General features: G+C 47.0%; 4 protein-coding genes across 4 annotated transcripts; all 4 read right to left on the reverse strand.

Moving 5' to 3' along the window:
* Nucleotides 1–25,756: 25,756 nt before the first annotated feature.
* LOC139832912 (uncharacterized) lies at nucleotides 25,757–26,946 on the reverse strand. Its single transcript, XM_071822905.1, has one exon. The coding sequence runs from the start codon at nucleotides 26,910–26,912 to the stop codon at nucleotides 25,965–25,967; it is 948 nt and encodes a 315-aa protein (XP_071679006.1). The 5' UTR covers nucleotides 26,913–26,946; the 3' UTR covers nucleotides 25,757–25,964.
* Nucleotides 26,947–28,426: 1,480 nt separating this feature from the next.
* Nucleotides 28,427–30,376, reverse strand: LOC127309982 (scarecrow-like protein 9). Its single transcript, XM_051340688.1, has one exon. It carries the CDS (start codon nucleotides 30,374–30,376, stop codon nucleotides 28,427–28,429), a length of 1,950 nt encoding a protein of 649 aa, XP_051196648.1.
* Nucleotides 30,377–31,771: 1,395 nt separating this feature from the next.
* LOC127305929 (scarecrow-like protein 33) lies at nucleotides 31,772–33,758 on the reverse strand. The gene has a single exon (XM_051336525.1). It carries the CDS (start codon nucleotides 33,662–33,664, stop codon nucleotides 31,934–31,936), a length of 1,731 nt encoding a protein of 576 aa, XP_051192485.1. The 5' UTR covers nucleotides 33,665–33,758; the 3' UTR covers nucleotides 31,772–31,933.
* Nucleotides 33,759–36,207: 2,449 nt separating this feature from the next.
* Nucleotides 36,208–37,283, reverse strand: LOC127305930 (sterol carrier protein 2). Its single transcript, XM_051336526.2, has 4 exons — nucleotides 37,061–37,283; nucleotides 36,899–36,959; nucleotides 36,704–36,803; nucleotides 36,208–36,606 (listed from the first exon to the last, which is right to left on the reverse strand). The coding sequence occupies exons 1-4, from the start codon at nucleotides 37,184–37,186 to the stop codon at nucleotides 36,525–36,527; spliced, it is 369 nt and encodes a 122-aa protein (XP_051192486.1). The 5' UTR covers nucleotides 37,187–37,283; the 3' UTR covers nucleotides 36,208–36,524.
* Between the last annotated feature and the right edge of the window lie 26,836 nt (nucleotides 37,284–64,119).

Below are 64,119 nucleotides of genomic sequence, written 5' to 3' on the forward strand. Positions count from 1 at the left end.
CGGAGTGATGAGTGAGTAGTTCACCCCTGGACTATGGGTCCATAGCAGTAGCTAGATGGTCGTCTTCTCCTAATTGTGCTATCATTGTTGGATCTTGTGAGCTGCCTAACATGATCAAGATCATCTATCTGTAATGCTACATGTTGTGTTTGTTGGGATCTGATGAATAAGTGAATGCTATGTTATGTTGATTATCAATATCATCTATGTGTTGTTTATGATCTTGCATGCTCTCCATTGCTAGTAGAGGCTCTGGCCAAGTTTTTGCTTGTAACTCCAAGAGGGAGTATTTATGCTCGATAGTGGGTTCATGTCTCCATTAAATCTTGGGGAGTGACAGAAACCTCTAAGGTTGTGGATGTGCTGTTGCCACTAGGGATAAAACATCAATGCTATGTCTAAGGATATATTCGTTGATTACATTACGCACCATACTTAATGCAATTGTCTGTTGTTTGCAACTTAATACTGGAGGGGGTTCGGATGATAACCTGAAGGTGGACTTTTTAGGCATAGATGCATGCTGGATAGCGGTCTATGTACTTTGTCGTAATGCCCAATTAAATCTCACAATACTCATCATAACATGTATGTGCATGGTCATGCCCTCTTTATTTGTCAGTTGCCCAACTGTAATTTGTTCACCCAACATGCTTATTCTTATCGGAGAGACACCACTAGTGAACTGTGGACCCCGGTCCATTCTTTTACATAGAATACAATCTACTGCAATACTCGTTCTACTGTTTTCTGCAAACATCATCATCCACACTATACATCTAATCCTTTGTTACAGCAAGCCGGTGAGATTGACAACCTCACTGTTACGTTGGGACAAAGTACTTTGGTTGTGTTGTGCAGGTTCCACGTTGGCGCTGGAATCCCTGGTGTTGCGCCGCACTACACTCCGCCGCCATCAACCTTCAACGTGCTTCTTGGCTCCTACTGGTTCGATAAACCTTGGTTTCTTACTGAGGGAAAATTTGCCGCTGTACGCATCACACCTTCCTCTTGGGGTTCCCAACGGACGCGTGCTGTACGCGTATCACCCCTCCAACCCGAAGAAAATAGTACAAACGTCGGCTGATCTTACCATCACATCGGAAGGCGCGTTCATCGAGTTTCTCCGTGAGCACTAGGAAATATTTGCATGTGAACCATCCGACATGCCAGATATTCCCGTGGAACTCGGTGAGCACGTCCTCAATGTTGACCCCAAGCCAAGCATATACAGCAGGTGCTGCGTCGCTTTTTGCAGCCGAAGCGAAAGGCCATCGGCGAAGAAGTCGATTGGCTCCAAAAGGCCGGCTTCATCCAAGAACTCAAGGAAGCTAAGTGGGTAGCCAACCCAGTTATGGTGCCGAAGAAATACACGACCGTCCTCCACATGTGCATCGAATTCACCAGCCTCAACAAGCACTGCCCAAAGGACCACTTCCCGCTGCCACGTATCGACCAGATCGTCGACTCCACAACGGGCTGCGAGCGGCTCTCCTTCCTCGACACTTACTCCTGCTATAACCAAATCAAGCTAAAATAGGAGGACCAGGATCTGACCGCGTTTATCACACCGCATTGTGTCTTCTACTACAATGCATGACCTTCGCGTTGAAGAATGCAAGGGCAACCTACCAGCGGTGCATGCAAGCCTGCCCCGGAGAGCAGATCGGTGATATGTCTCCAACGTATCTATAATTTCTGATGTTCCATGCTAGTTTTATGACAATACCTACATGTTTTGCTCACACTTTATAATGATTTTATGCATTTTCCGGAACTAACCTATTAACAAGATGCCACAGTGCCAGTTCCTTTTTTCTGTTGTTTTTGGTTCCAGAAAAGCTGTTCGGGCAATATTCTCGGAATTCGACGAAACAAAAGCCAAACATCTTATTTCACCGAGACGGACCAGAACATCGAAGGGGAGCCGGAGAGGAGGCCCAGGGCCCCCACACCACACTGGGGCGCGGCCTAGGAGGGGGCGCGCCGCCCTATGGGGTGGGCCCCCCAGGCACCCCCTCGTGCCGCCTCTTCGCCTATATAATCACTCGCGACGTAAAAACCCTACACCAATTGACGAAACTCCAGAAAGACTCCTGGGGCGCCGCCGCCATCGCGAAACTCCAATTCGGGGGGACATAATCTCTGTTCCGGCACGCCGCCGGGACGGGGAAGTGCCCCCGGAAGCCATCTCCATCGACGCCACCGCCTCCATCATGCTCCGTGAGTAGTTCCCCCATGGACTACGGGTTCTAGCAGTAGCTAGTTAGTACTCTCTATCCCATGTACTTCAATACAATGATCTCATGAGCTGCCTTACACGATTGAGATCCATCTGATGTAATCGGTGTTGTGTTTGTTGGGATTCGATGAATTGTTACATTATGATTAGTCTATTGATGTCTACGGGAGCTTCTATTCTTGTAGACAGTGTTGGGCCTCCAAGAGCAGAGGTTTGTAGAACAGCAGCAAGTTTCCCTTAAGTGGATCACCCAAGGTTTATCGATCTCAGGGAGGAAGAGGTCAAAGATATCCCTCTCATGCAACCCTGCAACCACAAAGCAAGAAGTCTCTTGTGTCCCCAACACACCTAATAGGTGCACTAGTTCGGCGAAGAGATAGTGAAATACAGGTGGTATGAATAAGTATGAGCAGTAGCAACAGCGCCAGAAAAGTGCTTTGCTGCCCAGATCGGCGTGTGGTTGATGGTGGTAATATTGCGGGCAAAGATGCAAGAGAACAAGAAACAAGCAGCGATAGCAGTTTTTAGGAACAAGGCCTAGGGATCATACTTTCACTAGTGGACACTCTCAACATTGATCACATAACAGAATAAATAGATAGATGCTAGACTCTACACCCTCTTGTTGGATGATGAACACCACTAACTGTGTAGGATTACACGAACCCTCAATGCCGGAGTTAACAAGCTCCACAATATTCGATGTTCATATTTAAATAACCTTAGAGTGCATGACAGATCAACACAACCAAACCAAGTACTAACATAGCATGCACACTGTCACCTTCACGCTACGAAAGGAGGCATAGATCACATCAATACCATCATAGCAATAGTTAACTTCATAATCTACAAGAGATCACAATCATAGCCTACGCCAAGTACTACACGATGCACACACTGTCACCATTACACCGTGCAGGAGGAATAAACTACTTTAATAACATCACTAGAGTAGCACACAGATAAATTGTGATACAAAACACATTGTAATCATAAAGAGATATAAATAAGCACTTCACTATGCCATTCATAACAGTGAATAAGTATTCTGTGAAATATAGCCTAAGAGACCCACACGGTGCACACACTGTCACCTTTACACACGTGGGACAAGGAGTCTCCGGAGATCACATAAGTAAAATCCACTTGACTAGCATAATGACATCTAGATTACAAGCATCATCATATGAATCTCAATCATGTAAGGCAGCTCATGAGATTATTGTATTGAAGTACATAGGAGAGAGATTAACCACATAGCTACCAGTACAGCCCTTAGCCTCGATGGAGAACTACTCCCTCCTCATGGGAAACAGCAGCGGTGATGAAGATGGCGGTGGAGATGGCAGCGGTGTCGATGGAGAAGCCTTCCGGGGGCACTTCCCCGTCCCGGCGGCGTGCCGGAACAGAGACTCCTGTCCCCCAGATCTTGGCTTCGCGATGGCGGCGGCTCTGGATGGTTTCTCGTACCGTGGCTTTTCCGTATCGAGGTTTTAGGTCGAGGGGGCTTAAATAGGCGAAGAGGCGGCGTCGGAGGGTCAACGAGGCGGTGTCACCACAGGGGGGCGCGGGCCACCCCTGGGCCGCGCCGTCCTATCACCCGGGGGGTCTGTGTCCCCTCTCTGGCGGCTCTCGGGTGTTCTGGATGCTTCCGGGGATTCTAAGATGCTGGGCGTTGATTTCGTCCGATTCCGAGAAAATTTCCTTACTAGGATTTCTGAAACCAAAAACAGCAGAAAATAGCAAGTGGCCCTTCGGCATCTCGTCAATAGGTTAGTTCCGGAAAACGCATAAATATGACATAAAATATGCATAAAATATTCTAATATCATCAATAATGTGGCATGGAACATAAGAAATTATCGATACGTCGGAGACGTATCAGCATCCCCAAGCTTAGTTTCTGCTCGTCCCGAGCAGGTAAACGATAACAAAGATAATTTCTGGAGTGACATGCCATCATAAACTTGATCATACTATTGTAAGCATATGTAATGAATGCAGCGATCAAAGCAATGGTAAATGACATGAGTAAACAAATGAATCATAAAGCAAAGACTTTTCATGAATAATACTTTCAAGACAAGCATCAATAAGTCTTGCATAAGAGTTAACTCATAAAGCAATAAATTCATAGTAAAGACATTGAAGCAACACAATGGAAGATTAAGTTTCAGCGGTTGCTTTCAACTTGTAACATGTATATCTCATGGATAGCTGTCAATGCATAGTAATATAACAAGTGATATGCAAGTATGTAGGAATCAATGCACAGTTCACACAAGTGTTTGCTTCTTGAGATGGAGAGAAATAGGTGAACTGACTCAACATAAAAGTAAAAGAATGGCCCTTCGCAGAGGGAAGCATTGATTGCTATATTTGTGCTAGAGATTTGATTTTGAAAACAAGAAACAATTTTGTCAACGGTAGTAATAAAGCATATGTGTGATGTAAATTATATCTTACAAGTTGCAAGCCTCATGCATAGTATACTAATAGTGCCCGCACCTTGTCCTAATTAGCTCGGATTACCTGGATTATCATCGCAATGCACATGTTTTAACCAAGTGTCACAAAGGGGTACCTCTATGCCGCCTGTACAAAGGTCTAAGGAGAAAGCTCGCATCGGATTTCTCGCTATTGATTATTCTCAACTTAGACATCCATACCGGGACAACATAGACAACAGATAATGGACTCCTCTTATATGCATAAGCATGTAGCAACAATTAATTTTCTCATATGAGATTGAGGATATTTGTCCAAAACTGAAACTTCCACCATGGATCATGGCTTTAGTTAGCGGCCCAATATTCTTCTCTAACATTATGCAATGCGCTAACCATTTTAGTGGTAAATCTCCCTTACTTCAGACAAGATGGACATGCATAGCAACTCACATGATATTCAACAAAGAGTTGTTGATGGCGTCCCCAGGAACATGGTTATCGCACAACAAGCAACTTAATAAGAGATAAAGTGCATAAGTACATATTCAATACCACAATAGTTTTTAGGCTATTTGTCCCATGAGCTATATATTGCAAAGATGAAGAATAGAAATTTAAAGGTAGCACTCAAGCAATTTACTTTGGAATGGCGGAGAAATACCATGTAGTAGGTAGGTATGGTGGACACAAGTGGCATAGTGTTTGGCTCAAGTATTTTGGATGCATGAGAAGTATTCCTTCTCGATACAAGGTTTTAGGCTAGCAAGGCTTATTTGAAACAAACACAAGGATGAAGCGGTGCAGCAAAACTCACATAAAAGACATATTGTAAACATTATAAGACTCTACACCGTCTTCCTTGTTGTTCAAACTCTTTACTAGAAATTATCTAGACCTTAGAGAGACCAATTATGCAAACCAAATTTTAGCAAGCTCTTTGTATTTCTTCATTAATGGGTGCAAAGTATATGATGCAAGAGCTTAAACATGAGCACAAAAATTGCCAAGTATCACATTATCCAAGACATTTTACCAATTACTACATGTAGCATTTTCCGTTTCCAACCATACAACAATTAACGAAGCAGTTTCAACCTTCGCCATGAACATTAGAAGCTAAGAACACATGTGTTCATATGAACCAGCGGAGCGTGTCTCTCTCCCACACAAAGAACGCTAGGATCCATTTTATTCAAACAAAACAAAAACAAAACCAAACCGACGCTCCAAGCAAAGCACATAAGATGTGATGGAATAAAAATATAGTTTCAGGGGAGGAACCTGATAATGTTGTCGATGAAGAAGGGGATGCCTTGGGCATCCCCAAGCTTAGATGCTTGAGTCTTCTTGATATATGCAGGGGTGAACCATCGGGGCATCCCCAAGCTTAGAGCTTTCACTCTCCTTGATCGTAGTATATCATCCTCCTCTCTTGACCCTTGAAAACTTCATCCACACCAAACTCGAAACAAACTCATTAGAGGGTTAGTGCATAATCAAAAACTCACATGTTCAGAGGTGACACAATCATTCTTAACACTTCTGGACATTTCTCAAAGCTACTGGAAGTCAATGGAACAAAGAAATCCATCCCACATAGCAAAAGAAGCAATGCGAAATAAAAGGCAGAATCTGTCAAAACAGAACAGTCCGTAAAGACGAATTTTATTGAGGCACCAGACTTGCTCAAATGAAAATGCTCAAATTTAATGAAAGTTTCGTACATATCTGAGGATCACTCACGTAAATTGGCATAATTTTCTGAGTTACCTACAGAGAATTTGGCCCAGATTCGTGACAGCAAGAAATCTGTTTCTGCGCAGTAATCCAAATCTAGTATGAACCTTACTATCAAAGACTTTACTTGGCACAACAATGCAATAAAAATAAGATAGGGAGAGGTTGCTACAGTAGTAACAACTTCCAAGACTCAAATATAAAACAAAATTACTGTAGCAAAATAAACACATGGGTTATCTCCCAAGAAGTGCTTTCTTTATAGCCATTATGATGGGCTCAGCAATTTTAATGATGCACTCGCAAGAAATAGTATTTGAAGCAAAAGAGAGCATCAAGAAGCAAGTATGAAACAAATTTAAGCCTAACATGCTTCCTATGGAAAGGAATCTTGTAAATAAACAAGTTCATGAAGAGCAAAGTAACAAGCATAGGAAAACTAGACAAGCTCAACTTCAAGATTTTAAGCATATAGAGAGGTATTTCAGTAACATGAAAATTTCTACAACCATATTTTCCTCTCTCATAATAACTTTCAGTAGCAACATGAGCAAACTCAACAATATAACTATCACATAAAGCATTCTTATCATGAGTCTCATGCATAAAATCATTACTCTCCACATAAGCATACTCAATTTTATTAGTAATAGCGGGAGCAAATTCAACAAAGTAGCTATCATTATTATTCTCATCATCAAATATAGGAGGCATATTGTAATCATAATCAAATTTATCCTCCATAACAGGTGGAACCAAAAGACTATTATCATTATAATCATCATAAATAGGAGGCATATCATAATCAACATAAACTTTCTCCTCAATACCCGGAGGGCTAAAGAGATCATTTTCATCAAAACCGACCTCCCCAAGCTTAGAATTTTCCATAGCATTAGCAACAATAGTGTTCAAAGCATTCATATTAATAACATTCCCATTAGCATGCATATAAAGTTCCATGGGTTTTTTAATTCTCTCTTCAAACACATCATGTCCTAATTCAAGATAAAGTTCATAAAGATCTCTCATATTTCTGTTGTTTTCCATTATGCCTAACTAGTGTAAACAAGAAACAAAAAGATGCAATTGCAGGATCTAAAGGAAATAGCTTCGAGCACACACAACGGCGCCAGAAAAGTACTGTTACCTGGAACCGGAGTATGAGTGCCTTTTACCTTTCCTCCCCGGCAACGGCGCCAGAAAAGTGCTTCATGTCTATGGGAGCTTCTATTCTTGTAGACAGTGTTGGGCCTCCAAGAGCAGAGGTTTGTAGAACAGCAGCAAGTTTCCCTTAAGTGGATCACCCAAGGTTTATCGATCTCAGGGAGGAAGAGGTCAAAGATATCCCTCTCATGCAACCCTGCAACCACAAAGCAAGAAGTCTCTTGTGTCCCCAACACACCTAATAGGTGCACTAGTTCGGCGAAGAGATAGTGAAATACAGGTGGTATGAATAAGTATGAGCAGTAGCAACAGCGCCAGAAAAGTGCTTTGCTGCCCAGGACTGGCGTGTGGTTGATGGTGGTAATATTGCGGGCAGTACAGATGCAGTAGAACAGTAAACAAGCAGCGATAGCAGTATTTAGGAACAAGGCCTAGGGATCATACTTTCACTAGTGGACACTCTCAACAATGATCACATAACAGAATAAATAGATAGATGCTAGACTCTACACCCTCTTGTTGGATGATGAACACCACTAACTGTGTAGGATTACACGAACCCTCAATGCCGGAGTTAACAAGCTCCACAATATTCGATGTTCATATTTAAATAACCTTAGAGTGCATGACAGATCAACACAACCAAACCAAGTACTAACATAGCATGCACACTGTCACCTTCACGCTACGAAAGGAGGCATAGATCACATCAATACCATCATAGCAATAGTTAACTTCATAATCTACAAGAGATCACAATCATAGCCTACGCCAAGTACTACACGATGCACACACTGTCACCATTACACCGTGCAGGAGGAATAAACTACTTTAATAACATCACTAGAGTAGCACACAGATAAATTGTGATACAAACCACATTGCAATCATAAAGAGATATAAATAAGCACTTCACTATGCCATTCATAACAGTGAATAAGTATTCTGTGAAATATATCCTAAGAGACCCACACGGTGCACACACTGTCACCTTTACACACGTGGGACAAGGAGTCTCCGGAGATCACATAAGTAAAATCCACTTGACTAGCATAATGACATCTAGATTACAAGCATCATCATATGAATCTCAATCATGTAAGGCAGCTCATGAGATTATTGTATTGAAGTACATAGGAGAGAGATTAACCACATAGCTACCGGTACAGCCCTTAGCCTCGATGGAGAACTACTCCCTCCTCATGGGAGACAGCAGCGGTGATGAAGATGGCGGTGGAGATGGCAGCGGTGTCGATGGAGAAGCCTTCCGGGGGCACTTCCCCGTCCCGGCGGCGTGCCGGAACAGAGACTCCTGTCCCCCAGATCTTGGCTTCGCGATGGCGGCGGCTCTGGATGGTTTCTCGTACCGTGGCTTTTCCGTATCGAGGTTTTAGGTCGAGGGGGCTTAAATAGGCGAAGAGGCGGCGTCGGAGGGTCAACGAGGCGGTGTCACCACAGGGGGGCACGGGCCACCCCTGGGCCGCGCCGGCCTATCACCTGGGGGGCATGTGTCCCCTCTCTGCCGGCTCTCGGGTGTTCTGGATGCTTCCGGGGATTCTAAGATGCTGGGCGTTGATTTCGTCCGATTCCGAGAATATTTCCTTACTAGGATTTCTGAAACCAAAAACAGCAGAAATAAAGAATCGGCCCTTCGGCATCTCGTCAATAGGTTAGTTCCGGAAAACGCATAAATATGACATAAAGTATGCATAAAACATGTAGATATCATCAATAATGTGGCATGGAACATAAGAAATTATCGATACGTCGGAGACGTATCATCTATCTATAAGTCTGTGAAGTTATTGTTGCTGCAATCTTGTTGTGTTTAATGCTTGTCACTAGTGCACGAGTGGCGTGATCTTAGATTTAAGCTCTATAATTATTGCTTAGATTGTATCTACAAGTTGTTTGCACATGTCTATGTCCGGAACCCGAGGCCCCAGAGTGACAACAACTGGGATAACTGGAGGGGATGGCTTAGATATGAGATCACATGATTTCACCAAGTGTTAATGCTTTGCTCCGGTGCTCTATTAAAAGGAGTACCTTAATTACCAGTAGATTCCCTTGAGGCCCGGCTGCCACCGGCTGGTAGGACAAAAGATGTTATGCAAGTTTCTCATTGTGAGCACGTATGACTATATATGGAAAACATGCCTACATGATTAATAATCTTGATGTTCTGTCTTAATGCTATTTCAATCCTATCAATTGCCCGACTGTAATTTGTTCACCCAACACTTGTCACTTGTTATTGGAGAGTTACCACTAGTGTAGATAGCTGGGAACCCCGGTCCATCTCTCATCATCATATACTCGTTCCTATATGACATTGGGAGTAGTATCAACTATTTTCTGGTGCCATTGCCTCTGTGTTACTGCCATTGCTGCTGTGTTACTGTTACCATTGCTCTCATATTACTGCTGCTTTCACATCACCCCTATTACTAGTGCTTTTCCAGGTGCAGCTGAATTGACAACTCAGTTGTTAAGGCTTATAAGTATTCTTTACCTCCCCTTGTGTCGAAACAATAAATTTGGGTTTTACTTCCCTCGAAGACTGTTGCGATCCCCTATACTTGTGGGTTATCAATCGGCAAGAACATCGAGGTTTAATTACATCGATGACATCATTGTCAAGACTAGGGACGTCGCCATGCTCATCGACAAACTTCAGGAAACGTTCGACAACCTCGACCTCTACAAGATCAAGTTGAACCCATAGAAGTGCTTCTTCGGGGTCCCTGGAGGCCAAGTACTCGGGTACTACATATCCGCCTGAGGAATCGAAGCCAACCCCCTCAAGATCAAGGCCGTCCTTAACATGGAGCCACCAAGAAACCTACAGCAGATGCAACAATTGGCGGGTCGGGTGGCAGCTCTCAACAGATTCATCCCCAAGCTAGCAGAAATGGTGCTGTCCTTCTACCACCTGATGAAGAAATCGGAAAATTCGAGCGGCGCTGCTCAGGAAGCTTTCGACAATCTCAAGAAACTTCTATCGACTTCCCCAGTCCTCGTCACCGCTCACAATAGGGAGTCGATGCTACTCTACATCGCTGCAACAAGTCAGGTGGTCAGTACTGTGCTCGTTGTTGAACACGAAGAAGCAGGGAAGATTCATGGTGCCCAGCTTCATGTCTACTACATCAACGAAGTGCTAACTCTAGCCAAGCAGATGTACCCGCATCATCAGAAGCTGGCATACGTCGTATGAATGACAACACGTAAGTTGTGGCACTACTTCGCGGAGCACCCGATCATCATCGTCACCGAAGCACCGCTGAAGAACATACTCACCAACCCAGATGCTACGGGTCGAGTATCCCAGTGGGCCATCGAGTTGGCTCCACACGACATCTCATACGTCAATCGAACCGCCATCAAGTTGGAGGTGCTTCCTGATTTCTTTGTCGACTGAATTCAATCGCAAACGTCGGCCGCTCCTAATACATCGGGCTCCTGGACCATGTACTTTGACGGCTGGAAGCGCAACATGGGCGCCTACGTTGGTGTCGTCCTCATATAACCTCAATGCAAAAAGATGAAATACATGTTGCGGATGAACTTCCCGCTGCAGACAAATAATGAAGCCAAATATGAAGCCCTATTGCATGGCATGTGCATGGCAAAAGCTTGCGGTGCTACACGCCTGGAGATCTACGGGGACTTGAGCCTCGTCGTGCAGCAGTCAATGAATCCGTGCGATGCGGTCAGCGACAACATGGTTGCCTACCGAGAGATGTATCACCTGATGGAAGGTAAATTTGAAGGTTGCGAGCTGAAGCACATCGGCAGGGCTAGCAACGAGGAAGCCGATACTTTGGCAAACATCGGCTCCATGTATTCTTAAATTCTGGATGAAGTAATCAATCAGCGGTCCATCAATGTGAAAACTCTCGCACCCCCCCCCCCCCCCCCACAGTTGACTACCGACTCGGGGGGCTGCGCCCAAAGCAGCCGGCGAAAACATCATGATCGGCCCAAGCTAGCAGGTTCTGCTCCTCGAGCCGGTTTGGAATCATCCTTTCCTAGCATATTTGTTGCGGCAGGAACTACACGAAGACCCAGCAGAGGCACGACGCATCGTCCGCCAATCCAAAGCATATATGGTGGTAGCAGGCGAGCTCTACAAACGAATTATATAAGACATATTCTAGCGGTGGCACTCGAAGATGGAGAAGCTCTGCTGTGGGAGATACATCATACATGAAATGAAAGTACTTGTGGCCACCACGTGAGCAGCTGAGCACTTGTCGCCAAAGCCTTCAGAGCAGGATTCTACTGGCCAACAGCAGCTCAGGACGCCAGGGATCTGGTCCGGAAGTGCGATCCTTGTTAGCGCTTCGCGCCGAAACCTCACGCTCCAGCCACGGACCTGATGACAATACCTTTGGCGTGGCCTTTCGCATAGTGGGGACTTGATCTCAAGTTGGGCCGCTGCCAAAATCTTGGCCAGGAGTTCATACTTATATGTTGGTCGCAGTCGACAAGCTCACCAAGTGGATAGAAGCTATACCAGTCACCAATCAAACGGCTTCCACATCCATCAAGTTCTTCAACGGCATCACTTGCCGCTTCAGTGTACCGCACAACATCATCACTGACAACGGAAGCAACTTCGCTTCCGACGAGTTCCATAAATTCTGCGAAGGACTCGGCATCAAGCTCAGCTTCCCCTCGGTCTCACACCCTCAAACCAACGGTCAGGTGGAGAAGATAAACGGTCTAATTTGCGATGGGATAGAGAAGCGCCTCACAAAGGCAGCTGGTGGCGAGGGATCACCTCGCCAATACCTACGTGTTGTAGACTTGGGTTTCGGAAGAGAGCGACGATGGAGATTCCGGGAGCGAGATTAGGCACACGACGTACCCAGCTTCAGGTCCCCTCGGTGGAGGATCCCTACATGCTACAAGAAATCTAGTATATGATCACAAGTATGTTTATAGGGTGCCGCCATAGGCGGAGCTATGTTGTCCATCTGTCCACCTATCGGGTGCCCTGGATGGCTTTATATATGCAACCAGCCTAGGGTTTTACATGAGTCCTAGTAGAATACTTCTTCGGGTTGCCTTGTTGGGCCTTCTCCATATTGGGCCGAGCCAGGTATACTAATAATGGGTAACCGAAGGGTATGCCCATGACAGTAGCCCCGAGTGTCTACGGAAGTCAAAGACTTGCGTAGAGACTCCAATCGTAATCATCTCCGAAGTCGAAGAAATACAAGGCGAGGCCATTGATCCGGAAATACATCAGGTCAATGTCGTAGATGATGTCGATGATTCTAGAAATTATTTTTCTATCGGGTGCGCGACCAGCGCTCCCGATGGGAGTTGCCCCCAAGTCTATGGGCAAGTGCTTGCACTTGGGCATAAACTAAAGTTGTACTGCTCAATGAAGAACTTGACTATATTTCTGGGCGCAACCCCTCTTTTTATCGACTCCTGTTGGAGGACTTAATGAAATCCAGCGCTCTCGATGGGAGTAGGCTCTACTCGAGTCGCAGAGTCGAGTTGAGTCCACAAAACTTTATATATTTATAGAATCGAATGAAATTTCCGTGCTTTTCCTCTTTTCAAATTCTTCGAGACCAAAGAGACACTATATTTTCTTCGTCAAATATATTGCACAAGGATATTGGTAAATGCGGCTAGTTCATCTGACGGATCAGGTACCAGTTAATTACTCTAGTGGAAAATCTAGATAAACCTACTTCAAACTCGCGTCCCCGGACATGAATTCGGGATACTGGCGTAATTCAGAACGTGCCGCTTTAGGACTTACCGAAACTGAATTCCAGCAAATCTATCGGGTCCACAGCGTGTCCGTCGGGATTTTTCTTCACATCTGTTGATGTGGATAAAGTGGCAAAGCGCATTCGGGTGCGATGTCACGCTACACAGGACGGATCCTGGGGTCTTACCTTCGTGACCTTTTTATGAGTCACAGCATTCGGGGTTTCTACCGCGGCGGACGCGCTCCGAGAATATGTTGTCTAGCACCTTGTTTGGCTGATGTAATGACACATTTTTTGGGCTCTTTTATATTTTTCGCGGCATACATCGTCGATATATTGGGTTCTTCTATATTGTCATCAGGTACATCGTCGATGCTCTTGATCGGAATAAATGACGAGTCAATGAACCCGAAGATTTTTCCACCCCCTTTTTTTTGGGTTCCTTCTTGATGAAAATTTTGTCGAGTTCCTCCTTGAGGAAAATTTCTTCGGGTTCTCCTTGAGGATAATTTCTTCGGGTCCTCCTTGAGGATAATTCTTCGGGTTCCTCCTTGAGGATAATTTCTTCGGGTCCTTCCTTGAAAATTTTTTGTCGGGTTCTCTCTTGAAGACAATTTCGTCGGGTTCCTCCTTGAAGAGAATTTTGCCGGGTTCCTCCTTGAAGAAGATTTCGTCGGGTTTCTCCCTGAAGAAGATTTCGTTGGGTTCATCCCTAAAGAATATGGGTTCATCCTTGAAGACAATTTCATCGTTTGGTGTAGATTTTCTTAGGCGTAGTTCTTCTTTTGTCGACCTGAGATGTAAAGTAAATTTGTATAGCGCAGCCCCGAAGTGTTGGGTGCGACGAAAGTAAATAATAATCAATTGTGTGTAATTTAAAAAGAACACTTAGCTTATTGGGTACGACGGAGTCTATGAAATCTTCAAGTGCAGACAAAAAATTGAGCTGAAGTAGAAACCACAAACTAACGAAAGTGGATTCCGCCCAATCGTTGATGGAGAAATAGCCAAGCCCCCGAGCGCTGCTGGGGTGATGTCATAATTGTTGCTTAGACGTCGTGTCGTAGTTGTGACTTGGGGCGAAGTCGTTGTCGAGCCCCCTAGTATTTAGCCATGATGTCGGAAGAAGTTTACGGAGTCGCGACGTCATATAAGGTGAAGCCATTGACAATAATATAATATGAATCAACTAAAAAATTACGCCATTAGAGATGAAGTCGTTTGAAGATTAAACCATTGAATATTATGTCATTAAATATGAAGCACTGGAGATGAATCCAAGATGAAGATTACGCCATTAACCATGAAGCATATTTTGAAGATGAATCCGCTGATATCATAGAGGATGAATCCATTGACCCGAAGAAAGTAAATCCAGTAATAATCATAGATGATAAATTGACTGACCCAGAAATGCGTCGGGTAGTATTATATAAGAGTAAACCAATAATATCCATATAGATGAATCACAATAAAATAAATTTGATGGAAGTGCACCGGTCGAAGAAGACAAATCCAGTAAACCGAAGAAGATAAATCCACTGAGCCGAAGAAAATTAATCCACTGGACCGGGGAAAATATATCCAGAGCCAAAGAAAATAAATTCACAGACGATGAGGCCGATGGAGTTGCGACGGTAAAGTCAGGTGGTGCATAGCCGAAAGTAGTCGACGCAGTAGTTAGACGTTGAGGTCAATTCCCGCCGGCTGAGTTAGCCGATAGAAGATGTCGACGAAAAAGCCTTAGTGGTGAATGACGATGCTGGTTCCCTCGGATTCAATGACGGCGTAGAGTTCAACGGCGCCTTGTCGGATGCATACAAATACTATTATCTCGTGCCAGGAGGCAGCGAACTGACCACTACCGGTCGGCCATAGATTCAACATCTACCATAGTAACATGAGTAGCACCAGTGAACGAATCGAAGACAATTCCTCGTATCTCAACTGTTCAAAGATATTCCATCTACTATGATTTTTGCTTTGTTCCTCACGTAATCGTTCAATCGTTGTACAGTAGTGAACCGCCTGGTCTGTATTGGATGGTTGATGAAGACTGCACGCGTTTGAACCCGACGAACTAGCCAGATGTGATCTGACGGTCAACATAGATCGGATGAAAAGTTGATTGCCATGATGATGCTGAACACGTCCGCGCGGGTGAGGAAGCTGATGGTTCTTGTATGGAACGAAGTAGAGGTAGCGATACTTCTTAAGTTGGTGTAATCATGCGCGAGCTGGGCAAAGTTTGCTTGATTATAGTTGCGCTGCTCTCTATACTGTGTCAGCCACGGCTGTTTTTGTCGGATCCTTAGTCATATCATGTCCTCTTCTGCGATTGTTGGGGGGAAGACCCCGGGTAGGGCAATGGACGCGGAGCAGCTGGCTGGCCACTGGCCGGCTCACGGCAAAGGCCGGCTGAGGAGCAGCCGGCTGGCGCCGTGGCCGACTGGTCCGGAAGCCGGCTGGCTCTAGGTCCTAGTCGGCTTAGCTACGGCCGCCAATGCTGTAGCTGGGCCGGCTTCTACAAGCCATATCCGACTGGGGGTTTGTACCTCAGACCGACTCGAGGCTGGCTAGTCTTGCACTAGAAGGAACCGGGTTGGTGGTCCGGGTTCCCAAAGTCCACGCTGACTTCATCCTCCGTAAAGCGCGGAGCACTGTGGAACAATAGTGCCACGCGCCGGACAGGCCATCATGGTCTACGTCGATCCGTACTGGCTACAGTGGCTGATGGCGACAGGGACACCTCCTCTCCATACCGCTGACCTTGGCAGCCGGATGGGACAGGCCATGAGGCCTCAACGGCTCCTAACGTCATTACCTCGGGAAGGAGCGGAAGACGGAGCCGGCCAAGCCGGCCAGTAGACTATAGGGTCTTATATGTAAAGTGCCGGTGCCTATATAAGCCGCACTACCCCCTCTCGTGCAGGGGATCGATCATTCTCACTTCATTTCCACCCTTAGCGCTGCCCTGAGAGAGAGACTCTTGTCTTCCTTAGCCTCCCAGGAGCAGCCGGACACAGCTCAAGGAGCAACCTTGTATTGTGTGATCATCATATACACTCTAGCAGGAGTAGAGGTGTTACCTCCATTGGAGGGCCTCGAACCTGGGTACGTCGCCGTGTCGCTCGTCCCCATACCCGCATCCGGATACCGCCTTGAGATCTCTTAGGAACCACCTTCGTTAGCCACCCTATGGCATATGCCGTGACGATACCACGACAGCGATGCTTGCTGCTGCATTGATTAACGATCGATTACAGCAGGTCGCCGCTCTCAGACCTTTTTCGAAACACACCCGATCTCCGGAAAGATTTATGCCGAAGTTTAAAGGGTCTCGCATAGATTGACAGACGAATATGCAGTGGCGACTTCGCGCAGCCAAGCGTCTAGCCACGCCATTGATCCTATTATTTCTTATTGTCTTCAATTTCATTGAGAATGCTGACGATGAACTCGACGGATCCCGCCCGGATAACGAAATCCAGTCGTCGCGATTTCCCACAGACGATGCCAATTGACGAGAGATCACCTCACCAATGCCTACGTATTGTAGACTTGTGTTTCGGAAGAGAGCGACGATGGAGATTCCGGGAGCGAGATTAGGCACACGACGTACCCAGCTTCAGGTCCCCTCGGTGGAGGATCCCTACGTGCTGCTAGCAATCTAGTATATGATCACAAGTATGTTTACAGGGTGCCGCCGTAGGCGGAGCTATGATGTCTATCTGTCCCCCTATCGGGTACCCTGGCTGGCTTCATATATGCAACCAGCCTAGGGTTTTACAGAAGTCCTAGTAGAATACTTCTTCGGGTTGGCGTTGCTGGGCCTTCTCCATATTGAGCAGCCGAGCCAGATATACTAATAATGGGTGCCCGAAGGGTATGCCCATGACAGCTGGTGCGTGGGTAGAGGAGTTACCATTGGTACTATTGAGCCTGCGCACCACCCCAAATAGATCAACACGATACACCCCTTGTTTTCCAGGTGCAGGGAGCCGAAACTGTTCTGCCTGCCGATGTTCGATTCGAAGGACCTCGAGTCGCATATAACAAGGGAACATCTATACAAGCACTCCAATACATTGTAGATCTAGCCGATGACGCTTGCAACATCGCTCTTGCCAGAACAACCGTGTACCAACAAGCGATACACAACTATCACAGCTGAAGGGCACGCACCCGAAGCTTCAACACAGGTGATCTAGTTATGCGGCTAAATGAAAAAGGCCACCTGAAGCTAGAGTCTCCATGGGAAGGACCTTACATCGTCACTGAAGTCATCACACGGGGCGCATACCGCATCAGGAACACTACAACATGATTGGAGGAGAGCAACACATGGAATGTTCAGCTGCGATGATTCTATGTTTTTTAGGATTTTTATTTTACTTTGTTAAAATAAGGCTTCTTAGCCATAGCAAGACAATATGTACATCAATTTTAGTTTATCAATAAAGTCCAAGTTCGTCCATACAAGTATTGCTCTACTCAGCAGGACACAACCAAAGTTACTCGGGGGCTCCTGGAAATTCTTCGGTAAGAAAATGGAAAACACATCGTATACAACGAAGCCGTCTAAACAATCAATCAAATAAGCACACCCGAATACTCGGGGGCTCCAACCGTTAAGTTTTTATACAAAACATAAAGCTCCGTGCGAGACATCATACTCACGATAAAAGCATCACGAGTCCGTCGAGCCAGCAGTGCACCCGATCACTCGGGGGGTGCCGCCGATGCAACCAAAAAAACGGCTCTACACGATACATCGCTTTCACGATAAAGCTGCAAACGAGTCCGTCGTAGCACACCCGAATACTCGGGGCTGCCACCAACGAAAATTAAACAAATCAATGGCTCGCGCTAAAAACATCGTTTTCACGATACTTGAGTTACGAGTCCATCGAGCACGTGGCTAACCCTAAAACTCGGGGGCTGGCGCCGACGAGTCCGTCGAGCTTGCAACACGCCTGATCAATCACAAGTTGGTGCCAACGCTATATAAACAAAATAAGCGGCTCTGCACCAAAACGTAGTCTTCACGATACTTGGGCCACGAGTTTGTCGAGCCTGTGGCTCACCCGATTACTCGGGGGCTACCGTAAACATTGAACACTTATACAAAAAATGGATCTGTATAACACATCGTTCACACGATAAGTTTTACCGTGGTTCAATCGACAATGCGGCTCGCTCATTTTCACGGGCATCGCCATCGATAAATCTCAAATACAAAGAGTTAGCTCAGCAATATTATATCATGCACACGATAAAAGTTGCTTTGAGATCTTCATAATATACAGGGCACCCGAACACTCGGGGTCCGTGGCAGACGAGATATTCTATCAATTACATACAAATATCACATCATTTGTACAATCAGTCGATGCTTTTCACATCTTACACTAATTGGACCTTCCTGCTCTTCGATTGGCTCGATCCTAAAGGTCTTCCCTCAGTGCCTACCTCCAACCTGTCGATTACAATCGAAGCACGGCGTCTGACAACAGGGTATAATACGGGCGCAAGTCAGCATCTGCCTTGGCAATCAGCTCCAAATCAAGCAATGGATAGCGGGCTTGTACAAAGGCAAACGCGACTTCGGCTCCGGCTAGCAGCTGATTCTGCACTAGAGTCCGAACATTGACAGCATTCCTGAATTTCACCATCATAGGAAGCAGCGTTGGAGGAGCTGGGTCAAGCGGAAACATGGTTCCCCACACCATGGCCAAGGATGCACGACACTTATCGAAGAATCCATGCACCTGCTCCACCCGATCTTGAAACTTTGCGACAACAACAACTTTTGATCTATTGGTCGAGAACACGCTGGGCGGCTGCGATAGGTCTGCCAAAGCATTGACCTTGTCGTGCACGTGTTTGTTCTTTTCCAATATTCAGAGCAATGACTGTCTAAAAAACAAAGATTAAGTCACAAGGAACAAGCACTTGAAGATTCAAACACATCAAACGTCGGCTACTTACAGTTCAAGCTTTCGGTGGCCTTCTGCAGCTCGTTCTACGCAGATTGTTCGGCTTCAATGGCTAGTTCTCCCTTTTTCTTCACCACCGCCACCAGGTCCTTCTCCATCCGAGATATTCTTCTTCGCAACAGCTGCACAAGCCCGGATTCATTGCCAGCTGAGGGACCCGAAGAACTTTCTGCATATGGAGTAACTGGCGTCACCTGCAATAAGGCATCGAGTGCGCGTATTCAGAAAATAAAAAAACAAACTCATGGATTTAAACCTCCCATCGGGAGCGCCAACGAAGTGGTATTTCATTCACAAAAGTAAGTGTTGGCAACATTGCCAACATGGTTCATTACAAAATAAGCTAATAAAGCTACTTAAAGGTATCGGTTACAGACAAAGACAACAAAATTAAGGCGCTTGGATTTGTGTGGAGGCACTTGGGGCAGTCCCGGCAGCTCCTTGCCTCTTGTTTGTTACCACCAATTCAAGCAGTTGGCGCGAGCACTTGCGAACCGATTTGCTGAAGACGCTTAGGTCGACAGCAGTCCGTCTTTACTTTTCGGCAGCGCCTTCATCAGCATCTCAATATTGGCTTCGAAGACATACCCCATCTAAAGTTGGAACGCAAGGAGCGTTGATACGTCTCAAACGTATCTATAATTTCTTATGTTCCATGCTAGTTTTATGACAATACCTACATGTTTTATTCATACTTTATATCATTTTTATGCATTTTCCGGAACTAACCTATTAACAAGATGCCGAAGCGCCAGTTCCTGTTTTCCGCTATTTTTGGTTTCAGAAATCCTACACAGGAAATATTCTCGGAATTGGACGAAACAAAATCCCATGGTCTTATTTTCCACGGAGCCTTCCTGAACACCGAAGAGGAGACGAAGAGGGGCGACGAGGCGGCCACACCATAGGGGGGTGCGACCCCACCCCTGGCCGCGCCGCCTTATGGGGTGGGCCCCTCGAGCGTCCCCCGACTCTGCCCCTTCGCCTATATAATCCTTCCGTCGCGAAAACCCTAGTACCGAGAGCCAAAATACCAGAAGAGTTCCGCAGCGCCGCCGCCATCGACGACAAGTTTCGGGGGACAGAATCTCTGTTCCGGCACGCCGCCGGGACGGGGAAGTGCCCCCGGAATCCATCTCCATCGACTCCATCGCCATCTTCATCGCCGTTGCTGTCTCCCATGATAAGGAGGGAGTAGTTCTCCCCCGAGGCTGAGGGCTCTACCGGTAGCTATGTGGTTCATCTCTCTCTCCCATGGTGTGATCTTTATGTGATCATGAGCTTTGTATCACTATTAATCTATGTGCTACTCTAGTGATGTTATTAAAGTAGTCTATTCCTCCTCCATGATGTAAAGAGGACAGTGTGTGCATCATGTAGTACTTCGCGTAGGCTATGATTGTAATCTCTTGTGGATTATGAAGTTAACTATTACTATGATAGTATTGATGTAATCTATTCCCCCTTTCATAGCTATTGTTGACAGTGTGTATGCTATGTTAGTACTCGGTCTAAATTGCAACGGTATTATCTTGGATTATGATTTGATGAGGATATCCCTATGAGTGGTGTTTGTCAAGTACTTGATGAACTTTGAGTTGAGCTTTCGTAGCCACTACGTGATGATTAGTGATTCCAATAGGAGAGTAATTCAGAGTAGCACAAATGAAGTTTTCTAGTTGAATATGTAGATGTTGCTCTTGTCTATTATGCACTCTAGAGGTTATTTTAATATGAACTCCGGAGTCACTCTCCACGGTGTGATGGTGACAGTGTGCGCATCGTGTGTGATTCCTTTATGAAGTTGTGGAGCTTGTTTACTCCGGCTTGAGGTGTGTTTTTGCAGCCCTACACAATGAATGGTGTTTGTTATCCAACAAGAGAGTGTTTGAGAGTAGTATTTATTTATTCAATTATGTGATCATTGTTGAGAGTGTCCACTAGTGAAAGTATGATCCCTATGCCTTGTTTCTAAGCATTGAAACACCGTTTCCAACAAGTTCTGCTACATGTTCGCTTGCTGCCATTTTTATTTCAGATTGCAATTACTACTTATAATCATCCATATTACTTGTATTTCACTATCTCTTCGCCGAACTAGTGCACCTATACATCTGACAAGTGTATTAGGTGTGTTGGGGACACAAGAGGCTTCTTGTATCTTAATTGCAGGGTTTCTTGGGAGGGATATCTTTGACCTCTACCTCCCCGAGTTCGATAAACCTTGGGTGATTCACTTAAGGGAAACTTGCTGCTGTTCTACAAACCTCTGCTCTTGGAGGCCCAACACTGTCTACAGGAATAGAAGCGTGCGTAGACATCAAGCGCTCCATAGAGACGCAAAGTGCGCTTCAATACCTCGATTGTGCCATCGGTGTCGACGAAGAACGCGTCCACCAGCTCCCCCAAGCTCTTCTCTTGATCCAGCTCTGGGAACACCAGGGCGAACAACCTCGACAAAGCTGCATTGGACTTCTGCAACAACGCATAAATCTATTCGCTGGAGTCCACGGCGAAGGAGATGGTGTCAAACATGGAGTCCACCCGATGTTTGCTTGTGCAGTCGATGGGAGTATCGGCAGCACCTAACAAGATGAAGACACACGCAATAAGTTAAAGCAACACAAAAGAGGAAGGAGGGATTAAGGTGTCAAATTGCCTTACCCAGCAGAGTCTCGATGGATTTGCGGAGTTTATCCTCCCTCTTCTCTGCTTTGGACCGAGCCTCCGCCTTCTGCTTCTCCTCCTCCTCCAGCTTCGCCTTCACCTGGCCCAGCTCCTTCAGGTTTTCGGCTTATTGCTAGCATCGGTTGCCAGCTTTTTTGTCGTTTCGAGCTGCTCGGTTGAAGACTTTACGGCTTCTCGGAGCTGGAAATTCTTGGCTTCTAGGTTGATGAACTGGGCGGCGAAGTCCATCACCATGGCCACCATGGCTTGGATAAGCTATGACAAAGAAACGAAACAACAATCAAACACTCGAACGTCCTTCAAGCCAACACTCGGCTGCAAGCAGCCAAGTGTAGGCTCGGGGGCTACTCTGGTAAGGACCGTCATAAAGTGAAACAAAAATGCAACGGCACTTACGTGTCCCTCGGGAGTCAAAGTCGCGGGAGCAGCTGGCGAGGCAGCCTCCTTCCTCCTCCTTAGTGTTTTCTTTGGTGGTGGAGGAGCAACGGGCACTTCTTCGGGAAGAACTGGCTCTTCGACTTCCGTCATCACCGTCTTCTCGGAGCTGACCTTCGCCTTCTTCGGGGCTGGAGGATGAACTGCCCCTTCATCATTGGTCAAACAAGTTCGGCAACATCAACAACGTAGATAAAATTACTAAGTGACTCAACGGCGCACAAGAGAAGAAAGGTGCTTACGATTCGAACAGCAGATCGTGCTCGTCGGCGAACACACCCGATGGCCTCTTGGGTGGTGGAGCAGTCGATGTCTCAGGAGCTGCATCAGCAAATGGAACACGATCAACATCATCGTCGTGTTGTCCGCTAGGACTCAACTCCGCTGTATCGGTCAGTTCATCGATAGCTGCCCTCCGGCGCTTGACATTGAAGGCTCCGACATATTCGGTTTGTTCTTCTTCTTCTTTTTCTACTTCTTTTTCTTCTTCATCTTCGGTGGCGTCGCTATCATCAGCCACCTTGACGTTTCCTGCGGATTCATCATCTTCGGGTTCTTCCCCAGTATCGGGTGCAGGAGGATAGCACCTTGCGACAATGGAGGCCTGGCAATACAAAGGAAGTTCAAAACAAAACATCGAGTACAAACATTGAATCGAGTATGGAATGCCAAGACAATAAGTTTACCTCGTCTGGAAGATGACGAAACTCGTATGGCTCTTGAAGGGCTTCCAAGGAAATGGTGTCCTCCTGACTAAAATGCGTCAGACGCCTGACTTCATCCAGAAGCTCCTTCCCCGAGAGATCCGCGGCATTGATTCGGGCCACGTTCTTGGTGCCGGTATACAACCACATCTGATGGGCTCTGGACATCATCGCCTGGATGCAGCGGATTAACCCTAGCCCCCTTTTATAATGTGAATTTACTCTGGATTTAGTTCGTCAGATCCACATCGCTAAAAATGGATGGAGATTCATCTCTACACGTACGTGTCGCAAGGGGAGAGAAACCGGTGGCCCACTACCTCCACTATGCACGAGAATCGAGGAAATTTCTCGGTCAACGCGCAAGGTCTGGTCATTTCCTAACTGACCGCACAGACGTGGGGCAGGCCCACTAGGTCACATCCCGTCAGTTGCACCGCAGCGGTTGCCACGGCGTTGATGACATCACCAAAACCATCGGCTTCTCCATAACGGAGCACCCAAATATTCTCGAAACTCAAAGAAATCTACGATATTCGACTCAGCTACTTATAGCCTATACATGACTACTTCACAATCATCCACATGCTCGGGGGCTACTCCCATCGGGAGCGCTGGCCGTGCACCTGATGCAAGCCTCGTCGATAAAAAGTATCCAAGGAAAAACGGATCCGAAGGTTCAGACAATCCAGATTTGAGCCCGGGGACTAGAATCTGAGTAGGGTAACATTGTTTTGCTCCGGCAGTTAAATAGTCTCGATTTATCGAGTAAAACTAGTCTCGTTACTCCGACAGTTAAATAGTCTCGATTTACCGAGTAAAACTAGACTTATTACTCCATCCCTTATGTACGTTCAGCTCTTTGGCTTCTTTCGAGCCTATACTCTTTGAAGACCCGATGGATTAAAAAAGCATCGGATGATGGAAAGGATTCTAAAGCATCGACATCAACATCAGGTTCCTTGAGTAGTACAAGTTGAGTCTACGCACTCTCTCAAGCACCCGCCCATAGACTCGGGGGCTACTCCCATCGGGATCTCTGGTTGCACACTCGATAAAAAATGACTTCAACGCTTCATCAAGCACAATGTTCAACATTCTTCGGCTGATCAAGACATTCGGATGATAGCAACTTTAGTCCCTGCCCAAAGCCCTGCTTCGGCCAGTCACTCGGGGGCTACTGATGTGGGCATTACCCTTCGGGTACCCGGCCTACCTCGTCTGGCCCAACAAGGGGCCCATGAGAATCAACGCGGTCCATGATGCACCAATACGTCGGTTGATACGATGGAAAGATAGAACGAGACGGATTCTTGATGGACAAGGCAAGGAGACGCCGAATAAGGAAAGGATAGATTAGATCTTTTTTGTAACATAGTCGAATCCGTGCAGGACTCTCGGGACCTGGCCTTCTATATAAAGGCCAGGAGAGGGCCTGCCGGATCCTACCCTCACAATCGCATACAACCACGCATACCCCAAACCCTAGAAACCTTGCCTCCCGGCGAGATCACCATGCCCCATTGTAATCAATTTCACCCATAATAAGAACATACAAGCAGGAGTAAGGGTTTTACCTCATCGAGGGCCTCGAACCTGGGTAAATCTCGCTTTTCGCTTGCTTGGTATCCGATGTCTCATGCTAACCTGCAAGATTCCATCAACACTAAGCAACTCATGGTGTGCATTGCCAAGGAGCCCCCTTGTCACCGCCACCGGCGTCTCCACCAACCCGAGGGCAACCCGAGGGACAGCTTCCCATTCTTCCTCATCCTGTTCGTCGTCTTTGGGGCCGACGCACTCCATTTCGTCGATCACCCACGCCTACCCCTACCCCATGATGATGATCAAGCGGGAAGTGAAGGAGGAGCTTGTGAAGCGAACGGCGAGGCGCAACCCCTCGTGTGGCGTCATGATTCACGAAGCGCATCAATCAGCATCACTTCGCAGCTAGAAGCCGGAGCCGAAGGCGGTGGAGGAGGAAGACGACGACGGTGTGGTCGCGTACCTCCGCAAGCAAAGGCTCGTCTCTAACAGCGACAACCCCGAAGGATGCCGGCCTATGACGCGGTGTGGATGGAGTCACTTAATGACCCCCCCACACCCTGTCTGGAAGGGGAACGTCGAGGATGTTATCACGACGTTGATCGGCGAAACTAGCTCGCAGCTGGTCGACCTCATGTGTGACGCCGACGGTGCTAGACCTAGCGGCGCCGTGAAGGATGATCCCAACGACAAGTCCTACGACCGGTGCGGAAAGAACAAACTGACAGACATTGCCTGCCGCTACTTGGACCTCTACTACCACGGCTGCCACCACTAGATTATTTTTTTGTTTCGGTTAGTTTCAAGAAAAACAATGACATGAATCTTCAGATAAAACAATTCAAATTCAATGAAGGACCCCCAAATTATTTATTTGATCACAAAGCCATTTTGAAAACTTTCATGTCATTACATGATTTCTGACATAATTCAGGAACATAATTTAATTAATTTAGAACATTTTACATGAAATAGAAAAATACCCCCTCCGTTTCATGAAGGTTGTGTGTGATTTATCAAAATTTGGATGTATCTAGACACTAAATTTGTTTGACAAATCTCAGGCAATAGAGTGAGTACTATAGATAGAGAAAGAGCACTCATAAATCAGAAAGGCCGAAGAAAACATGTTGTGTCAAAAGCGCCCATGACAGCCTCTCAGAATTTCTACTCATCATGAAAAATAGCAAAAGCGCCCATGATTCAGCAGTCACCGTACCACTTACTGCCTTGATATATATATTCCCATTCTTCTACACAGCAGAGAAGTATGACATTCTGGTGCTATCATGCCCTCCACCAAAGAGGTGCCCTTCGGGATGCTTAATAAGGTCACTGCAAGCATGGCAACGCTCATAATCCATCTCACGCCTCATCTTGTGATCAATCTTTCTGAATATCTTCTTGCACCCACCATAGCAGTACTTATCATCAATGACATACACATGCACCACACGCATCGGCTCAGCGTTCGGATCCGCCAGAAGCTGCGGAACGAGCATAAGCTCAGCGAAGAACAGCCTCTTGGTCTTGGTCTCTGATGTGGGTTGCGCGGCGGCATTCTCCTCAAGAACAGCAGTGAAATTTACATGCCCATATGTCGTCCCAGACGACTCGGAGAAGCAGTTGGACAGAAGAGTCGTGGCCAGCTTGAACTTGCGCGACTTCTTGCTGTTGTTGTAGTGGGCTAGAGCGAGTTTCGCGAAGTGCTCTGCTTGCCGGCAGCGGTCGGGAAACTGCGGTAGTATGTGCGCCTCCATGGCCTCGGCGGTGAGGTGCTCGGGCTTGGTGTCGCTGAACCGCTTGTAGGAGAGGAAGATGGTCTCGGGGGTGGCGTTGACGATCAGGGTGAGGGAGCGGACCATCTTCTCCTTGAAGGCGTGGAAGTCGCGGACGTCCTCGGGAGTCTCCAGGTGGCAGTCCTCCTCGCGCATGTTCCTGATGAACTCGATGTTCTCAAGCGTCGCCAGGTTACCCTTGTCGATCATCGCTTTCGTCTCCGGCAAGTGGGGCGGTGGATGGTACCACAGGCGTGGGATCCTCCTCCACCTCCCGGGAGTCCTCTTTCTCACCGTCGTCGTCGTCGTGGGTGTGGTGGACGGCGGCTTGATGGCCGGCGGCTCTCCGCCAACTGTGAGATTCATGGAGGCCAGGCGCAGAGTCGACTCCTCGAGCGCCGTGGGTGTTGCTCTGGTGTCCATCTCGGCGACTCGACCTCGACGTCGTCCAATTGAACAGAAGAATTGGGGATTTATTTAGGTCTAGCGACACGACGAGGGCCGCTTTTCTAGAAGAAGAGAAGCATTGCGCCGACCTAATATGGGCCGTAGCTGACAGAGCCCATTAACAACCCGTAGGCCCGACTCCCTCTCCGCGCTGCCCTAGCCGTTCGATGGAACTCAGCCGTCCCCCCTTGCGATTTCTCCCCTCCGAGAGCGAGAGAGCGCCGGCGGTCGGCGGCGGCCTGGTTAGTTCGGCGGCTTCGCTCGCCGGAGCAGCGTGCAACGGGGAATCCCAGCGCGCTGCCTCGTTGAGCGTGGCCACTGTACTGAGCACATGGCGGCGCTGCGGTGGACGGAGAGCGCGGGTGCCACGGCGACCGACGTGTCGGCGTCTTGTGGTTCTGACGGCGGCGCGCGGGGCTTGCAAGTGGAGGCCCTCGCGTGTCGTATTCCTTAAGGAACGTCCTTATGGGCGGCCACCAGACTCGGGGAGGTAAGTCCTGATCCCAAAACTTAGGGTTTCAATTTTATTCTGCAGGGAGTAGGATTCGGGCAAAAGGGGGGCTCTGGGGATTTTCGGTTCGTCGAAAAACATTTGATATATTCCCCTCCTTTGCTCTATCTTAGCCGTAAGGAAATGCCAATATTACCAACTTAAAACTGGAGACAGTGATTTTTTTTGAATTAAAAGGGATTTTCTCCCCCGAATTCCATTAATAGAAACCAAGAGCTACAATTTGTTCAGCCAAAACACAGCAACCACCAGGGAATAGGAGACACTGAATTAATTAGAACATTAACATGCCATAATATTAATCACGGATATTAGCACCAGACCAGCCTAAACGCAGAAGATAGATGTAGACGAGGAGGATGTGGCCGGACAGGCAGCATATAGATGTAGATGAGGAGTATGTGTCCGGCACTGCTCTTCCCCGGCATTTGTAGTTCAATCTTCCGATGTGGCGCTGTAGGACCAGCTACCGAAACCAACCGTTGGTTTTGGGTGCCCCTGATCAAGGTTCAAGGCACAAGCGTGGGAAATTGCTCCCACTTATCTCTCGGTCCATTGCGACCTGACCTCAAAATTCCAACACTCATTACGCTCCTACAGTCCTACTAGTACTATATGTTTAGTCCCTGGAAATGCATAAATGACATTCTTTTTTATAAACATAAATTCTACTATCAATTGTAGGTGTAGAAAATGGTTGCATTTCAGTGTCCAGCGGTGCGGCAACCTAGTACTCCTGTTTCCAGTCGCTTGAGGTTGCTCGAGTTGTCCGTTATACCATAGATTTTCCGTATCATAGCAGTGTGAATAGCTGAAAGGCTTTGAACCATGCTGCTGGGCCAGTCGCCTGATACTCAAAACAAATATAAATAGCAACCGTAACTCGGAAGGTGGGAAAATGATATTTATATCCGAATGTACTTGCCAGAAATGGGTTCGTTCATGAAAAGCCGGTAAACTATTTCATATCTGAATGTACTTAAGATTCTATTGAGTGAGAGCTGCTAACATCATTAGCTGCCCATATCGAAAGGGCAGTGAGCACACGGCCTTTCCATCCCTGCAGAAGCCAGTGGTGATCCTCGTTGATCATGAAATTCTTCTGGCGGCGCTTCTTCACTTGTGCTTTTAGAACACGAACTATTTCAGGATCCAGTGGAAGCTGCCTCAGCCCTGCTCGCTGATTCCGTACATGCCATTCCTTGTAGTGTTGAGTACGCTCCACCCGATCTGCACCCTCGCAGGCGATGATGTTCATGGCGGACCGTGCGAAGATGTCACGCTCCACCACCAACCTCAAGTCATTGTCCCGTGGGACAGTGGTCTCCATCAAATCAAACGCTGCCGTAAAGTTATATAGTGCATGGCGGAAACGTGTTACAAAGGAGGCAGCACAGTATGATGCATTGACTACGCCATGGATGAAGACGGCTGGCTTCATCTTCCTGATAGTGTTGAGGACCTGATCTTTTGGGTTTATCCTATCAGCAGTGAGGGTCTCGTCCATTAGGTTCCTAAATTGAAATATGCTGTTCACGATGAGTACCTCGTCAGGATTTATGTCGAGGTCCTCAGTACAGACAGTCTCAAATTTTGCGGTGATGGCACGGAACTTGAATGGCACACCAAGCTTGCTTGCACAAAGGATTAGCCTGCGACCTGCCTCCTCAGTCCGCTTGGCAGGATGGAATGCTGCAGGTTGTGACCAGCTGTTAATGCCAGTAATCCTCACCTCCGGAGGCCCTTCCTCCCTTTCTGCGAACCACTGGAGTAACTCCGTCCATTGCAGACCATCCCCGATGCCGTAGTGTACAATGTGCAGCTTGTTCTTTCCTGCAGCAACGTTATAAATGGTCTTGTTGCAGAAGAGGAACGCCACCTTGGTGGAGCAGCTGACATCCACATAAAGCTTATAGGCCTTGACAAGTTCCAAGATGGTGGAGTGCTTCATCATGAGTAAGCTGTGGTAGAGCTGGCTCCCTTTGCCAGCCAGACGGGCCTCAAGCCCCTCGGCAAAGTAATGAGCCAAGCGCTCTGTGGTGGCCCCCATCGGTGACGAGTGCCTTTTGATTTTCTCTAAAAACTTGCCTGCGTTGTGGCGATCGTTGGTGGCCACCGCCTCTGCGCAATGGAGCAACAGTGTTTCTAGGTCAACCACAAACATCTGTTTCATGCCACTCTTCATGCGTGGCACCTGCACGCATATGTTCTGTTGCTTTATAACCTCACCGGTCATGACACGGAGCTTCTGCATTGCACTGGAGCACAAGCCGTGGTCCTCAAGCATGAGCTGGTCCAACAAGTTGCGGGCGGTGGCTTCTTCATCTGATTCATCCTGTACTGGAATCATGATTTGCTTCCTTATCCTTCCCACGCTATCCCTTGCATCACCATCTTCTTCATGAAACCTCTTCTTACAAGCCAACATCTCACTATCTGCACCAGACAATAAGAATCTGGCTTCTTCCATGCGTTTCAAGAATGCCATGGCTGATAGCATCTGCATGCCGGTGTGGCCTTCAACGGGGGACGAGATGCTGTCCATGCCATTCAAAGAGGAGGTGTCTAAATCCCTGTCCTGGAGGTTCATGGTGCTGGGTTGGCTGGGCAGCAATGCAGAAGAAAGCATGATGGGTGCCAAGGACTCCTGGCCATTTGGTGATGTTATGTCAGGCGCACCTGAGAGGATTTGAGCGAACGGCTGCTGGGCTTGCAGGAGAATCGGGTTCTCGGGGTACTGATACATGATTTTCTCAACAATGTCTTCCTCCATGAGCATGCGGGAGATGCTGTCTAAGGCCATATGTAAATTCTGTGCAGGCTGCTGATGGGGTGTCGGGGGGAGGTCGAGGAAGATGGAGGGGGGCGGTGATGTTGGCCTGACAAAGCCCAAGACTTCCTCCGGTGTGGCTGCCATGAATGGGTGCATGGTGCTTGACAATGGTACGGTGTATGTTAATAACTACGACTTGGAGTTGGTTATATCTATCGAAGTTTCTCAATCAGCTTTGCTGGCTGTTGGAACTACCGATGCTGCCATTTCAGCAAGTTGGATTAGTCGTCCAGCACCAGCAGTGCCTGCACAAATGTACAAAAGAATCACCTTGGTTTTGGAGCCATTTTCCTAACCGTTAATCCCTGTCCGGTCAAATTTGGTACAACTTCTGCAGAATATAGATGCATCGACAGGTTGTGCTATATACTGTAAGATCCAAGGATTCTGTTCCATTAATGCTGGATGTAATCATAGTCCTGGGGAGAGAGTTTTAATATACTCCCTCCATTCCTAATTATAAGACGTTTTGGCAGTTCAATTTATTAAGGAACTATGGTGGTAGTTTGTCCTCTCGGTGATTTGGTGGCCGAGAAATGGAACCTTCGATAAGAATCACCATTGAATAGAACGACTGTCAGTTATTCTGAACTTGTGAACTCTGATGCAGAACATTTGAGCATTTTTTTAGCCTGAACAGCAGGAGCTCTGCTTTGCTTTGATAGTAGGGCAAAAAAACTGTACAAGCCAAAAACTACTTGGCAGAGGAAACTAGAGAAGGAAAAAATGATAACAGGATACTAGCCTTGGCTAAGAAACAGATAAATCTAGGTCAAAACCACCAAGCAACTCAGCAAGACACACATTTGAGCATTTTGTATGCTTTCTCAGAACTCAGAAACGATTTCTCCAGATATTCTTTATATGAATTTTTTCAAATATGAAGGCGTTGTTTCCAGCACTGCAGTATTTGTGGTTACAATTCATCATTTACGGAAATAGTAGAAATCGAGCCAAGAAAACTGGCGAGAAAATGCAAACTGTAGCTGTTGTAGTTTATCAACCTAAAAGGTTTCAGCTTTCGTGCAGTAAACTGAGCATCAGTTCAGACTTGCTGTAACAGTTCCTCGCGCAACTGGTTTGATGGCTCTGCAGTTACTTGTTCATTTTCTGGTTAACAAATGGAAATCCTGGTCAGCATATTTTCGGTCAAAATTTTCCTGATCGGATGTGGTGTGTCTCTCGAGGAAAATATATTGGATATATCAGTCAGTTTCAAGTTCAGTAACTTTCTAGTGAGTACTCTGTTCAAACTTTTTCAGTCCGAAGATAAGCATATACATATTCATTCATTCGATGAGCATTCAATTCATTAGGATAGGAGGAGTAGATGGTTAGTACTCTTGTTTCCAGTCCCTCGATATTTCTCAAGTTGCCTGTTATACCACATGTATTTTGTACCATATCACCGGGAATAGCTTGGAAGGCTTTGAACTATGCTGCTTGGCCACTTGCCTGATACTCAAAACGAATACAAGGGACCACCATAACTTGAAGGTGCAAAAGAGACATTTCATTCAATAATCATACCCAAGTGTATTTGGCAGAAATGGTTTCTTTCATGAAAACCCAATGGACTATATGGGAAAAACATGGTTGAAATGTTGCTAGGGTGCATTAAACTACGGTTCTTGAAACTATGTTGAGTGACAGTTAGCTAGTAACATTATTAGCTGCCCATATCGAAATGGCAGAGAGCACACGACCTTTCCATCCCTGCAGAAGCCACTGGTGATCCTCGTTGATCATAAAATTCTTCTGGTTGCGCTTCTTCACTTGAGCTTTCAGCACACTAATAATGTCAGGATCCAATGGAAGCTGCTTTAGGCCCGCTCGCTGATTACGTACTTGCCAATCCTTGTAGTGTTGAGTACGCTCCACCCTATCTGCACCCTCGCAGGCGATAATGTTCATGGCGGACCGTGCGAAGATGTCACGCTCGACTACAACCCTCAAGTTATTGTCTCGTGGGACAGTGGCCTCCATCAAGTCAAACCCCGCCAAGAAGTTATAGAGTGCCTCGCGGAAACGTGTTACAAAGGAGGCCGCACAGTATGATGCATTGACTACACCATGTATGAAGACAGCTGGCTTCATCTTCCTGATAGTGTTTAGGACCTGGTCTCTTGGGTTTATCCTATCAACAATTATGGTCTCATCCATTAGGGTCCTAAACTGAAATATGGTGTTCACGACGATGAGTACCTCGTCAGGATTGATGTCGAGATCCTCAACACGGACGGTCTCAAATTTTGCGGTGATGGCGCGGAACTTGAATGACACACCAAGCTTGCGTGCACTAAGGATTAGCCTGTGACCTGCCTCCTCAGTCCGCTTGGCAGAATGAAATACAGTTTGTGGTCTGTTAATGCCAGTAATCCTTACCTCCGGAGGCCCTCCCTCCCTTTCTGCGAACCAGCGGAGTAAGTCTGTCCACTGGAGACCATCCCCGATGCCGTAGTGTACAATGTGCAGCTTGCTCTTTCCCGCGGCGATGTTATAAATGGTCTTGTTGGAGAAGAGGAACGCCACCTTGGTGGAGCAGGTGGCATCCATGTAAAGCTGATAGGCCTTGATAAATTCCACGACGGAGGAGTGTTTCACCGTCATGAGTAAGAGGTAGAGCTCGCTCCCTGCACCAGCCAGACGTGCCTCTAGCCCCTCAGCAAAGTAATGAGCCAGGCGCTCTGTGGTGTCCCCCGTTGGTGATGAGTGTCCTTTGATTATCTCTAACAACCTGCCTGCGTTGTGTCGGTCGTTGGTGGCCACCGCCTCTGCGCATCGGAGCAATTGTGTTTCTAGGTCGACCACAATCATCTGCGCCATGCCACGCCTGATGCGCGGCACCTGCATGCATATGTTCTGTTGCTTTACCTCACTTGTGGGCTTCTGGGTTGCACCGGAGCCCAAGCCATGGTCCTTGAGCACGAGCTGGTCCAACAAGTTGCGTGCGGTGACTTGTTCCTCTGATTCAGAAATCATGATTTGCTTCCTTCTCCTGCCCACGTTATTATCCCTCACATCTCCATCCTCATGAAACCTTTTCTTACAGGCGAACCTCTCATTATCTCCACCGGGCAAGAACAGTCTGGCCTCTTCCATGCCTTTCAAGAATGCCATTGTTGACATCATCTGCATGCTGGTGCTTCCTTCAATGCTATTGGGTTCCACAGTGTCCTGGCTGGGCAGCAATGCAGAAGAAGGCATGATGGGTGCCGAGAACTCCTGGCCATTAGACGATGTTACTATGTCGGAGGCACCATAGAGGATTTCTGCGAAGGGCTGCTGGGCTTGTAGGAGAATCGGGTTATCAGGGTACTGGCACATGATTTTTTCAACAATATCTTCCTCCATGAGCATGTGGGAGATGCTGTCTAGAGCCATATGAACATGTTGTGGCTGCTTATGGGGTGTCGCGGGAAGATCAAAGAAGATGGAGGCGCGTGGTGGTTTTGGCCTGACAAAGCCCAAGACTTCCTCTGGTGTGTCTGCCATGAATGGTTGTTTGAGAATTGTGCAGGGCGTGTTGGTATCTAAGACGTGCATGGAGTTGGTTATATCAAAGTTTCTAGCTCTATCCTTTTGCTGACTGTTGGAATCACTGATGTCACTGATGCTGTCATTTCAGGAGGTTGGAGAAATCGTCCAGCACCGGCAGTGCCTGCACAAATGTACAAAAGAATAAGATTTTACTCACCTTGTTATTGGATCCAGCTTCCTAACCGTACCTTGACCCTTGCCCGGTCAAATACGGCACAATCCATGTAGAAAATCAATTCATGTGTCGACTGTGCTATATATTGTGAGATTCAAGGAGTATGTTCCATTGATGCAGAAAATAGTCATAATCTTGAGGAAAAAAGTTATAATGCAGTTTTCGATAAGAAGCACCGGCCGATACAACTGACAGTTATTCTGAACTTCTGAGTTAATGCAGGGCATTTGAGCCTTTTGTATGCTTCCTATGAATTCAGAAGTTTTTCAGATATTAAGACACCCCTGTTTCTAGTAGTGGACTAGTTTGTGATTACAAATCACCATTCAGTGCCAATAGTACAAATCGAGCCAGGAAAACTGGCGAGAACATGGAACTGTAGTTGATGGAGCTTATCAACCGAAAAGGCTTCAGTTTTCACGCAGTAGAGTGAGGATCAGTTCAGCCGTGTTGTCCTGTAACAGTTCTAACATCGGAGGCAACTGGTGTGATGGCCATGCGTTTGTGTCTAATCCTTCCCTGGCCGGATGTGGTGCGTCTCCCAAGGCAGATGTGCTGAATAAATCAGCCAGGTTCAAGTTCAGAATTTTTCTGGGGACTATCCTGTTCAAACTTTTTCCATCAGAAGATATCCTTATCGATGAGCATTCAATCCATGAGGCTAGGCATATATGGCAGGAAATGATTGTGCACTCTATCCCATTTAATCTTGCTTGATATCTCAAGGAGAAAGAAGAAACCTTTTCCAATGCGGTTATCCGCGTCATTTCGGTGCCACAAGAGCTACTTCTGGATAGGCAGACGCCATGATAACGGTGGTCTGTGGTCAGAAACGTTATCTCTAAGGGCATGTACAGTGATGTCTAGTCAGCTGTTTGTAATATAGGCCACGTAGGAAATTAGATGACGTGGGGGAGAGAGGAAACAAAAAACTGCCGAGTCTGTCTGTAGAAATAAAGACGGTCTATTTCCGTGAAAGTAGCCACTTACCGACGGACTATTTCCCGTTGTATGGAAAGGGCGTCGCTAATCGTGGGTCAAGTTGAATCATCTCTTCCGCGCATGATTTACGAGTGGTTGGTGGTTACAGACAGCTAAATAGGCTACACTGCTGTACATGGTGTCCATAGGCTGTCTATACGTGACGTGGGGAGTTGTTACAGATAGCCATCGTCGGAACGATTGTACATGCCCTAAAGCGAATGGAACTAACTCAAACAGAAGAAACGGAAAAGCATTTCCTTGAGAAAGTGGGCGGAGAAGGAGCAGCCGCCCTTCTGGCGAGCCCCTTCTGGTACGGTGCACCCTCCAGCTATGGTCTATCTTTTTTTTCCTTTTGGAACTTCAGACTGCGGTCTCAGATAAGCTTAAAACATACACATTCCTAGATACAAATGACACGCTGTAGAGGTGAGAAGAAAATGACAGGCAAGAGTGCCAAGTGATGCCGGGATAAGGTGCTACCAGTTAAAAAGCTTAGTAGTAGTACCATTGCTAAGCTTGTTAATTAATATTGCACTCCTTAGGATGGTGCTAACGGATGTGACTGGGAGGTGCATAAAACTGATTTGTCTACTTCAGTGGCCAATTCAGTGATTCACAGATGTTAATTCAGAAGCAAATGTTCTTAAAATGATTCCATTGTGTTTATTTCATTTTTAGACAATCTGTATTAGTGAAGTGGATTCAAACATGCCATCTCGTTCTAGTTTGATTGAGAAAAAGGTATATTTCTCAAAACTCGAAATATCACTATGTACACTTATGGGCCGTACTTGTGAAAATCAATTCTGTCAATTGTTTGGCACACCTCATTTCATTTGGCAGATCACTGAAATTTTCAATTGAAATGACATTTCCGAAATTTCCAATTGAAATGACAGTTCAGATTCCATGACATTCAAACATGTTGGGTATGGAATCTCAATTGAGTTCCATGATCCTGCCACGACAAACAATCTCTTATGGATTATTCTGCATCACGTGATCAAGATGGACCCTAATTCAGTCTAGAAAGATGTGGTCCGAGACGCACCCTTTTGCGCATAATTCCGAAGTCCAGTCCACAGGAAGCACGACAATGTGGCCTATTACTGAGCCATGAGGTTATTTTTTTATGTTGGTTCATTTCATGTTTGCTGATATACTTCTCGTGAGAGAGATAAAGATAACAACTTCAGAAGTGCCAGTACAGGGCGTATCGACCACAATCTTTAGGAGTAAAAGGTGACTCGTTCTCTTTACTTCAGAAATTATCCGAATATACACCACTATGTTTTTCTATCCATGAACTCGAGTAAAGTGAGACGCGAACTGATCCAGACCATGAAACTCTGAAACTATGCTGTTCGTGTGGTGGTTTAGGTAGACAAACTCCAAAGTCCGAACAAACTCTCACCAGCAACAATCCCCTCGTTTTTTTTAGAACTGTAACAATCCCCTCCTTTGCTCACACCACAGCTGCCATCGAGAAACATAGCTAAAACCTTTATTAACAGACAGATGAGCACGGCATGGTAATTCAGACTTCTACAGCTTGGAGGGCTTGGGGAAGATGTCGGGCGTGAACTTCTGCGCGGCGCTTATGCTCCCCTTGATCTTCAGCTTACCCCTGCACACCAAACAGGCACTGTTACCCTCACGATCCTTGAACAAAAGAAAGAAGGTCTGAATCATCAGCGGAGAAGTTTGTGATTCTTCTCTCTCACCTAATGAACGCCATCTGCGGGTTGAGCTTGCCGCTGGAGATGGCGAGGAAGTCGTCGTCCGTGAAGGTGAAGCTCGCGTCAGGCTTCCCCGCGTACGGCCCTGCACGGCGAGGCCAAAGAACAGTGGAGAATTTCGTCAGGAACACGAACCAAGAACAAAAATTTGAGGCACGTATCGAGGGTGGGGGCTGGGACCTGTGGAGACGGCGCCCTTCTTGAGGTCCACGACGAAGATCTCCTCGTCGACGCCCATCTTCTGTCAGATCGGAATCGGAAGAGCAGCGAGCATCACGCGAAGTCAATTCCACTGGAGAGGCGGAGAAAAGATTCCACTGAAGAGCGAAGGGGAGTAGGTACCTTGGGCGAGATGTGGAGCTGGTAGACGAAGCCGACCTTGTCGCAGATCTCCTTGCCGGCGTCGGTGGCGAGGTGGGCGCTCATCTGCTCCAGGAGCCTGGCCGCCTTGAGCTTGCTCGCCTCCATTGCGGCGCTCTGGATTTCGGGACAGGGGATGGGAGGTAGGAGATGGGGTTTGGGATCTTGGGACTGTAGGAGATGAAGTGGCTCTATAATGGACGCAAGTACGGCCCCAACTACCGGAGGGGAGGCGTGCGGGCACGGGACTCGGCCAGGCCGCGGTGGCGCTGTCCGGTGGTTAGTCGTTGGGCGCTCCCCTAACTTGCATTTGCTCCCACGATTGCAGGATTTGGATTGCAACAGCGCGTACGGTTCACGCGAATTATCGCTGTCATGGTGCCGAGTTTGTGAATCGATGGATACCGTGGCCGTCGGGCTACATGATGCGACCTGTAGCATTCCAGAGTATATACACAACACGCCGTGCACGTAATAAAACTCTAAAAATTCTTTTTTTAAGGAAAACAGCAGATCACAGCTACAAAGGCCTTTGGTACGGCGTTAAGTAAAATCTGACTGCTAGGTGTCCTCCGCACCGTCCCATTGCATTTGTTGCCCACCGTCCGATCAAAATTTGTTCACATTGCTCCATTTCAGAGACCGACTCTCGCATGTCCCCTCACTGCTCTCTTTCTCCCCCCTCCCCCTCCCTCCCTCTCCCTCCATCGCCATAAAAGAGCATCCGATGTTGCAGCACCGACGAAAGGGGCCACCCTTTGCACCGGCACGACGGTGCGACAAATTGCGGCTTGCAACAACACCGGCTGCCCCTTGTAGCTTTTGTATCCGTCATCTTTTTTTTTTTTTTGATAAAGAGAATATATTAATATCAGAAGATACCAATTACACCCAGCCTCTGCAACAACGCAATGTCCTCATAACATTACGGATGCACATTGCCGAAAAAGAGAAAAAGAAAACTAAGAAATAAAAGTTCCGCTACAGTATCCCAGCCCTAGCAACAGTAATACATCCACCACCAAGATAACATCTGAAATTCAGACTCTTCAAAAGCAACGCCTCCAAGAAGGGACAGTGCACCAGCGCTGTCGTCGCCCGATCAAAGATCTTAGGTTTTCACCCTGAAGATGGTCCCCTCTCTCAAAACAATGCCTTCAACAAGGACATTGCCAGACACAACCAGTTAAGGCCAGATCTTGGGTTTTCACCCTGAAAGGTAAGACTCCAAACTTCACAAGTGATGTCGCCCCCACTTTCATACCATTGTTGCAAAGCCCGGAACACCAAGCAAGCCCCTCAACAGCGCAAAGACTTGAACCTCCATTAGCTAGTCCTTCAAATCCGGCCTTCATGATATCCTCTTCTTCTGACTTCACCATGAATCAGCTGTCACTTGGTGTCAACACAGAAAAGAGCTTCGCGCAACACCCTCCAAAACCAAGCGATCGTAATAAAAGCATGGGCGCGCACGACCGAATACCACCGATCAAGCAAACTCCAGGCAATAGAAGCACTGTTACATTCGCCGGCGCCATCTGCATCTCCAACAACAACCCTTTGCAGCATCGGAGCATCGTGAGACGACTTGCAGCACCGACGCCAGTCGCTGGCAGCAGCACCGCCCAGTCCTTGCAGCATCAACGGCCGGCGCTGGCAGCGGTGGTGGTACTATTGCAAACCTTCCTTTTAAAACAAGGGCGATGGCTTTTGCAATGGTTGCGCCACGTCAAGAGGAGGGGGAGAAGGAGGCATGAGCCCGCAACTCCGATGATCGTCCTTGCAGCATCAACTACCCCTTCTCCTCTTTTACAACGTCGGCGACGTCATTATCTACGAAGAGTGCGTGGGAGGGAGACATGTGGTAGTGGTCATAACTTGGAGCAGCTATTGAGGGGGGGGGGGCTGTTGGGAGCAAGCGGTGACAATGGTGGAGGCGACGACCGCTCATGTTGGGGCAGGTGGAGGCAGGGAGGCCAAAAGCTCTCTGCGTGGAGGCAGACCACTAGCACTATCAACATGCATGGATTTTGTCGACCGAGAGATATGGGATTTCGTTGGTGGGGGAGGGGCATGCATGAGTTATACATAAGAAAATAGTAGAAAATAATTAAAGTAAAATTGTACTAAAGGAAGCCGGTACTAAGAACACAACGTATATGCCGGATTATAGCGGGAACATTGAAGAGTGTAATGTCAAATTCTTCCTATGATTTTTCTCTTGCGAAATGACCATCGACCTATTAATCATCATCAACATACAAAGAATAGTACTCCCTCCGATCCATATTAATTGACTTCAATATGGATGTATCTAGACACATTTTAATTCTAGATACATCCATATTAGAGTCAATTAATATGAACCGGGGGGAGTACTAAAGATTGTGAAAGCACACGGGGTTTGAATTTCGGTTCAACCACGTTGCACAACTTACACAATTTATTAGGGGCATACTACCCAAAGCTTAAGACTTATACTCCCTCCATTTCAATCTATAGTGCCTATAGATTTTTCTGCACGGTAATTAGCGCAACTCATTTTTTAACACAAACCACCCTAAAGATCCGAACCACGATCACAGAAATACTCCCGATCTACCGATCCCTCGATCCCGCTGTGGAGTCCTTTGCGGAGTAGGAGAAAAATAAGGAAAGTGAAAACAGAAATGGAGGAGATATTGCAAATAAACACAGATATAATCTTATATTATGAAACAAATGCGGAAAATCTATAGGCACTATAGATTGAAACGGAGGGAGTATTTTTTTTTTAAAGTCAAACCAAATTAAATTTAACTAAAATTTAAGAAGAATATATCAACGAATATAATAATTTGTAGATATTATATGAAAATATATTTCATTATCTATCTAATGATATTGATTTTGTATTATGCATATTAATGATTTTTGGTAAAAACTTAGTCAAACTTGGCATAGTCTTTTCAAAAATAATATAAGCTTTAATCTTTGGATGGAGGTAGCAATTAATTAAGGGTGTGCGTATGTCTTAGTTGACTGAGATTTTTGTAAGTGATTTCGACTTAAGAAAATCTCAATTGACTGAGACATAGCAAAACCGTTAATTAAATTGGTTTGAGTTGGGAATCTAGTGAAAGACCAGGAATACAAAAGGAGTGGCAGCACGAGAAAGACACAATTCCGCAATTCCACATCCCATTTACCCGCACACAGCTCACCGCCGCCGTCAAAAGTTCAAATCAATTCGTGTCGTGGTTGCGGAGATGAGGTGTGCTACACGGCTCTCACGGCGGCGGCAGCGCTGCTGCTGCTTCTGCTGGTGCCGCAGACGGCGGCGGATGTGGACACGTCGACCGCGTCGTACAGGGAGAGGAGCGAAGAGGAGACGCGGCGGGTGTTCGTGTTCGTGGAGTGGATGGCGGATCACGGGAGGGCATACCCCACTCCGCCGCCGAGGAGGAGCGCCGGTACAGCGATTTTCAAGTGCAAGCTCCACATCATCGACCAGCACAACGCCGCCGCGCGCCGACGCTGGGGTCCACCCGTACCGGCGTACCGCCTAGGCCTCAACTGGTTAACCAACCGCACCAGCACGTAGACATTTTTTTTTTGAAACGAGGCAAAAGCTTTGCCTTTCATTGATATAGGAGAAAAGAGTTGGCCCGTTTATGAGGAAAACTGACCGAAAAACCGTACAACACGACACCACACGCTAGCCCCGAGGCTGCGCTCCACACGTGTCGACGACCAACCAGGTCGACACCACACCTCAACGCAACAGGCGGAGGCGAAAAGACCGGAGCCACCGCTCCAACTACCACACCGACCCCGAGGCCGCGACCCACCTGGCCGAAGACGAACCCACCTCCACCGAAACCGCCAAAACACTCCACAAACCCCTCTGACCAGCGGACTTCCAAAGCGAGGCCCCAAGAGGCAAAGCGACACAAGAGCGCCGCCCACGCCCGATCCCGTGAGGGATCTAGGGTTTCCCCCGGAGAGCCCGGGCGGAAATCAAGAGACACCCACTTCGACGACGCCTTCAAGAAGGAAGTGGCGCCCACGGGCGTCACCGTCGTCGGTCCTGGCCGGCCGCCAAGATAAAGCTTTCGCCCAGCGAAGAGTCCCAAGAAAACTCGCGCCCGCCCAAAAGAGGACCGGCACAGACCACCACCTGCAACCGCCGGATCTCTAACCCCGGAGCAACGCGCCTGTAGCCTGATACGTCTCCGACGTATCGATAATTTCTTATGTTCCATGCCACATTATTGATGTTATCTACATGTTTTATGCACACTTTATGTCATATTCGTGCATTTTCTGGAACTAACCTATTAACAAGATGCCGAAGTGCCGATTCTTGTTTTCTGCTGTTTTTGGTTTCGAAATCCTAGTAACGAAATATTCTCGGAATTGGACGAAATCAAAGCCCGTGGGCCTATTTTCTCACGAAGCTTCCGTAAGTCCGAAGGAGAGACGAAGAGGGGCCACGGAGGGGCCACACCCTAGGGCGGCGCGGCCCCTTGGCCGCGCGGCCTGTGGTGTGGGGCCCCGTGCCGCCTCTTGACCTGCCCTTCCGCCTACAAATAGCCTCCGTGACGAAACCCCCGCATCGAGAGCCACGATACGGAAAACCTTCCCGGAGACGCCGCCGCCGCCGATCCCATCTCGGGGATCCAGAGATCGCCTCCGGCACCTGCCGGAGAGGGGAATCATCTCCCGGAGGACTCTACACCGCCATGGTCGCCTCCGGAGTGATGAGTGAGTAGTCTACCCCTGGACTATGGGTCCATAGCAGTAGCTAGATGGTTGTCTTCTCCCCATTGTGCTATCATTGTCGGATCTTGTGAGCTGCCTAACATGATCAAGATCATCTATCTGTAATTCTATATGTTGCGTTTGTTGGGATCCGATGAATAGAGAATACTTGTTATGTTGATTATCAAAGTTATATCTACGTGTTGTTTATGATCTTGCATGCTCTCCGTTACTATTAGATGCTCTGGCCAAGTAGATGCTTGTAACTCCAAGAGGGAGTACTTATGCTCGATAGTGCGTTCATGCAGCATTGACACCGGGACGGTGACAGAAAGTTCTAAGGTTGTGTTGTCTTTGTTGCCACTAGGGATAAAACATTAGTGCTATGTTCAAGGATGTAGTCACTAGTTACATTACGCGCCATACTTAATGCAATTGTCTGTTGTTAGCAACTTAATACTGGAGGGTTCGGATGATAACCTGAAGGTGGACTTTTTAGGCATAGATGCAGTTGGATGACGGTCTATGTACTTTGTCGTAATGCCCAATTAAATCTCACTATACTCATCATGATATGTATGTGCATGGTCATGCTCTCTTTATTTGTCAATTGCCCAACTGTAATTTGTTCACCCAACATGCTGTTCGTCTTATGGGAGAGACACCTCTAGTGAACTGTGGACCCCGGTCCAATTCTCTTTACTGAAATACAATCTACTGCAATACTTGTTCTACTGTTTTCTGCAAACAATCATCTTCCACACAATACGGTTAATCCTTTGTTACAGCAAGCCGGTGAGATTGACAACCTCACTGTTTCGTTGGGGCAAAGTACTTTGGTTGTGTTGTGCAGGTTCCACGTTGGCGCCGGAATCCCTGGTGTTGCGCCGCACTACATCCCGCCGCCATCAACCTTCAACGTGCTTCTTGGCTCCTCCTGGTTCGATAAACCTTGGTTTCTTTCTGAGGGAAAACTTGCTGCTGTGCGCATCATACCTTCCTCTTGGGGTTCCCAACGAACGTGTGAGTTACACGCCATCATAGCCAACGAAGCATCGCCGAAGAACACCGTGGGCGCCGCCGGAACGCCACATAGAGGGGACGCCGACCAACACCAACACGGGGCCCGAAGACGACCACCGAAGACCGTAGACAAGAACTCCCAGGTCCGACCGCCACGCCGCCCACTTGGCCACCATAGCCGCCACACCGCCGAGGAAACCGAGGCCGCCGTCCCGTCGCGCCCCTCACCGAGCTCCTCCTCCCAGGAACATGCCGCGCCCGCCCTGGCCTCCACACGCCGGCGACGGCACACCAACCACCATGCAAACCCCCGCAGCAACCTTGTGGCCAACACCGAAGCCGCCGCCACGCAGCCCTCCCGGCCCAGGGCCCTCGCCGTGGCCGCCGTAGCTGCAGCAATCCGCAGCACCTCCACGACCGGGGGGGCCTGCGCCGGCCAACCGCCGCGCCGCCATGGCCAGCCCGGCCCAGATCAGGCCCGGCCCCCACGACCGCCGGAGCTCCACGCGCCCGCCTAGCAGCCACGCCCGCCGCCGCGCCCTCCGCGCCCGCCGCCCCCGAGCCACGCCCGCACACCGGCGAGCTCCTCCGCCCGCCGGCGCGCCCGCCGCCCTGAGCCGCGCCCGGGCGAGCTCCTTCTCGCCAGGGACGCGGGAGGGGAAGAAAGCGCCCCGCCGCCACCATCCTCGGGGAGCGCGCGGCTTTCCAGCACGTAGACATGATGCGGTTGGGCATCTCCAATGGGATGACGACGCAAAGGGACGCTGAGCGGTTGTTTGCGTCCGTCCGGACCGAAAACGCGTCTGGTACCACCTCCAGCGGGGCGACGCATAGTGACCGGACCGTCCGCGACGATGCAAACGTGGCTCAAATATGAGTCAGGTTTGCGTCTCTGCGGACGCTACGCGGACGCAGCGGTTGTCCCCCGGTCCTCGCACGGGTCCGCCTAGCAGGGGCACAACTACTTCGTCTTTCGCGATATTACTTACGGGCGGCGCGCTGCAGCCTTTCCAGGGCAGCGTTAATGGCGTGTCTCGGCTTCTGCGAGTGTGCGCAGCTGGGCGGCGTCGTAGTGGCATGACATTGACGGCGAGATGGCGTCCGAGCCTCTTAAAGGGACGTTGCCGGCGCCCATTTCCCCCGACCACACCATTACCAGAGCCCACACTATCCACCCGACCGACGCCATGAGGAAGAAATGCTGGCAATTCCACAAGACCAAGAATGACCACGAGGCTAGCGGCTCGCGGTCCGGCAAGAAGCCACGGGTCGGGCAGTACGTCCGCGTCGAGCTCGTGTGCCGGCTTTCGGAGGAAAACTTGCCGGTACCATGGCCGGACGCAAACCTGCCTGGAGGGGGCTAGTACCTCAACTCGAGGCGCGTGCCGGTGCCGCGCGTGGGCCGAGAGCGGCGGGACGAGGTGCGCCGCCGCCGAGCGATCTTGCCGCCGGATCTCCGGGAAGATCAGGCGTACGTGCTCAACTCGTACAACTGGATCTCTTTCGGGACGTGGGAGTTCGACGCGCGCTGACTACCTCGGCGATGTCGACTACTTCGACCGCGAGATCGCCGCGGAAGAAGAAGAGAACGACCAGAAGGACGCGGACATGGCATAGTACGACCACGATGACGGCGGGCCGGTGTGGGATCCGGAGACCCAGCCGCCGGACATTACCGAGGAGGAGGCCATTGCCATGGCACTGGTCAACAACGAGCTTGACTAGCTCAACGAGCTCGCTTTGTGGGACGGGCTCGCAATCCAGCTCCGCGAGTCCGAGCTCGCGCAGGGGAGGCCGGTGACTCCTTCGGCCACACCGACGCGTTCCAACGACCGCGCTCCGGCTGCTGCTCCGGCCTGGGATCCCTGGCCAGCGCCAGCGTACCAGCCTCCACCGCCGGCGTACCAGCTTCCATGACCGACGCCGGAGTTCATCGACCTCGTCAGCGACGACGACCAGTAGGCACTAGGCAGTACCTACTTTTACCACACCTTTATGACCTTTTTATATTTTTTATTAATGTAAATTATGACTTTATGAATGGAAAAAAAATACGTCGTGCCGCTGAAGCCACCCCTCCTCTTGTATTCTTTTTTATTTCTTTGGCGTGAAATACAGTGTCTTTTTTCACACGTTGTTGATTGCATACGTGCGTACACATACGGATAGGGATTCAGTAGCTTGCCCACAGCAAGCCACCTGGTACCTGGCTCCCTCCCATCCACCATCTATTCCCCATCCAACGATCCATGGCAGCCTGACCACATACATACTATTTGCATCTGGTGGGTGGACAAGGGAACAGCTATAAATCCCTACATAGGCAAAGAAATACAGAGACATAAAAATAAACCATTTAGAATTTATTTTTATCTTGGTAGGATATGTTTGCTGATTAGACAATAGTTGACCACTAGTATGTGATTTTTTTTTGTATCCTATGGGTATGATTATCCTAGCAATTCTTTCTTTATTACTATGGCATGGTAACTTACGTCCTTCTATGGCTTAATCAGAATTTGCCGTGTGACTTATATTATTTACATAATTGAGCGCTTCTATGACCGACGGAAGTACAAAATGTAAGAGAATCACTAGATTTCAGCTCTACGGTTGATTATTATTATAGAAGAAAAAAACATAGTTTTCAAGTAGTTTCATCAAACATGGAAATTAAGTTTCTCCGCATTTAGACCGAAATAAGCTTAGCTGAAGTGGAAAAACAATCATACTGCGCTAATGGTTCTCTTACGGATGATCTCAGTCTGCTGTCATTTTTTTTTTGAGAGAACAATCTATGTCTCATGTGGATGTTTCACATTCCTATTGGTAGCAGCCCTTCCTCTGAATTGCCATCCCTAGCATAAAACCTCCTATTATATTATTCAAGATTCATATATATCCTCATTCATTACATCTTGCAACTTAATTAGGTGCCCGTCAATAGCCTGAGAACAAGAAATAAAGTCTGGAGGTAGCACAATTCATAGAGAGATGAAGCACAGGTGCATCTGAAATTCTGAATACAGCACATCTGTTTGTTGCCGGTTGCTTATGAAATAAAATTGAGATGAAAATGTATGCATTTCCAGAAGATGAAATGAGAAAACAAATCCAATGAGACAAATTGTTTGTTATGTGTTTCTTAGGACATGCATGCAAAATAGAAGTAAATCATGAATTAACGAACTTTGTCTACATCATTAGAACTGCAAGCTCACGTAACCATTTGAATCTTGAGGAAACAAACTATCTTTCAACTGTCTTCTTTTCTTTCTCTTTGTAATACTACTTCTTTACTTTGCTCTTCCGACTCCTAGTCTTAGCCGCTTCTCCACAAGAGTTTGGACCTCATAATATGCTTTGCAGAACAAACAAAGATTAGGAACAAAAAGAGAGCCCTACCAGATCTAATGCACAAAATAAAGAGTGGTACACAATCTAGAATTCTTTATTGTGCACTGCATTACTGATGAAATATAGCACCTGGATGCCTTTTTTTAATGCTTAGAACCGATGGTCTCATGAAGCATGTCCACTTATGTTATCCATCAATTAAAGACTCCCACGTGGAGGGTATTTTTCCTCTTCAAAGAAATGTCCTCATGAAGGATAAAACTAGTAGTACTAAAATTAAGATGGAGTCAGACAAAGTCAACCAAGATTTGACAAATTGAGAGAATAGAAGAAAGCATGTTTAGTTGTTAATATCTTGGCCTACTTTAATGTGTGTTTGAAATATTGGGCTGGTCTCTCTTATCTGATCTGAATGCAGCTGGAGGAAGCCTTGTGCCGCTTGATATGGTTGGAGCTGAAAGAATTTTACTACAAAGTTTCTGGTTGGCTGGTGCTGCAAGCGTCAGCTTTATGTATTGATTTACAGTGATCTGGAAGCCATCTTGGTTCGATGTTGCACCTTCCATTCTCCGTATGAGCGCATAATTTTGGTTGGTTATTTTCGCCGACTGATTTTGAACTTCGCTAGGTGTTAGTAGTTAGTTCAGGATTTCAGGTAGTTCTTTTTTGCAACTCTTTGAACCTTGGTCGTGGCATAGTGAAACACATAGTTTAGATGGCCACATGCTAAGCTATAACTTTTCCACAATAATTAGTATTCTGGTAGATATTTGGAATTCTCTCCAAAATATTGGAAATTGGATGAGTCAATGTTGCACCTTACTCTATTCTAATGCAAAAAAAAAAAGACACTAAAATGAATCTTAGTACCTTAGGTTAACGATAACCCATTTTCGTTCTAAAGTAGACAATTGTATTTGTAAAAAAAAAAACACATCTGTTGTACTGATGCATGGCCATTTATACAAATAAAGCCTGGCTGTTATGCTGAAGCATAGTCTAATGGGACTAATTTTGGTCAGCAGGAATGTGTGACATGCTACCATTTTAATGTAGCTGTAACTGATGTTTCTATGTCCAAGTCTGGTTACAACATTCAGTCCTTTGTGGCAGTGACGATGGTAGATGTTGCTCTGACAAATCATCCTAGGCTTCTGGCCTCCTGAAAGACATTGGGGCTATATTTACATGTCTTCATCTAGGACATTCATAGGTACAGATAAGCATGACAATTGAACTTCTATTGTAGTAAATGTCATATGTACCTTTTCCATAACGCTGACGTACCTTTTTTTATAACTCTAGCATATAGCATGCTAGATAGTGTCTGGCAAGCCGCGCCACCTAACTAGGGTGCCCCTGAAGTTGCTTGAGGCAAGAGGTACTGATTTTTTTTCGAAATGGGGGTGATCCCCGGCCTCTGCATCGGTTGATGCACATAACCTTTTATTAATGAAACGAAAGTTCAATGTTTACAATTCAACGATCACAAAGGATCGATACAGCAACCAACCATAGAAACTAACGTAAACGACTGAGTAAACTATGCATGATGTATTCTCTTAATAGGCCGCCAAGTATCCTGGTAGAAAATATTCCGGGCAACCATTCGAAGGCAACCATTCGAAGGCGGTTGCATCCAGAAACCATGCACTCTCGCTGGTCCTTCGGGAGCAAGAAGCGCCATAGTTGGATCCAGTGTACCATAGTGTGAATAACCTGCAAAAAATTAGTAGAGTCCTTTTTGTTAAAAAAAATATCATTTCTGCAATTCCAAATTGACCAACATAAAGCCGAAACACCAATGCAAATCCTAGCTTTATCAATTTTGTCAGTTCCATTAAGCCAATTCCGAAACAGATTTGTGATATTGGATGGAGGTGGAATATTATATGCAGCAAAAACTACCCGCCAAATAAGCCTAATAGATTTCATTCTCTGTTCCCATGTCTTAAATACCTAATAAACAAATCTTGCATCATGTGCCTTGCCTTTCTAATTGTTTGGTAAAATAAAATGTTTGGAAAAAAAGCTCTTAGCTCCTTGTGATTCCTTACATCTTTGTGTCAAATGCCTTGGCTGCTGGCGCACTAGAAGTATTTTGTTCAACTATTGTTTTGTGGTATGAGAGCTCTTATGTTAGAATAGAACAATGCTTGCAATCTAATTCAGCTACATGCACCTAGATTTGCCACTGAAGTTTTTCTCCTAAATGTTTCATTAGTAAAGGTCCCAACAAGTGAAACGAATGGTAGAAGTGTTTATGTTCATTTAATATACTGCAGGATTTGGTTTACTCTTTCGAAAACAATGGATAATAAGAAGCTCGAAACGTACTTGAGGAAAAGTTCCAATCTGTGAAGGTTATGGTTCTCAGTCTGAGGAAGAAATAACATTAGCTGAATTTTCTGAAATTATCTACTCTGCTTGAAGAATTTTGGCGGTAGAGTTGTGTTCTCTTATCTGGAAGCACGTCTGCTTGAAAGAATCCTTAAGCAGCCTGCTTAATTGTCCATTGTTTCTTCGCTTCAGTTTGTTTATTTGCTCTGCCCATACAGATCTACTACAAAGAGATAAACAAGGGTAAGTAATGCCACTGCACCGGTTCCCAAACCTGCTCTTTTAATTGGCTGTGATTGTGTATGAAAACTGTTAGAGTTGTATAGTCCCCTTTTATTATTAGGTGTATGAGGGGCTTACCGCATAGTCAGCGCATGTATATCTTGGCTATGGCTCTGTGAATCTTGGTTCTTTCATTCACAACATGGTATCAGAGCTCATGGTTTAGCTCTTTGCACGCTGCAACTCCGTGCTCGATCCACGCCGCCGCCGATGATCTTTCCGGCCTTCGCTGTTCCACTCTCTTCTTCCTCTCTCATTTCAAGAAATTTAGCCTTTTTTTCGGCCGGATTAGAGCTCCAAATCGAGCTCTCCCGTCGGCCTCGTCGAGCTCTCCGTCAGGCTCAGCCCCGGCCAGCCATCCTTGGCCGAATCTGCTAGGCCAGGCTCAGCCCCGGCCTCCGCCGGCCGGATCTGCTAGGCCAGGTCGGCCCCGTCCCGGCCATCTCTGGCCGGCTGCCTCGTCCAGGCTGCATCTGGCCGGCTTCGCCTACCCGGCCCCGTCCCGGTTCGGCCACCTGCCCCGGTTCGGCCGCACGCTCCGGTTGCCTCCGACAGGCCCTGCTCTGCACAGGTCCGATCGGAGGGGCGTTGCTCTCCTGGTTGATTCGTACGCGAACGCCCTCCGTACGTGAAGCTGCTGCTGATTGTTGCTTTCTGCCCAGATTCAGATCTGGATTGAAAAAAAAATGAAAAGAGGAGGGCAGTCTGTGTATCAGTATGGCATCCTCGTCTGCAGGCTATGTGAGTATCCCTCGGTGCCCAGTGATATTTGATGGCACCAACTATGGAGAGTTTGCCGCCTTTATGCGCATCCATATGCGTGGTCTCCGATTGTGGGGTGTTCTTACCGGCGAGGTCTCTTGTCCGCCGCACCCCACTGCTCCTGTGCCTCCTACTCCGCCGCCGGTGCCACAGGCCCTTGCTGAGGATGCTACGCAGGCTGATCGGGATGCAGCCAAGTCTGCCGAGACTGCTGCTGATGAGGCATATGAAGAGCAGGTACTTGCCTATTCAGAGGCTCTTGGCTCCTACCGTGATAGTTTGGCTACCTTTACTCAGTGGTGTGATGAGGATGCTAGAGCTGCCGCTGTTCTTTCGCAGAGTGTTCAGCCACGGTTGCTTACGAGTTTATGGGCCTCGCCATCGTCGCCGAGATGTGGTCTCACCTTCGTCGCGCTATCACGCCTTCAGGGATTCTCTGTACTTGTCCGTGTTGCGCCAGAGCATGATCTTCAGCAGGTGACTCTCTGTTGATGAGTTCTACACTCGAGTGCGGCGATCCGACGCCGCCTTGACTCCCTTCGCGATCTTGTCTGTGGTACTTGCCGGTGTTGCCGGACAAGACGTTCGATATGGACTTTCGAGAGGATCCATGAGTTCTGTCTCGACTTCGTCCGAGTTTGAGCCTCGTCGTGCTCGGTTGTTTGCTCGAGGCCGTGTTCCTATCTCGAGAGGTGCTAGCTGAGCTTCGTGGCCGAGAGACTCGTCTGCGTGGTCTTGGACCGCTTGGGACACCCCTCTCGTTCTTCTTTGCTCGCGTTCCCACCGCTCCCGCACCGCCACTTCTTCCTACACTGCCGGCCCGCCGCTCGGGAGGAGCCCGCTCTTCTCGCGGTGGGGGTCGCTCTCGCCCTCCTCGGTTCTGCACTCACCGTCGGAGGTCCGGTCACCTTGAGTCGCGCTACGAAGCTTGAGCGGGGTGTGCCTCCTTGTGCTCCACCCTCAGCGCCTGTCACCACCGGCTTCACTGAGCAGGATATAGTGAGACTTCAGCGTCTCCTTGCCTCCTCCGGCTCTGCTTCGATGGGTACTGCTGCCTCCGCGGCTGTTTCCTCTCCACCGTCAGGTACATCTTCGTGGGTTCTGGATTCTGAAGCTTCTTTTCACATGTCTCCTGATTCTTCCTCTCTTTCTTCTCTTCGTCCTCTTCCTCTTCCTGTTAGTGTCCTTACTGCCGATGGTACTTCTTTCCCTGTTGCTAGTCGTGGCACTCTTTCTACTTCCTCCTTTTCCGTTCCTGATGTTTCTCATGTTCCCCGTCTTACCATGAATTTGTTTTCCGCTGCTCAACTCACTGATTCTGGTTGTCGGGTCATTCTTGATGTTGATTCTTGTTCTGTTCAGGACACTCACACTCGGGCCCTGGTTGGGGCTGGCCCTCGGTGCCGTGACTCCCAGGGACTTTGGGAGCTTGACTGGCTTCATGTTCCTTCTTCCACCACTTCATCGACCGCTCCATGCGTGCTTGCTGCTTCCACCACCGCCTCCTTTCAGCAGTCGCACCATCGTCTTGGTCATCTTTGTGGTTCTCGCTTGTCATCTTTACTTCGTCGAGGCCTTCTGGGGCCTGTCTCAGGAGATGTCTCGCTTCAGGGTTGTCAGGGTTGTAGGCTTGGTAAACAGAATCAGTTACCTTATCCTACTAGTGCGTCTGTATCTCAGTGTCCGTTTGACTTGGTCCATTCTGATGTATGGGGTCCGGCTCCTTTTGCTTCCAAGGGGGGCCACCGCTACTATGTTCTTTTTATCGATGACTTCTCTCGCCACACTTGGATTTATTTGATGACTTCTCGCAGCGAGGTTCTCTCGATATATAAACGTTTTACTGCCATGGTCCATACCCAGTTTTCGACACCTATACGTGTCTTTCGGGCTGATTCTGCCGGTGAGTATATCTCCCAGCTGTTGCGTGGTTTTCTTGCTGAGCAGGGTACTCTTGCCCAATTTTCCTGTCCTGGCGCCCATGCCCAAAATGGCGTGGCTGAGCGCAAGCATCGCCACCTGCTTGAGACGGCACGTGCGATGATGATCGCTGCCTCTCTTCCTCCTCACTTCTGGGCTGAGGCTGTGTCTATTTCCACCTATCTCATCAACCTTCAGCCCTCCACAGCCTTGCAGGGTTGTATTCCTCTTGAGCGTCTCACTGGTCACACTCCTGATTACTCGACCCTTCGTCTTTTTGGTTGTGTTTGCTATGTTCTTCTTGCTCCACGCGAACGCACCAAGCTGAGTGCTCAATCGGTTGAGTGTGTCTTCCTTGGCTACAGCCCTGAGCACAAAGGATATAAGTGCTGGGATCCTATTGGTCGCCGGATGCGCATATCTCGGGATGTCACTTTTGATGAGTCCCGTCCTTTCTACCCGCGTTCCTCCTCCTCTTCCTTCTCAGTGGATGATATCTCTTTTCTCATGTTCCCTGACTCACCTCCTCCTGTGCCTCCGGTCCCTGCTCTGCCGAGTCTCTCACCACCTTCTCCTCCTCCACCCGCTAGACCCCCCTCTCCTCCCTCACCACCGTCCCCACCATCCACATCCTCTCCTCCCATGTCACCTTCCTCGACTACGGTCGTCCCTCCCTACCCTTTTCACTACTCCCGTCGTCCCCGTGAGGATGATGATGCTTCTCCTGATACACCTTCTACCTCCGACGCGATGCCCTCTCCGTCCGAGCCGACTCACCATCTTCGTGCTCGTCTGATGACCCACAAGTATAGGGGATCGCAACAGTCTTCGAGGGAAGTAAAACCCAAATTTATTGATTCGACACAAGGGGAGGTAAAGAATACTTATAAGCCTTAACAACTGAGTTGTCAATTCAGCTGCACCTGGAAAAGCACTAGTAATGTGGGTGATGTGAAAGCAGCAAAGAATATGAGAGCAAGAGTAACAGAATAAAGCAGCAGTAGCAGTAATATGAGAGCAATGGCACCAGAAAATAGTAGATACTACCAATGTCATGTAGAACGAGTATATAATGATGAGAGATGGACCGGGGTTCCCAGCTATCTACACTAGTGGTAACTCTCCAATAACAAGTGTTGGGTGAACAAATTACAGTTGGGCAATTGATAGGATTGAAATAGCATTAAGACAGAACATCAAGATCATTAATCATGTAGGCATGTTTTCCATATATAGTCGTACGTGCTCGCAATGAGAAACTTGCACAACATCTTTTGTCCTACCAGCCGGTGGCAGCCGGGCCTCTAGGGAATCTACTGGAAATTAAGGCACTCCTTTTAATAGAGCACCGGAGCAAAGCATTAACACTCCGTGAAAACATGTGATCCTCATATCTAAGCCTTCCCCTCCAGTTGTCCCAATTTCTGTCACTTTGGGGCCTTTGGTTCCGGACATAGACATGTGCATACAACTTGTAGATACAATCTAAGCAATAAGTATAGAGCTTAAATCTAAGATCATGCCACTCGGGCCCTAGTGACAAGCATTAAACACAACAAGATTGCAGCAACAATAACTTCACAAACTTTGTAGATAGACAATCATAACGTAACAATCCATCGGATCCCAACAAACACAACACCGATTACATCAGATGAATCTCAATCATGTAAGGTAGCTCATGAGATCATTGTATTGAAGTACATGGGAGAGATGATACCAACTAGCTACAGCTAGAACCCGTAGTCCATGGGGGAACTACTCACGGAGCATGATGGAGGCGGTGGCGTTGATGGAGATGGCTTCCGGGGGCACTTCCCCGTCCCGGCAGGGTGCCGAAACAGAGACTTCTGTCCCCCGAATTGGAGTTTCGCGATGGTGGCGGCGCCCCTGGAGTCTTTCTGGAGTTTCGTCAATCGGTATCGAGTTTTTAGGTCGAAAGGGCTTATATAGGCGAAGAGGCGGCGCAGGAGGGGCAACAGGGTGCCCTCCCCATAGGCCGGCGCGGCCAGGGGCTGGCCCGCGCGGCCCTATGGTGTGGGGGCCCCAGGCCTCCCCTCTGACTCCCCTTCGGTGTCCTGGTCCGTCTCGGTGAATTATGATGTTTGGTCTTCGTTTCGTCGAATTCCGAGAATATTGCCCGAACAGCCTTTCTGGAACCAAAAACAGCAGAAAAACAGAACCGGCACTGTGGCATCTTGTTAATAGGTTAGTTCCGGAAAACGCATAAAAACATTATAAAGTGCAAGCAAAACATGTAAGTATTGTCATAAAACAAGCATGGAACATCAGAAATTATGGATACGTTGGAGACGTATCAGCATCCCCAAGCTTAGTTCCTACTCGTCCTCGAGTAGGTAAACGATAAAAAGAATAATTTCTGTAGTGACATGCTACTTACATAACCTTGATCATACTATTACAAAGCACATGAAATGAATGAAGTGACTCAAGGCAATAATCTATAGTTGCTAACAAATAGGTAACATATAGCAAAACTTTTCATGAAGAGTACTTTCAAGACAAGCATCAAAAGTCTTGCACAAGAGTTAACTCATAAAGCAATAAATTCAAAGTAAAGGCATCGAAGCAACACAAAGGAAGATTAAGTTTCAGCGGTTGCTTTCAACTTTCAACATGCATATCTCATGGATAATTGTCAACATAAAGTAATATGATGAATGCAAATAAGCAAGTATGTAAGAATCAATGCACAGTTGACACAAGTGTTTGCTCCTAAGATGGAAGGAAGTAAGTAAACTGACTCAACATAAAAGTAAAAGAAAGGCCCTTCGCAGAGGGAAGCAGGGATTAAATCATGTGCTAGAGCTTTTTAAGTTTTTGAAATCATATAGAGAGCATAAAAGTAAAATTTTGAGAGGTGTTTGTTGTTGTCAACGAATGGTAATGGGTACTCTAACTACCTCATCAACCAGACTTTCAAGAGCGGCTCCCATGAAGGACGTTATCTCTACCAGCAAGGTAGATCATCCCTCTTCTCTTTTGTTTACACATGTATTTTAGTTTCATTATTTATGGATGACACTCCTCCCAACCTTTTGCTTTCACAAGCCATGGCTAACCGAATCCTCGGGTGCCTTCCAACATTCACATACCATGAAGGAGTGTCTATTTGCAAAATTAAGTTGCTTACTGATGAATCAGAGCAAAACATGTGAAGAGAATTATTAATGAAAGTTGATTAATTGGGGGCTGGGAACCCTGCCAGCCTCTTTTTGCAAAATTATTGGATAAGCGGATGAAGCCACTAGTCCATTGGTGAAAGTCTGTCCGAAGTAAATGACAAGATCGAAAGATAAAACACCACATACTTCCTCATGAGCTATAAAACATTGACACAAATAAGAGATAATAGCTTTTGAATTGTTTAAAGGTAGCACATGAAGTATTTGCTTGGAATGGCAGGAAATACCACATAGTAGGTAGTTATGGTGGACACAAATGGCATAGGTTTTGGCTCAAGGTTTTGGATGCACGAGAAGCATTTCCTCTCAGTACAAGGCTTTGGGCTAGCAAGGTTGTTTGAAGCAAACACAAGTATGAACCTACAAAGAAAACTTACATAAGAACATATTGCAAGCATTATAAAACTCTACACTGTCTTCCTTGTTGCTCAAACATTTTTACCAGAAAATATCTAGACCTTAGAGAGATCAATCATGCAAACCAATTTCAACAAGCTCTACGGTATTTCTCCACTAATAGGTTTAAACTACATGAAAAAAACTTAATCATGATCTACTTGAGAGCTCAAAACAATTGCCAAGTATCAAATTATTCAAGACATTATGAAGCATTTTCTGTTTCCAACCAAATATCAATAAGTGCAAATAGCTTCCAACTTTTATCATTGAACATTAAAAGTAAAACGAAGAACAAGTGTTCATATGAAAAAGCGGAGCGTGTCTCTCTCCCAAACAAGGATTGCTAGGATCCGATCTTATTCAAACATAAACAAAAATAAAAACAAACAGACGCTCCAAGTAAAGCACATATGATGTGACCGAATAAAAATATAGTTTCAATAGAAGAAACCTGATAAGTTGATGAAGAAGGGGATGCCTTGGGCATCCCCAAGCTTAGACGCTTGAGTCTTCTTGAAATATGCAGGGATGAACCACGGGGGCATCCCCAAGCTTAGACTTTTCACTCTTCTTGATCATATATCATCCTCCTCTCTTGACCCTTGAAAAATTCCTTCACACCAAACTTCTCATAAACTTCATTAGAGGGGTTAGTACTCAAAAAACTTGAATCCACCTTGGTCCTGTAGTGACACATTGCAAGAACTCAATAAAACATTAGCTACAGCTCTCCACGTCTAGAAAGCCTTGCTTAAAGTCCACAAGAGACAATGCAAAAAACAGAGACAGAATCTGCCAAAACAGAACAGCCAGTAAAGACGAATTTTAAACAGGTACTTCCGTTGCTCAAATCAGAAAACTCAAAACTAATGAAAGTTGCGTACATATCTGTGGAACACGCACATAAATTGGCATATTTTTCTGAGTTACCTACAGAGAAAACAGCCCAGATTCGTGACAGATAGAAATCTGTTTCTGCGCAGAAATCCAAATCTAGTATCAACCTTCGATTAGAGACTTCACTTGGCACAACATTGCAATAAAATAAAGATAAGGAGAGGTTGCTACAGTAGTAACAACTTCCAAGACACAACAAAACAGTAGCAAAATAAATACATGGGTTATCTCCCAAGAAGTTCTTTGTTTATAGCCATTAAGATGGGCTCAGCAGTTTTAATGATGCACTCGCAAGAAATAAGTGTTGAAGCAAAAGAGAGCATCAAGAAGCAAATTCAAAACACATTTAAGTCCAACCCACTTCCTATGCATAGGAATCTTGTACACAAATAAATTCATGAAGAACAAAGTGACAAGCATAAGAAGATAAAACAAGAGTAAATTCAAAATTTTCAGCATATAGAGAGGTGTTTTATTACCATGCAAATTTCTACAACCATATTTTCCTCTCTCATAATAATTTTCAGTAGCTTCATGAATAAACTCAACAATATAACTATCACATGCAGCATACTTTTCATGATCCATAAACACATAATTTTTATCAAGCTCAAAAATAGTGTGATTAAAACTTTCAAACACACTTTTATCAATAATATAACAAGATGGTTGATCAATCTCAAGAGATATGGGACTCATAGATAAAGTCAAGAACTCTCCAATCCCATTTTCATTAGTAGTACAATTAATAGTATCAAGTAACATAGGACCATCATCTAGAGATTTATCATAAACATTTGCCAAGCAAAACTCTTTAGTACCATGCATTTCGACATCAGGCATAAACAAAGCATTATCATAAGATTTATTAAAGTAGCATGGATTATCATAAATAACAGTAGCATAATTATTCTCACAAGATTTACTCATAGGGAATATTTCAAGAGAATCCATAGGAACATAACATTCATCCTCTTTCGGTAAGCATGGAGGACAATCAAATAGTGTAAGGGATAAAGAGTTACTCGCATTAGAAGGTTGGCATGGGTAGCTAATCCATTCTTCCTCCTTTTGTTCATCACTCTCCTCTTCTTTTTCATCCAATGAGCTTTCAGGTTCATCAATTTCCTCCTCTTTTTCATCCAATGAGCTTTCAGGTTCATCAATTTCTTCTTCCACAGGTCCCTGCAAATTGTGAGTGCATTCTTGTGCATTAATGAGTCTCTCTTTATAATCAATGATATAAGGATTATCAGTGTAACTTTCATTGCAAAAATTAAGGATAGAAGAGACATAATCTTTAAGGTCCTTACAAACAACACAAGTTTCATAATTTTTAACCATGAAGGATTTTATCTCAGAGGCTCCCATAAATATGACAAATTGTTCTACCACTTCGAACCCAAAATGAATATAGCTATTCCGATTATAGTTCTTAATTAAAAATTCCTCACTAAAGCCACATTGAAATTTAAGATGTTTAGTGTCCTGTTGAGAGCAACAGTTTATATCATGGCGTTTAAGCAAGATTTTAGCAATTGTATTCAATTTTTCTATCACAGCACTCATCACTTTTCCCGCTCTTGATTCTCTATAATTATTATAATATTCTATAAGCTCCAAGTAGGTTGTAGGTTCTCCCATAGCAACAGTTTTTAATTTTTAGGTTTTTCAAATTTTTATGGATTTTTGGGTATATGAGGAAAGTAAAACAAAACAAAAACAAAAACAAAAGTAAACTAGGCAAAATAATACTAGACAGAAATAAACTAAGCACAAATAAACTAGACAAAAGTAAACTAAGCAAAACAAAATAAAATAAAACAAAAACAGAGAGAGAGGTGGAGTGTACTCCCCAGGTGAACTTATGAGTAGAGCTATGCCTCCCCGGCAACGGCGCCAAAAAACAGTCTTGATGACCCACAAGTATAGTTGATCGCAACAGTCTTCGAGGGAAGTAAAACCCAAATTTATTGATTCGACACAAGGGGAGGTAAAGAATACTTATAAGCCTTAACAACTGAGTTGTCAATTCAGCTGCACCTGGAAAAGCACTAGTAACAGGGGTGATGTGAAAGCAAAGATAATATGAGAGCAAGAGTAACAAGAATACAATGAAAGTAGCAGTAATATGAGAGCAATGGCACCAGAAAATAGTAGATACTACTTCCAATGTCATGTAGAACGAGTATATAATGATGAGAGATGGACCGGGGTTCCCAGCTATCTACACTAGTGGTAACTCTCCAATAACAAGTGTTGGGTGAACAAATTACAGTTGGGCAATTGATAGGATTGAAATAGCATTAAGACAGAACATCAAGATCATTAATCATGTAGGCATGTTTTCCATATATAGTCGTACGTGCTCGCAATGAGAAACTTGCATAACATCTTTTGTCCTACCAGCCGGTGGCAGCCGGGCCTCTAGGGAATCTACTGGAAATTAAGGCACTCCTTTTAATAGAGCACTGGAGCAAAGCATTAACACTCCGTGAAAACATGTGATCCTCATATCTAAGCCTTCCCCTCTAGTTGTCCCAATTTCTGTCACTTTGGGGCCTTTGGTTCCGGACATAGACATGTGCATACAACTTGTAGATACAATCTAAGCAATAAGTATAGAGCTTAAATCTAAGATCATGCCACTCGGGCCCTAGTGACAAGCATTAAACACAACAAGATTGCAGCAACAATAACTTCACAAACTTTGTAGATAGACAATCATAACGTAACAATCCATCGGATCCCAACAAACACAACACCGATTACATCAGATGAATCTCAATCATGTAAGGCAGCTCATGAGATCATTGTATTGAAGTACATGAGAGAGGTGATACCAACTAGCTACAGCTAGAACCCGTAGTCCATGGGGGAACTACTCACGGAGCATGATGGAGGCGGTGGCGTTGATGGAGATGGCTTCTGGGGGCACTTCCCCGTCCCGGCAGGGTGCCGGAACAGAGACTTCTGTCCCCCGAATTGGAGTTTCGCGATGGTGGCGGCGCCCCTGGAGTCTTTCTGGAGTTTCGTCAATCGGTATCGAGTTTTTAGGTCGAAAGGGCTTATATAGGCGAAGAGGCGGCGCAGGAGGGGCAACAGGGTGCCCTCCCCATAGGCCGGCGCGGCCAGGGGCTGGCCCGCGCGGCCCTATGGTGTGGGGGCCCGAGCCTCCCCTCTGACTCCCCTTCGGTGTCCTGGTCCGTCTCGGTGAATTATGATGTTTGGTCTTTGTTTCGTCGAATTCCGAGAATATTGCCCGAACAGCCTTTCTGGAACCAAAAATAGCAGAAAACAGGAACTGGCAGTGTGGCATCTTGTTAATAGGTTAGTTCCGGAAAACGCATAAAAACATTATAAAGTGCAAGCAAAACATGTAAGTATTGTCATAAAACAAGCATGGAACATCAGAAATTATGGATACGTTGGAGACGTATCATCGTCCTCGTCCTCCTCCTGATCGCTATTCTCCCACTCACTACGGTCTTTCTGCTGTCCTCGAGCCGACCTCTTATCGGGATGCCCTTGCTCATCCCGAATGGCAGCTAGCGATGGCTGAGGAGATTGCTGCTCTTGAGCGTACGGGCACTTGGGATGTTGTTACTCCTCCTTCCTCTGTTCGTCCCATCACCTGCAAGTGGGTCTACAAGATCAAGACTCGCTCCGATGGTTCTCTTGAGCGCTACAAGGCTCGCCTTGTCGCTCGCGGTTTTCAGCAGGAGCATGGCGGTGACTATGATGAGACCTTTGCTCCCGTGGCTCACATGACCACTGTTCGTACTCTTCTTGCTGTTGCTTCTGTTCGCCATTTTTCTGTCTCTCAGCTTGATGTACAGAATGCTTTTCTTAACGGTGAGCTAGGTGAGGAGGTATACATGCAGCCACCTCCTGGCTACTTTGTTCCCGATGGCATGGTCTGTCGTCTACGGCGCTCTCTCTATGGCCTTAAGCAAGCCCCTCGCGCCTGGTTTCAGCGTTTTGCCTCTGTGGTCATCGCTGCTGGTTTCGTCCCTAGCGCCCATGACCCTGCGCTCTTTGTCCACACATCCTCTCGTGGTCGGACTCTGCTTCTTGTTTATGTTGATGACATGATCATCACAGGCGACGACCCTGAGTACATTGCCTTTGTCAAGGCCCGTCTTCGCGATCAGTTTCTCATGACTGATCTTGGTCCTCTCCGCTACTTTCTTGGGCTTGAGGTTTCCTCTACCTCCGATGGCTTCTATATCTCCCAGGAGAAGTATATTCAGGACCTTCTCACTCGTGCCGCTCTTGGTGATGAGCGCATTGTCGAGACTCCTATGGAGCTCAATGTCCGCCTCCGTTCCACTGATGGTGATCCTCTTCCGGACCCGACTAGCTATCGTCATTTGGTTGGGAGTCTTGTCTACCTTGCTGTCACACGTCCTGACATCTCCTACCCAGTCCACATTCTGAGTCAGTTCATGGCTTCTCCCACTAGTGTCCACTATAGTCATCTTCTTCGTGTCCTTCGCTATCTTCGTGGCACTATCTCTCGTCGGCTTTTCTTTTCTCGCTCCAGCTCCTTACAGCTCCAGACCTACTCAGATGCTACCTGGGCTAGTGATCCAGAGGATCGCAAGTCTCTTTCTGCCTACTGTGTCTTTCTTGGTGGCTCTCTCATTGCTTGGAAGACCAAGAAGCAGGTTGCAGTCTCTCGTTCGAGTGTTGAGGCTGAGTTGCGAGCGATGGCTCTCTTGACGGCTGAGGTGACTTGGTTACGCTGGTTACTTGCGGACTTTGGTGTTTCTGCTGATGCTCCCACTCCGCTATTATCGGATAGTACTGGTGCCATCAGCATTGCGCGTGATCCGGTGAAGCACGAGCTCACCAAACACATCGGTGTTGATGCCTTCTATGTGCGTCATGCTGTGCAGCATCAGGTTATGGCCCTTCATTATGTGCCTTCAGAGCTTCAGCTTGCTGACTTCTTCACGAAGGCCCAGACTAGAGCACAACATGGTTTCTTTCTCTCCAAACTCAGTGTTGTTGATCCACCATGAGTTTGAGGGGGGGTGTTAGAGTTGTATAGTCCCCTTTTCTGTTATTCCCCAGTGTATGAGGGGCTTACCTGCACATAGTCACACATGTACATGTACTGGCCTATGGCCCTCTGTGAATACTAGTTGCTCATTCACAACAAAAACAAGGGCCTGGCTGAGTTTGTGTTGTTGTCGTCTAGACTTGAGTCTTGCAGGACCTGCACTTCATCTCGCTTGACTCTTTGCATGGTATCTTGGGTTATCTTCATTTGCTAATCGTTAAGTATCTAGCTAGGATATGCAACAACCAGCGTGAAACATAGAGTAGCAAACTGAATTCCGGTGTTGTAGCAAACCTGGAAGGCTGGGCGAATCCATATGTACATCTCGATATGTTAATGAAATGTAGAGTTGCTGGAAATGTTTGTGCCATGTTTGATTCTCAGAAATATTTTTCCTTGTGCTAAGGTGTTAGAATATCACTAAGGCATTTATGTGAGGCTGATCATTATGTTTCTGGTACAACAATGCTTACTTAGAGTTGCAACATTTCAGGAATGTGTACTTTAGGAAAAATCTGGTAGAGCTATTAGATGATCATGAGTGTTGGTTTATTTAGCTGATACCATAATAGGATTGTAGGTATCTTAAAAATTCTCCCGTTTCTCTCTCTCTCTCTCTCTCCAAATGCTCCATGCAGTTAGCATTATGAGTGAATTTAAACGCTTCTGCTCGTTGCTTTGTTGGTGTTCTCTCAATTGTTTCCACCAAGTTGCAGAGGTTTAGGTTTACCGCATGAATAATCTGGGAAAAGCCAGCCCACGTAACGTGAAGACCCTCTCCATGCTTTCTTTCAGTGCATGGGGTTTGGAGATCTGGACTAATCTCGGCCTACTGGATGTAATCAATGAGAAGTCATTTATTGATAGATCTGGATCGTCAATCCTGGAAGCTTTACTGTGATCTCTGGATCGATCAGCCCCGAGTCTGGCTGGGGTAGATGTAAAGGAATTTATAGCTACTACCTGCTGGTACATCTGGAGCAGACAGCTGGCTCACGTCCTTTTCAAGTGCATGTACGTGGAGTCGCGACCCCTCCCGAGTCGCTCCTCTCCCGAGCGACTCCGGGGGAACCCTAGTCCACCACCGCCGTACGCCGCCATCCTGGCCGCCGCTGCTGCCCTCCCTGGCGGCGGTGGCGGCGCCCATCCCCTCGACTGATGGCGTGGGCAGGGGAGGCGTTTCCCGGCGGCTCCTCACGGGAGGAGGTGGGAGGTCGATCCGGGGCACAGGGCGGCGGGGCTCTTCATGGACGGGCCTGAGGTTCTCCGGCGGGAGGCGTTGAGGAGGAGGGGTGTGGCGCCCATGGAGGTGCCCTGACCTGCGAGATCCGGTGGAGGCTGCGGCCCGATCTGGTAATCATGGGGTTAGGCCGGTGCTCTGCACTAGATCCCCTTGTTCCTCTTCCGCCTTCTCAGCTTTGGAGACGACCAGCGGTGTGGGGACCTGCTAGTCTTGCGAATAATGGCGGTGGTCCTTAGATTTCTTCTCGCGCCAAGATGCAGATCTGCCGGTGCATGTCCTCATCGATCTGGCGGATGTGTCGTGTTCCGGAAGGCTCCGCCGGCGCTCCATTGGGCGATTCAAGCCTGGAGGTTGCCGGATCGGGTGGAATTCGGTCGAGCGCACCCATGTTTTTACTCTGGCCGTTTGGTTTCAGAGGGAGTGTTTCGAAGCTCTGCTGGCGGTTATTATCATGGAGCACGTTTTCGTTCCGTGGTGCTGGATGGAGAATGACATGGAAGCTGAGATCTGTGGTCTTGCAATGGTGGCTCGAGTCTGGGTGGCGAGGAGGAATTGGCTTCATGATCGGTGTCTTTGTAGCAGCGGCATGCGAGTGGGGGCGACTGCACAGGAGAAGTTCAAAATCTTACCTTTCAGGGTGAAAATCCAAGGTCTAGCCTTAATTGGTTGTGCCTGGCAATGTTCTTGTTGAAGGCATTGTTTTGAGAGTGAGGATTTTCTTCAGGGTGAAAACCTAAGATCTATGATCGGGCGATGACAGCGCTGGTGCACTGCTACCTTCTTGGAGGCGTCGCTTTTGGAGAAGCTGAACTTCTGGTGCTGTCATGGTGGTGTTAGTGTTGTTGCTTAAAGGATTAGATCATTGTAGCGGGGCTTTTCTTTTTTGGTAATTCTTCTTTCTTTTTTTGGCTGTGTGCATCTGTAATGTCGCTAGGGCAGTGCGTTGTTGCAGAGGGTGGGTGTAATTGATATCTCGGATATTAATATATACTCTTTGTCGAAAAAGCTGGCTCACGATGAACCTGTGTCTAATCTGACTCGATCGACTCAGTCTATCTTGGCCATCACCTCGAACTATGTTCGAGCTCACAGGAAGAATGTGGTAACTCGATCTCAAAGATGGCAGGAGCCAAAGGAAGGGTATTGCAAACTGAATATTAATGCCTTTTTCTTAGCTGAATACTATACTGGTGCAACGGGAGCTGTTATACTTCATGCTGATGTTGTTTCATCGCCGGGAGTAACTGTGGGATCCCTTTCACAGCGGACGCTTCAGCCGCCGAAGCTAGAGCTCTTCATGATGACCTGTTACTAACTAGACAGGCTGGATGCAGCAAAATTATTGTCGACTATGTTAGAGGGAAGCAATTTTGTTGTACCGGCTGCGGCGATTTATGAAGAATGCACATTCCTTTCTAGAGGTTTTGCTTATGTTGGGTAGCTCATATGTTAGCTAGTAAGACAGAGGGATCTCAACCTGTTGTACTTGTGTGGGATTGAGGATCTGCCTGATTTTATCTTTTTCGATAAAGGGAATACATTAATATCAATAGATACCAATTACACCCAGCCTCTGTAACAACACACCACCCTAATGGCACTACGGATGCACACAGCCAAAAAACAATAAGAAAACTAAGAAACAAAAGTCCCGCTACAGTATCTCGGGCCTAACAATAGCAATACAACCACCGCCAAGACAACACCTGAAAAACAGACTCTCCAAAAACGACGCCTCCAAGAAGGGAAGTGCTCTAACACCGTCGTCGTCCGATCAAACATCTTAGGTTTTCACCCTGAA

Source organism: Lolium perenne, chromosome 6, assembly GCF_019359855.2.
Source record: "Lolium perenne isolate Kyuss_39 chromosome 6, Kyuss_2.0, whole genome shotgun sequence".
Lineage (NCBI taxonomy): Eukaryota > Viridiplantae > Streptophyta > Magnoliopsida > Poales > Poaceae > Lolium > Lolium perenne.

Excerpts from the sequence above, each read along its gene's own strand:
- LOC139832912 (XM_071822905.1), bottom strand. The coding sequence starts at position 26,912 with ATGGACACCAGAGCAACACCCACGGCGCTCGAGGAGTCGACTCTGCGC.
- LOC127305930 (XM_051336526.2), bottom strand. The coding sequence starts at position 37,186 with ATGGAGGCGAGCAAGCTCAAGGCGGCCAGGCTCCTGGAGCAGATGAGC. Across the intron at positions 36,804-36,898 it reads GAAGGGCGCCGTCTCCACAG|GGCCGTACGCGGGGAAGCCT; the intron begins GTCCCAGCCCCC and ends CTCGCCGTGCAG. Across the intron at positions 36,607-36,703 it reads CCGCAGATGGCGTTCATTAG|GGGTAAGCTGAAGATCAAGG; the intron begins GTGAGAGAGAAG and ends TTTGGTGTGCAG.
- LOC127309982 (XM_051340688.1), bottom strand. The coding sequence starts at position 30,376 with ATGCACCCATTCATGGCAGCCACACCGGAGGAAGTCTTGGGCTTTGTC.
- LOC127305929 (XM_051336525.1), bottom strand. The coding sequence starts at position 33,664 with ATGGCTCTAGACAGCATCTCCCACATGCTCATGGAGGAAGATATTGTT.